General features: G+C 48.3%; 3 protein-coding genes across 3 annotated transcripts; 2 read left to right on the top strand and 1 right to left on the bottom strand.

The window, feature by feature from the left end:
• The first annotated feature begins 16,491 nt into the window (after positions 1–16,491).
• BMP8B (bone morphogenetic protein 8b) lies at positions 16,492–54,815 on the top strand. Its single transcript, XM_064281778.1, has 7 exons — positions 16,492–16,825; positions 34,698–34,887; positions 35,334–35,482; positions 46,861–47,055; positions 47,901–47,980; positions 48,490–48,600; positions 53,577–54,815. Exons 1-7 carry the CDS (start codon positions 16,492–16,494, stop codon positions 53,724–53,726), a joined length of 1,209 nt encoding a protein of 402 aa, XP_064137848.1. The 3' UTR covers positions 53,727–54,815.
• On the top strand, positions 39,729–44,610 carry OXCT2 (3-oxoacid CoA-transferase 2). The gene has a single exon (XM_010595331.3). The coding sequence runs from the start codon at positions 39,729–39,731 to the stop codon at positions 41,295–41,297; it is 1,569 nt and encodes a 522-aa protein (XP_010593633.2). The 3' UTR covers positions 41,298–44,610.
• Positions 54,816–56,067: 1,252 nt separating the features above from the next.
• On the bottom strand, positions 56,068–63,083 carry LOC100670256 (peptidyl-prolyl cis-trans isomerase E). The gene is given in 4 exon segments (XM_064279940.1): positions 56,068–56,122; positions 58,427–58,686; positions 58,887–59,029; positions 62,810–63,083. Coding segments are annotated over 4 exon segments (669 nt in total). The 5' UTR covers positions 63,021–63,083.
• Between the last annotated feature and the right edge of the window lie 7,988 nt (positions 63,084–71,071).

The raw sequence follows: 71,071 nt of genomic DNA, 5'->3' as shown, positions 1-71,071 counted from the left end.
CTAGTGAGCTTATTTACCCAGAGCTTATTATCACAGGGACTGAGTCCATTTACACCTTAAGTAAACAACTTTGGTGCCCAACAACAAACATGTTTTATAAGCTTGTTGTTATTAAATGCTTCCTGATGGCAGGACTCAGCATTCCAGTGGTAGGACTTATCTTCTGTTGATTGGATACACTGTACCTGCCTCTGTTCAAGCAGTCCACGTGTACTATCTCATTGCATCCTCACAAAAGGCCAGAGAAAAAAATATTATTATTATTCTCAATTAGCAGATGGGGACTGGGGCTCAGAGAGATGAGCAGCTGGGCAGAGGTCACAAAGTCAGTCCCTCAGCCATTGTGAGCCTCTCAAGAGTTGGAGCCATCATCTCCCTCTGGGTGCTAGGCTGCTGGTGTCCACCAGGTAGCAGGGAGAAGCCAGGAATTCAAACACAGGCTCCACGTTTTTCTGAATTTCTCTTAGCCTGTCTTTGTGGCAAGAGGTCTTGGTGATTAAGGGGTCTGACCTCTATTTCTCACTTTACCGATGAGTAAACTGAGACCCAGGGAGGGACTGAGGCCAACCTAGGTGGTAGAGCAGATCAAGGACAGAACTGGGGCCAGAGCCCAGGACTCTAACTTCCCAACAGCTTTGACCCCAGGCCTAGACTCAGGTTATCCTCAGCACCGGAGGGTGAGGAGTTTCTAGGGGGTCACAACCTTGGCTGGGGCTCTGGATCCAGCTGGTGGGCTTCCTAGGCTTCAGAGGGCCCTCATTCCCCACTCTCAAAGTCATACAATTTGTAAATGCTTAAGTTACTATTTCCTTCAAAAAGGATACAGCTGCCATTTTCAGGGTAAGGCTTATTATTACTAAGTCATTATATGGATAACATTGAGAAGAATGAGAATTCTAGAACACTTAATCGTTCTCATGGAGAACCTGTACATAGGCCAAGAGGCAGTCATTTGAACAAGGGGATACTGCATGGTTTAAAATTAGGAAAGGTGTGTATCACGGTTGTACCCTTTCCCCATACTTATTCAATCTGTATGCTGTGCAGATAATCCAAGAAGCTGGACTATATAAAGAACGCAGCATTAGAATTGGAGGAAGACTCATTAGCAATCTGTAATATGCAGATGACACAACCTTGCTTGCTAAAAATGAAGAGGACTTGAAGCATTTAGTGATGAAGATCAAAGAGTACAACCTTCAGTATGGATTACACTTCAACATAAAGAAAAGAAAAATCCTCACAACTGGACCAATAAGCAACATTATGATAAACGGAGAAAAGACTTAAGTTGTTAAGGATTTCATTTTACTTGGATCCACAATCAACAGCCATGGAAGCAGCAGTGAAGAAACCAAACAACATACTGCATTGGGTAAATCTGTTGCAAAAGACCTCTTTAAAGTGTTGAGAAGCAAAGATGTCACTTTGAGGACTAAGGTGCATCTGACCCAAGCCATGATATTTTCAGTTGCCTCACATGCATGGGAAAGTGCGACGTGAGTAAGGAACACCAAAAAGAAATGATGGCTTTGAATTATGGTGTTGGAGAAGAGTATTGAATATACCATGGACTTCCAGTAGAACGAACAAGTCTGTCTTGAAAGGAGTACAACCAGAGTGCCCCTTGGAAGTGAGGTTGATGAGACTTCAACTCACATGCTTTGGACATGTTATCAGGAGGGACCAGTCCCTGGAGAAGGACATCATGTTTGGTAAGGTAGAGAGTCAGTGAAAAAGAGGAAGACCCTTCACAAGATGGATTGACACAGTGGCTGCAACAATGGGCTCAAGCATAGCAACGACTGTGAGGATGGCGCAGGGCCGGGCAGTGTTTTGTTCTATTGTACATACGGTTGCTATGAGTTGAGCAGACTCGATGGCACCTAACAACAACAATTATAAGTTATTTGTAAAATGAGGACAGTGCCTCCCTCATAGGACTATCTGAGGATTAACATGAAATACTTAACACAGAAGAAATTTCTTAAAATTGGTAGTGTGTGTTTGTCATACAGTTTTGCTGTGATGCTGGAAGCTATGCCTCCAGTGTTCAAATATCAGCAGGGTCACTCTTGGCTGACAGGTTTCAGCTGAGCTTCCAGACTAAGAGAGACAAGGAAGAAGCACTCGGCAGTCTACTTCTGAAACGAATTAGCTGGTGAAAACCTTAGGAATAGCAGCGGGACATTGTTTGATATAGTGCCAGAAGATGAGCCCCTCAGGTTGGAAGGCACTCAAAAAATGACTGGGGAAGGGCTACCTCCTCAAAATACAGTTGACCTTAATGAGTGGATGGAGTCAAGCTTTCAGGACCTTAATTTGCCGATGTGGTACAACTCAAAATGAGAAGAAACAGCTGCAAACATCCATTAATAATTGGAACCTGGAATGTACAAAGTATGAATCTAGGAAAACTGGAAATCGTCAAAAATGAAATGGAACACATAAAGATTGATATCCTAGAAATTAGTGAGCTGAAATGGATTGGTACTGGTCATTTTGAATTGGACAATCATATGGTCTACCATGACAGGAATGACAACCTGAAGAGGAATGGCGTTGCATTCATCATCAAAAAGAACATTTCAAGATCTATCCTGAAGTACAACACTGTCAGTGATAGGATAATATCCATAAACCTACAAGGAAAACCAATTAATATGACTATTATTCAAATTTACACACCAATCACTAAGGCCAAAGATGAAGAAATTGAAGATTTTTATCAGCTGCTGCAGTCTGAAATTGATTGAACATACAATCAGGATACATTTATAATTATTGATGATTGGAATGTGAATGTTGGAAACAAAGAAGGATTGGTGGTTGGAAAATATGGCTTTGGTGATAGAAACGATGCTGGAGATCACATGATTGAATTTTGCAAGACCAACGACTTCTTCGTTGCAAATACCTTTTTCAACAGTATAAATGCTGACTATACACATGGATTTTTTTTTTTTTTTATGGTACTGGGTTTTTTTATACACATGGACCTCTACAGATGGAATACACAGGAATCAAATCAACTACATCTGTGGGAAGAGACGATGGAAAAGCTCAATATCATCAGTCAGAACAAGGCCAGGGGCTGGCTGCGGATCAGACCATCAATTGCTCATATGCAAGTTCAAGTTGAAACTGAAGAAAATTAGAAGTCCATGACAGCCAAAGTATGACCTTGAGTATATCCCATCTGAATTTAGAGACAATCTCAAGAATAGATTTGACACTTTGAACACTAATGATCAAAGATGAGTTGAGGAACGACATCAAGGACATCACACATGAAGAAAGCAAGAGGTCATTAGAAAGACAAGACAGAAAGAAAAGACCTAAATGGATGTCAGAAGAGACCCTGAACTTTGCTCTTGAACGTCAAGTAGCTAGAGCAAAAGGGAAAAATGATGAAGTCAAAGAGCTGAATAGAAGATTTCAAAGGGTGTCTCAAGAAGACTAAGTATTATAATGACATGTGCAAAGAGGTGGAGATAGAAAGCCAAAAGGGAAGAACACGCTTGGCATTTCTCAAGCTGAAAGAACTGAAGAAAAAATTCAAGCCTCAAGTTGCAATAGTGAAGGCTTCTATGGGGAAAATATTAAATAATGCAGGAAGCATCAAAAAAAGATGGAAGGAATACACAGAGTCACTATACCAAAAAGAACTGGTCAACGTTCTACCATTTTAGGAGGTAACATGTGATCAACAACCGATGGTACTGAAGGAAGAAGTCCAAGCTGCACTGAAGGCACTGGGGACAAACAAGGCTCTGGGAATTGATGGAATACCTATTGAGATGTTTCAACAAACGGGTGCAGTGCTGAAGTTCTCACTCATCTATGCCAAGAAATTTGGAAGACAGCTACCTGGCCAACCGACTGGAAGAGATCCATAGTTATGCCTATTCCCAGGAAAGGCGATCCAACTGAATGTGGAAATTATCAGACAATATCATTAACATCACATGCAAGCAAAATTTGGTGAATATCATTTAAAAGCGGCTGCAGCAGTATATTGACAGGGAACTGCCAGAAATTCAAGTAGGATTTAGAAGAGGACGTGGAACAAGGGATGTCATTGCTGATCTCAGATGGATCCTGGCTGAAAGCAGAGAATACCAGAAAGATGTTTACCTATGTTTTATTGGCTATGCTAAGGCATTTGCCTGTGTGGATCATAATAAATTATGGATAACATTTCAGAGAATGGGAAATTCCGGAACACTTAGTTGTGCTCATGAGGAATCTGTACAGGGATCAAGAAGCAGTCATTTGAACAGAGCAAGGGTATACTGCATAGTTTAAAGTCAGGAAAGGTGTGCATCAGGTTTGTATCCTTTCACCATACCTATTCAGTCTGTATGGTGAGCAAATAATCCCAGAAGCTGGACCATACGAAGTGGAACAGGGCATCAGGATTCGAGGGAGACTCATTAACAACCTGAGTTATACAGATGACATAACCCTGCTTGCTCAAAGTGAAGACTACTTGAAGCATTTACTGATGAAGATCAAAGACCATAGCCTTCAGTATGGATTACACCTCAACATAAACAAAACAAAAATCCTCACAACTAGACCAACAAGCAACATCATGATAAATGGAGAAAAGATTGAGGTTGTCAAGGATTTCATTTTATGTGGATCCACAATCAACACCCATGGAAGCAGCTGTCAAGAAATCAAAAGACATTTTGCATTGTACAAATCGGCTGCAAAAGATCTCTTTAAAGTGTTGAAAATCAAAGATGTCACCTTGAGGACTAAGGTACCCCCGACCCAAGCCATGGTGTTTTCAACTGACGCCTTTGAATTGTGGCCTTGGCGAAGAATATTGAATATACCCTGGATGGGGAGACTACGTCTCACATACTTTGGACATGTTATCAGGAGAGATCAGTCCTTGGAAAAGGACATCATACTTGGTAAAGTAGAAAGTCAGCGAAAGAGAGGAAGACCCTCAAAGAGATAGATTGACACCGTGGCTGCAACAATGGGCTCAAGCATAGCAACAGTTGTGAGGATGGCGCAGGACCGGGCCGTATTTTGTTCTGTTGTGCATAGGGTCACTATGAACTGGAGCTGACTCAAAGTCACCTAACAACAACAATATATAATTGTTGTTGTTGCTATCGTTATTATTAATAGCATGTTGTCAGCAACCAAGTGAGGCAAGTATCTGTAATGCCAATTTTACAGAAGAGGAAGAGAGCTGCAGAGATTCCCACATCCAGCAAGTGGTAGAGCTGGGGATTGGTTGGATTTCAGGCCATGACGCCCACACCTGCTTCAAGAAGGTCTCTTCCTTTGGGGCAATTATTTTACCTCTTCATTTGTGCAGGGCATGGTCTCAGTCTGGACCTATAGAGGGTGGGGCTGTAATGTTGTTACCACAGCTGTATGTCACTGTCGTTAGTTGCTGTTGAATTGGCTCTGATTCATGGAGACCCCTTGTACAACAGAACAAAACATTGCTCGGTCCTGCAGTATCTTCACAATTGTTGGTATGCTCTAGTCCATTGTGGGGGCCATTGTGTATTTTCAGTTCCTTCTAACCTAGGTAGCTCATCTTCCAGCACTATATCAGACAATATTGTGTTGTGATTCATAGGGTTTTCTTTGGCTAATTTTTATAAGTAGATCCCCATGCCTTTTTTCTTAGTCTGTCTTGATTTGGAAGCGCCACTGAAACCTACCACCATGAGTGACCCTGCTGGTATTTGAAATACTGGTGGCATAGCTTCCAGCATCATAGCAACATGCAAGCCACCATAGTATGACAAACTGATGGGTGGTGGCCACAGCTGTATAGATCAGTACAATTATGATCCCATTTTACACATGAGAAGTCAGAAGGTTGACAAAAGTTAAGTTTCACATGGCTGGTGTGGACCTTTGATATGACCTTTCTATTTGATTCTAGAATCCATGCTGGCTGTTACCCCTTACCTTGTTGTGTTAGGCTATTTTCTCTAGAGAGGTGAAACCAACAGAGCATATAAAAATATACAGAGATTTATATCAAAGAAATGGCTCATGCAATTATAGAGGCTGGAATGTCCCAAGTCTGTGGGTCAGGATACAGGTCCCTCCTGATTCACACAGCCACAGCGGCTGGCAAACCCAAGATTGGCAGGTCAGACAGCAGGGCTCTTGCTCACAGGCTGCAAAAATCTATGAATCCCAAGATTGGCAGGCAAGACAGCAGGTAAACTGCTAGCTGAAGTCCCAAGAACCAGAGGTCAGATCAACAGGAGCCAGCTGCAGGATCCAGAGCAAGCAAAAGCCCGCGAGCCTTGCTAGAATGTCCACTTATATTCGATGTGGGCCACATGCCCAAGGAAACTCCCTTTCAACTGATTGGCTACTCACAGTAGATCCCATCATGGAGGTGATCACATTGTATCAAATCTTATCATGGAAGTGATCACATCATCATACGACTGCCAAACTACATCATAACTGCCAAACCACTGAGAATCATAGCCCAGCCAAGCTGACAGACAGCCTCAATGATCACACTTGTCTTCATCCATTGCCTTCTACTGCATGACTGGTATAAAGTAATCAATGCAGACCTTGGGTCATATATATGCATATAGGCCATGCATATAGCCATTGGACTATTTGATGTCAGAAGGACATCTGCGATGAAATGAGTTCCTTTATGTGGCTTTTTGCCTTGGCTCTTTGGAAAAAACAACTTGAGAGATTTTTCCCCCTAAGCCTTGAGGAGTTACCTTGGTTCTAGTTTTCTACACCAGTGTTTGTTACTTTTGTCCAGGTTGATTGACATTTCCTGGGTAAGCTGTAAACTTGGTTTGATACTTATCGTCTGGTCCTTGGTAAACCCTGGTGGCATAGTAGTTAAGAGGTATGGCTGCTAACCAAAAAGTCAAATCCACCAGGTGCTCCTTGGAAACCGTATGCGGCAGTTCTACTCTGTCCTATAGGGTTGCTATGAGTCAGAATTGACTTGACAGCAACAGGTTTATTTTTTTTTGGTTTTGGGTTACAGCCTGCCCTGTGATTGGTATGTACCAGGGGTTTGCCAAAAGACTATGCAAATGAAATGTCTGTAGCCAACTATGCAAATGAAGTGTTTGTGGCCTGCTGAGAGGAGACCGGTCAGTTCTACCCCTCCACCCTCCCCGCCCCCCCCCCCCCGCCCCACTGAGAGGGGCCGTGCCTTGAAATTGACAAGGAGTTGTATATATAAGCAGCCAATCCCACAGAGGTTTTTCAGACAGAAATAAGCAGGAAAACAGGAAGCAGAAAGAAGAAAAGCCAAGAGAGAAGAAGCAGAGAGAGAAAGGAGGCCAAAGAGACTCCTAAAAGAGTTGTAACATGGGTCAAGGGCTGTAACACTGAAGACAGCAAGAAGGCCCAGAAGGGGCCCAGTGGAAAAGCCAGCAGCGACAGGTCTGGAAGGGGCCCTACAGCAGAGCTGGTAGAGACAGATGGCAGGGCCAAGAGGAGACTGTCCTCAGGGGGCTGAAAGGGGGACTGTCCTGAAAGGGGGAGAGAGACCTGCACAGCTGAGAGGAGCTCAGAGAGCTGTCTTGCACTGAAGAAGGGAGACTTTGCCTGCATGCTTCCTGATCCTGATCCCAAGTTGTACCCTGTTACTTCCTGAATAAACCACTTAACTGTAAGTATGGTCTGTGAGTTCTGTGTGGCCACTGCAACAGATTACTGAACCAAGAAGAGAAGTAGAGGGTTCCCTGGGAGGGACAGCTGGTGTCAGAAATGGTAAAAAGGTTGGAGAGCGGTGGTATGTCTGACCTCCACTTCATATGAATCAGCTTTGGACTGATCCTCATCATTATTCCTCTGAAGTTAGACAGGTTCTGATGCTACTACTCCTCCCACCGTTTTATAGCATCTATACCTGTCCCAGAAACCCTGGTGGCGTAGTGGTTAAGAGTTCGGCTGCTAACCAAACGTTGGTAGTTTGAATCCACCAGGTGCTCCCTAGAAACCATATGGGGCAGTTGTACTCTGTTTTATAGGTCGCTATGAGTTGGAATCGACTTGACAGCAATGGATTTTATACCTGTCCCCTGCACTACGCTTAACCCATTCTAGAGAGCAGTCTGAGTAAAAACACCTGGGGACCTCTTTTAGTCACTTTTTACAGAATTTCTAACTGTTCCAGCATGAGGTGTCTCTCTGTATAGAGTTCAAGCAATATTCCCTTTCAGCAGTCAGAATTGTGGACCATTCATAAAAATAATCTGTAAACATTGTAGGGTTTGTGTGCTTTTCTCAGGCAGCACAAGGTGGAGGAGGCCCTGCTAGTTTCAGGCCAGCTCATGGACACTTTGCAGGCCCTCATTGACTGGTTGTACAAGGTAGGGCCACAGCTGGCCAAGGACCAGCCTGTGTATGGGGACCTCAACCTTGTCATGAACCTCATGGATGCCCATAAGGTGAGGGGCAAGATTTGGGCCGAGTGGAGGGAAGTCTGCTTGATCCCCTAGGTAAGTGCCTTTTGCTCTATGTTAACTGTCTAGGAGAGAGAAAGCCTGACGGAGACTGTGTCTCTGCTTGTCAGAGAGGCCAGTCCTTGCTCTGTGTTTAAACCAACTGTTGCTGGGGTTCTGTATCAGTCACAAAGCATTTACCAAAATTGGTTACATTCAGAGATTTGGCAATGTGAGGATGGAGAAACTTCAGCTTGCTTACTTTGGACATGTCATCAGGAAAGACCAGTTGCTAGAAAAGGACATCATGTTTGGAAGGGTAAAGGATCATCGAAAACCAGGAAAACCGTCTATCTTAATTATGTAGTACTTCTTCAAGAGAAACACTACAAGTGGGTGGCTTTAACAAACAGAAACTTATTTTCTGAGTTTAGGAGGGTGCTGGTTCTAGGGGAAGGGTTTCTCTCTCTGTTGGCTCTGGAGGAAGGTCCTTGTCTCTTTTCATCTTCTGTTCCTTGGCTCCTTGGTGATCTTCCTGTGGATGGTATCTATCTTCCCCCAACTCTACTTGCTTAACCTGCTCCTCTTTCATCTCAGAAGGGACTGACTGAAGGCACACCCTACACTAATACTGACTCATTAACATAACAAAGAAAACCCATTCCCAAATGGGATTATAACCACAGGTATAAAACAAAAAAAACTCATTGCCATCAAGTTGATTCCTTCTCATAGAACTGCCCCATAGGGTTTCCAAGGAGTGACTGGTAGATTCGAACTGCTGACCTTTTGGTTAGCAGCCAATCTCTTAACCACCAGTGCTGTACCACAGGTATACAAACCAAACCAAACCCAGTGCCGTTGAGTCGATTCCGACTCGCAGCAACCCTATAGGACAGAGTAGAACTGCCCCACAGAGTTTCCAAGGAGCGCCTGGAGGATTCGAACTGCCTACTCTTTGGTTAACAGCCGTAGCACTTAACCACTATGCCACCAGGGTTTCCACCACAGGAATAGGGGATAGGATTTACAACACATATTTTGGAGGGACACAATTTAATGTTTGAGTGTATCGCAGTGGCTATTGTGACAATCCATAACACACTCAATGAGACAGACTGACACAACAACCACCGCAATGGACTCAAACATACCAGCGATCGTGAAGATGGCACGGGACCGGGCAACATTTCATTCTGTTGTACATTAGGTCTCCATGAGTTGAAGCCAACTCAACGGCAACTAACAACAACAACAACAAACTTCGAGAGCTCCCGCCCCTCATCCAGTCACCTTTCATTTGGGACATAAAATGAATTTAATTTCAGGTAAAAACTGTCAAAAGTACCCATTTCCATTGACTTCCAAAATAAATACGAGAACATTTAAACCATTTTTGTAACAGACAAACCAATATTTAGTGTAGCCTGTTTCAGCAGACGGATTCTGATGAAGTGACACGTTTATTATTATGAAATGTCCCTCCTTATCTCTGCTAATAGTCTTTGTCTTGAAGTCTATTTTACCTGATGTTAATACAGCTGCACTAGCCCTCTTACTCTTTTATTTGCATGATATGTTTTCCACCCATTTACCTTCAACCTACCTATGTCATTATATTTACACTGCATCTCTTATAGACACATACAGTTTGGCCTTTTTTTTTTTTTTTTTCTTTTAAGCCATCTGACGATCTCTGCTTTTTAATTGGAGCATTAATTGTCCACTAATGAGGTGACATGACCCATTGGCTGGAGGTTCGCTGTGAAGACAGGTCTGTCTCGTTATGTTTATTTGCTTTCTTAATGACACATAACCAAACTTGGGAACACGATGAGCTAGAGTTTCCCAGCATCCTGAATGTGCCCAGCCAGTAAGGCACCCTTTAGGCCTCTGGGCGGGCATTTAATGAGGCATTACAGTGCACCTAACCCATGGTGGCCTGGGGTCTGACATGGTCATAACATAGGATCCTGTGATAGGATTAAACAGATCCTCAGATCACAAAAAAATGCCAAAATTAAATGTGCCAGTGATAAGTGGTTCATCTCCATTCCTGTAGTATCTTTTTTATGGAAAACTGTTCTTTCTGCTCTTTTAAAGTGCTGTGTCTTTTCAGATACAGTCGGTCTGTCTCTCAAGCCCCCAGCATTCAGTGGTCTGGCTCCATCACCTAGTCCCTGCTGACCCGTATTCAGTCTTGTCTGACCACTAACCTTGTACAGTTTGCTGCAGTCACCTGAGACAATGGCTGGTTCCCCCTACCTGTCCTGCTGTGGACATTGCTGTTCATTTGAACATGTGGTTTCCTGTACCGAGAATTCTAGATCCCCCTGGCCTGCCTGGTCAATATTACTTCTCTCTAACATGCAGCTGAAGCAATGCTCCCTTTTCCTGATGCTCGCTGTACCTTTAGGGGTAGAGAGACCTCTCCTCTCCCTGGCTCTTCAGCTCACACATTATTTAAAACTGAACAAGGCATTTATTTATTCACATGTGTGCTCCTACCACTAGACTACAAACCTTTCGTGGCAGGGACTGTCATTTTAATTTGCCTTTGGATCCCAGAGCCAAGCTCATACTTAGGGTTTCAATAGGTACCTGTTGAATTTACTAGTCTCACAACCTTCATGAATCTTTCAAATGAGAAGTGATCACTATTGCGTGGGGGACAAAGAACAGAGGCACAGGGCTGTATGGGGGCTGGTGGCCAGGAATGGTCACTCCTTAGCTAGCCCTTGCACATCAGCACAAGTGCAAATCCATGAATTTCACTGCTGAAACCACAAGGGTTTCAGGACTGTGGACAGAACCTAGGGGAGGCTCTAAAAAACAAAAAAACAAACCCAGTGCCATCAAGTCAATTCCAACTCATAGTGATGCTATAGCAACCCTGTAGGACAGAGTAGAACTGCCCCATAGAGTTTCCAAGGAGCACCTGGCAGATGTGAACTGCCAAACCTTCGGTTAGCAGCCATAGTACTTAACCACTACACCACCAGGGTTTCCAGGGGGAGTTACTGTTAAAGAAATGGGTGAGGAAACCAAAGCAGTAAAGGGGATGGAAAGAGTAGTCAGGGAGGATGGAGGAGAGGCAAGAGGGTAGGGCTTCTTGAAGCCAAGGGAAGAGAGTAAGATTTATTTAATAATAATAACTTCGTGTTGGCAAGGGTGAGAGAAAACGGGCACCCTCAAACTAGTTGGGCAACAGATGGTATGTATCAAAAACCTTAAAAAAAAAAAACATAAAAAAGTGTACATGCCCTTTGACCCAACTATTCCATCTGTAGAAATTTATCCTAAAGAAATCACCATGGATGGGTGCAAATATTACTCCTTACAGCATTGTACATAATATTAAAAATATAAACGTATTATCCAATACAATGGGCTTAGTTAAATAAATTATAATAGCCATATGATAAAAAATACCATATAACCAGTAAAAAAAATATGTAAGATAGTTAATGGCATGGTGGAATTGTACGATATAATACAGAGTGAATAAAGCAAATTTAGTTACCTATATAATCAAAATCATACAGATGTGTGTAAGGGAAATATATACCAAGTATGAGCAGTGGTTTTCTCTGGGACGTAGGTTTGGGTGATTTTTGTTCTATTTTCACTTTTTGATATTTCAAAAGGTTTTTTTTTTTTTTTTTTTTTTTTACAATAAACAGGTTACATTTGCAATTGGGAAAAAGTATTTTTCTTAGTACTTTGAATGGTGAAATAATAATAATAACCTCAACTAGTGTTTATTGATTGCTTACTATATGCTAGGCATTGTGCTAAGTGCTCTATATACAAAAAAAAAAATTAATTCACATTACAGTTCTAATATGTGAGCCCCATATTATAGATAAGAAAATGAGCCAGAGAGAGGATAAGTATAGAGTCCTGGGTGGTGCAAATGGTTAAGCACCGAGAGGTTGGTGGTTTGAACCCACCCAGTGCCTCAGAAGAAAGGCCTGGCAATTTGCTTCCAAAAATTCATGGCCATGAAAACCCTGTGGAGAACAATTCTACTCTAAACACATGGGGCCACCATGAGTGGGAATCGACTTGACAGCAGCTTGTTGTTTGGTTGGAACACACCCAAGAGTTGCCAGGGGCCAGGGATAGCCCTTGTTTTGAGACTACTTTCTCTGAGAAACCTTCCCTACCTTAGTGCCCTTCCAGTTCTGGCATTCCAGGATTCTGTTGCCCACCTCCACATCCTGGTTCCTTCTTCCATCGCCCTTCCAGGCACTTTGCTGGCCCCTCTGTCAGAGCACAACTTTAATTCTGTCTTTTGAAATGACTGTTTACCCAGCTGTCACCCCATTACTGCGGGAACGGCTCAGGGCAGGGACCTGGTCTGCTTCATCTCTGGCTCAGGGCACAGCACAGAGCAGCCCAGCTGTTGCTGAATTGAATTGTGATGCTGAGGTCCTCTGGAATGGCTAAAGCCTCTGTTTAGGTTTATGGGGGTGTGAGGCCTATTGTTGAAAGAACACAGTTATCTCCACTCATCCTAAATCGAGATAAGTGATTTTTGTAATTGTAAGAATCAGTCCCAGCAATGGGCTGCCTGCAGTCTAGCTGGGAGGCCAGCATTGCATGATAAACAACCTGAGCATCACGGTGAGCTCTGGGCCCTCTATGATGTGGTATGGGCTCAAAAGAGGGATGCAGGGGGATGTCCTGGGTGCAGGGAAGGACAGTGAAGGGCAGGGGAGTGGGCAGGAGATTCAGAGACCCTGACCAAGCCTGACATGGGGACACGCCCTTGACTCTGCCTTCCACCTCTGCCTGCTGTCCGTCACCCAGCCCTGTGGATTCAGCCTCCTAAACAGCTTTCCCCTCTGCCCTACACCCTGTCACCATGGCCACTGGCCGTCCTACCCCATCCCGTTGTTACCGCCACAGTCTCCAACTGCCAAACCCTCATTCCAGTCTCTCACCCTCCAATCCATATTTCCCTTGTGCATCTAAACTCTGATCATGCTTGGGCAGTTTCAATGGCTAATCTGAATTATCCTTAGAATAAAGTTCAGTATCCTCAATGGGATTTATAAACAGTATGGAAATTACCTGTTGTGCTTAAGGCACCAGCAAATGATTATTTGGATTTCTGTTTTTCTATACGGTATTTTTTAAAACTAAGAAGTGATCATGGGAAATTCTGAATTTTGTTAGACTTCTTACACTTCTTCCCATTCAATAATTTATACACAAATGGTTTCGTGACATTGGTTGCAATCCCTGCAATGTGTCAGCATTTCCTCCAGTTTTCCTGCCCCTTTCTGCCTTCTCATCTTTGCTTTTGGGCAGGTATTGCCCATTTAGTCTTGTATTCTTGATTGTTCTAAGGAGCACATTCCTCATGGGTGTTATGGTTTGTTTTGTAAGACTTTTTGGCTGAAAGAGGAGCTTCGGGAGCAGCTTCAGTTCTGAGTTAGAAGGGTGTCTAGGGGCCATAGTTTTGGGGGATTCCTCCAGTCTCTGTCAGACCAGTTAGTCTGGTCTTTTTTGTGAATTTTGAATTTTCTTCTACATTTTTCTCCTGCTCTGTCTGGGAACCTCTACTGTGATCTCTTTAAGAGCGGTCGGTGGTCTTACACTTATTTCGAGCTTCAACCTTGAATCCACATGGGGAGAGAGGCACCGTATTCATTTAGGTGCTTCAAGGCCCCCTCCCCCATCTGACCTCCCTTCAAGCCTTTTGTGGTCCTTTCCTTGTTGGCCTCTCCAGTCTCTGCCCTCACCATTTGCCCCTCTAACTCAGCTCTCCAGGCTCCAACAACACTGAACAGCTAACCTGCAGGGCCACCTGCCCCAGCCCGGCTCCACCATTTGTGTGACCTTAGGGAAGTAAGTTTTCTATCAGTTAAAAAGAGAGGGGTTAAATGGTGTCTACCTTATGAGAGTGTGCAAGCATTAAAGAATTGGTACAGGGCACGCACTCCTAACATGCCTGGCACATAGTAAGCGACGTTAGCTGCCATTATTATCTAATCTCAGGGCCTTTACACAAACTATTATTCCTTCTGCCTGAACACTCCCCTCCCATCGATTTCTCCTCCCTGTTGCAGGCCAATTCCTTCCAGCCCTCAGAGCCCAGCCTAGGTGTCACTTCCTCTCAGCTTAACGCCTTAAACCAAAAAACCAAAACCAAACCCAGTGCCGTGGAGTCTACTCCAGCTCATAGCGACCCTATAGGACAGAGTTGAACTGCCCCATAGAGCATCCAAGGAGCACCTGGTGGATTTGAACTGCCGACCCTTTGGTTAGCAGCCATAGCACTTAACCACTACGCCACCAGGCTTTCCCTTAACGCGGTAGTTAGTCCCTGACTTACCACTCTTAGGTCGGTCTGATGTAAATTCCTCATTTTGTTTTTTCAGTTTTCATTATTATTGCCTTTTATTATTAGTATTTTTATAAATCCGATCTTTATCTTTGAGGGTTGGAAACATTACATATAAACTTAGAGCTAAATTTTAATACATACATATTACCAACGATAAGATGTACCAAAAACAACTCCAGTACGTCGTAAGTCGGGGACTAGCCGTCCAGGAACGGGGAGAGCGCTCAGGGAAGAGCCCGTCTGCAGAAGGGGCTCAGTTAGCTGAGGAGTTTCCGTGAGGCGCCTCCCCTTGACAGCCAGTGGGCGCCACGGCAATCGGGGTGCACAGAGCTCCCCGGCCGGCGGCAGGCAGGAAGGCGGTGCGCGTCTCCAGCGCGCGCTGGGCCAGCGCCGGGCTCCGCAGGGCGCACGGGGAGCACCGGCAGTGGCGGCGTCCGGGGCGCTGCCCGCAGCTGGCGGGAGCCGGGGGTGCGCACGCCGGGAGGCGCCGCCTGAGGGGAGTCGGAGCGAGAAGCCTCAGGCAGCGCCCGCCAGGGAGCCGCGGGGGAGGCGCTGCGCTGGCGGGGAGTCCGCGCCGGCTGCTACTGGCGCAGGAAAGCGCCCCTCCAGGCCCGACTGAGGCCGCTTCTCGGGACCTGAGGCGGCAGCGCGCGAACAAGGCGGGACCGCCGGGCCCCACCGCTGGCCCCGCCGAGACTCGGGATCCGGGTCGGAGGAGGGCGCTCAAGGCCACCCTCCCGCGGCAGCGCCAGCTTTTTCTCCCGACGGCGTAGCTACGCTAGGCTCCCGGAGCGGAGGTCCCCGCTCGGCGCCCGACCGCACGACCAGCGGCTGGGTGAGGCGACTCCGACGCCCCGCGCCTGCGCGGCGCACCCCTCTCGGGACCAGCCCCTCACTCACCGCCGGAGCGCGTCGAGGGAATCCCCGGGCGTCGGTTCCAAGCAGCCTCGCCCCGCCCCCTCCCGGGCATCGGTTCCACGGGCCTCGCCCCGCCCCCTCCTGGGGCGTCGGTTCCACGCGCCTCGCCCCGCCCCCTCCCCGGGCGTCGGTTCCACGCGCCTCGCCCCGCCCCCTCCCGGGCATCGGTTCCAAGCAGCCTCGCCCCGCCCCCTCCCCGGGCGTCGGTTCCACGCGCCTTGCCCCGCCCCCTCCCGGGCGTCGGTTCCACGCGCCTCGCCCCGCCCCCTCCCGGGGGTCGGTTCAAAGCAGCCTTGCCCCGCCCCCTCACCCCTATTGGTCCTGCGCGGGGAAGGGGCGGGGTCTCACGGGCCTTGGCGGGACCGAAGTGCGCCGACTCCACAGACGGCAGCGGGGCCGAGGCAGCGGCTCGCGGGCTCCTCTCCGCCTGGGCTCCCCTCCGCCTGAGCGCCCCGCGGGAGCTCCGCGCGCCATCCTGCCTGCTGAGCCGGGCCTCGGCAGCAGCCAGAGCGGCGGCCACAGTGGGGACAGACAGATTAGCCGACAGTCCCCGGCCACGGGTTAGCACCTCAGCGGTGGCGCCCGGTTCCCAGGGCCCGGAGCCGAGACAAGTGCCGCTCGAGGACGCGCTCTGGGAACCTCGCTGCGGCGCTGGGGCGACGCCCGCCCGTCAAGCCGTCCGCAGAGCCCGGCCCGTCGCTCCCGGTGGAGGCGGCCCCGGCCCGGCCCGGCCCGGCCCGGCCCGGCCGTGAGCGGATGCGCGCCTGTTGAGCCCGGCCCGGCGCCATGGCCGCGCGCCCCGGCCCGCTCTGGCTCCTGGGTCTGGCGCTCTGCGCGCTGAGCGGCGGCAGCCCCGGCCCGCGGCCCGCACCCGGCTGTCCGCAGCGTCGCCTGGGCGCGCGGGAGCGGCGCGACATGCAGCGCGAGATCCTGGCGGTGCTCGGGCTGCCCGGGCGGCCCCGGCCCCGCGCGCCGCCCGCCGCCGCCCGGCTGCCCGCGTCCGCGCCGCTCTTCATGCTGGACCTCTACCACGCCATGGCCGGCGACGACGACGACGACGGCGGGCGCGCGGAGCCGGGCCTCGGCCGCGCTGACCTGGTCATGAGCTTCGTCAACATGGGTGAGCGTGGGCCGCCGGGGGTGGGCGTCGGGAGCCCTGCGGCGGCGTGCGAACTCCGCGTGGGCTCGCGGTGCGTGGGCGGCGGGCTGAGTGTCCCCACGCCGGTCATGGTGCCCCCTGGGAAGTGCGGAGTGGGGGCCGAGTGTGACCGTGGGCTGCAGGGGCGGCTGTGCACTGCCTCGGGCAGGGTCAGCCGCCTGGCGGTCAGCCGAGAGTGGGTGGCAGCAGCGCAAAGAGCCACGAGTCGGTGGACACGGACCGCGCAGGGGAGTGTGAAGTGCCTGGTCGGGAAGCAAGGTCTAAGCTGTGGGTGGGTACGCGCAGAGTGGGGACCGTGAACTCCCAGGGGCCGTGCATTCACCCCGCCCCTAACACACCCAAGAGTAAGGCTTATGTCGTGTGCAGGCGGACCTGGGCAGTGCCTGGATGACAGCCTGGTCCTGGGGAGACGGATGACTAAACAGGCTGTGATGCTGTCGCTGTAATAAGGGCAGTGCTGAAGACAGGGACAAAGTTCAGCCTGAAACCACTGGTCACATCAGAGTGTTGAGGACTTGGGTGTCCTGGGTCACCGTGGGCTATTGCCCAGTGCTGGAGCCACAGAAAAGTGTGGGCAGGGACTGTGATCTTGTCATCCTGGGCCCCAGTACCTGGGACATTGTCTGGCATGGAATGAATGTCCAGGCCTGTGGAATGACCCAGTGTGCAGCCTGGACCTTCTTTGATCTCCCAGGCAAGCCCTCCTTGTAAAATGGAGCTTCTAATGATTGATCCTTCAGAGTTATTGTGCGATTGGTTGATAGAGGGGTTTACCTTGGAAGGTCAGCCTGGGAGGGGTTCTGCTTACCTCATCCCTCCGAACTGCTGTCCCATCTTGGTGTGGATGTGACAGGAACCTGCCCATGTATTTTGTGCACATGTGAAACCCAGAGGCAGATTGTAAAAGGCAACCAAAAGGTGTTTGTACCTATTTTTAGAATAAAAATTAGCATTTGAACTATCAGGGCTTATAATTCATCATCAATCCATGCAACAGCATGTGAAGCTGATTTGCCAGCTCTATTTCCGGGGTGAGGAGATGAGGCCCAGAGAGGTTAAATGGCCTGCCCAGGGCCACCCAGCAGGTCCAGGGCATCATCCAGGGCTGTGGATTCCAAAACCTAGGACTTCCCACCCCATCTTTGTGTGTCTCATTAAAGATCCAAGGCTTCCGATGCTACGGGTTTAACAACAGATCTTTGTTGAGTGGAAGCTCAGCCTGTGGGCGGGCGCAGCCAGCTGTCAGAGGGCCTTCTTTATTCTGAAGTACTAATTGCACTAGTACAACTTTTTGAGTTAGAGTAGTTTAACTGGTAATTACCTAGGAGGGTATATGGGGATTAGACACATACCAGGAACCTTTCCATGTTTGGAGGCCCAGGCCCCAGGGCCCTGAAGATCAGTGGCCCGAAAACCACTGTGAAGCCCAATAGCAGAATCACTGCGGCATCAGCACCCACCCCCAGGCTCGCACACCTGGGGCCCCCAGCTCCACCTCTCCTGTTGACCTCTTCTGGCTCCTGAGAAGCGAGGCCTGGTGCTGGCCGGTCACCTGACCATCAATGGCAGCCTGTAGGGCTCAGAGGCCCTGGGGCTTCTCATAGGCCTCCTGCTGTAAGCCAGGCCGTCTGTGTCTGAGCAGATGCTTTAGGAAGCCGGTGTCGTGGTTTCCAGGGACTGAATTGGGAGGCCAGGGCTGTGTTCTGAGCTGGCAACCTTACTTGGCTTGTCTGTCAGTCAATCTCAGCCTTGTAGACTTGACTGTTTTGTTCAGGACACAGATGCAGCCTATCTGGAATGTGGTAGCAGTAGTGGTAGTGTCAGACATCGTCTGACTTCAGGGAGAATAAGAGTCAGCATCAGCAGCAACCCAAAGCTGATTCCTATGAGGTGGAGGTCAGACATACCTCCATTCTCCAACCCTTCTACCAATTCTGACATCAGCCGTCCTCCCAACGGCACTCTGTACTTCTCTGCTGCATTTAATAATTCATTGAAGTGGCCACACAGAACTCACAGACCATACTTAAAGTTATATGGTTTATTAGGGAAGTAATATGGGATCGGGATTAACTTGAAGTAACAGGATCAATGTCAGGAAGCACACGGCAAGGCCTGGAAGGCACTCCCAAAGTGGAGAGCACATCCCTCCCTTCTTTAGTGTAGGACAGAGCCCTGGTGGTGCAGTGGTTAAGAGCTCAGCTGCTAACCAAAAGGTCAGCAGTTCAGATTCACCAGCCGCTCCCTGGAAACCTTGTGGGGCAGTTCTCCTCTGTTCTGTAGGGTTGCTATGAGTTGTAATCGACTTGACAGCCATGGGTTTGGTTTGGTTTGGGTTTAGTGTAGGACAGTTCTTGTCTCTCTCTTTCGGCTGTGCAGACCTCCTCTAGGCCCCCTGAAGACAGGCTCCTAATATAACTTACCAATCTCTCTGGGCTAAACTGGCCAATCTCCTCATAAGTGGCTCTATGTGCATAGTAACTGACATTTTCTGCTGGCTGGGATTGGCTTTTTCCCTGGGCAAAAGTAACAACTCCTCAGTGCCCAGGGAAAAAGTGTCCCAAGTTGTTTTATTTTTATCTCTTTTCCACAGGACCAAGGTGTGACAGTTAAGGTTATGGTCAGCTTGGCTGGGCCATGATTCTCAGTGGTTTGGCAGTTATGTAATGATGTAATTTAGTAATTATGTAATGATGTGATCTGATGTGATCAGCCAGTCAGTTCTAAGGGGAATTTCTTCAGGGGTGTGGCCTGTATCCAATATGTATGGATGTTCTAGCAAAGCTTGCTTGCTTGCTCTGGATCCTGCATCCAGCTTGTCATCATCTGACCTCCAGTTCTTGGGACTTGAGCCAGCTGCCTCCCGTATTGTCTGCCAGTCTTGGGATTCTTCAGCCTCTGCGGCCTGTGAGCCAGTGGCTTGCTATCTCACTTGCTGACCTTGGGTTCATCAGCCCCTGCAGCTACATGAGTCATGAGAAGCCTGCAGCCTGATGCCTGACCCATGGACTTGAAACTTGTCAGCCTACACAGCTGCGTGAACCATTTCCTTGAGATAAATCTCTGTGTGTGTATATACATATATATAGGTTTCATTGGCTTTGCTTCTATAGAGAACACAGCCTAAGACACAAGACAAAAGGGCACGTGGAGAAACTTTGCACCACACCCTCCTTGGCCTCACCTGTGCTCACAGAGAGGAGGGCCCTGAACTGGGAGGCAAGAACCAGGTTCTTGTACCACCTGGGCCCACCATCACTTTCCTGTATGTCCTTAGCCAAGTGCTTCTTTTCCCTGGGCCTCTGCTTTCTCATCTTGTCTACAGTGATAGTATCAGAAAAATGAAGTGCCTCCTAGCCCTGACCCTGTGGTTCTCACCAGCACCACCACATCCTCTCTGTCAGAGCATGGGTTTGACTGGCTGGAAAACTGAGGGCAAAGGGAAGGAAGCATGAAGGACCGACTCTGATTGTTTTCCCAAGTCCTTCTCCACCCTGTGTCAGCCAAGTGGCAGATGTCCATGTTCCAGATTGAGTAACTGAGATGAAAAAGCAGTAGCAGGTAGAAGTCTAGCCAAGAATAGAACGGAGCCATCTTTACTTTGCTTCTGACCCTTCCCTGAACCAGGCTAGTTTGTTCCCTTGATCTTGGGTGGCCGAGGACGAGGTAGTTGATGAGTTTGTGAATTGAGGTTGCTGGATTTGGGAGAAGCAGGGCTGAATGGGAGTTAGGGACCTGGCCTGGGTCCTTCTCTGTCCATATCAATTGGACCTTGAAGAAGTGGTGCTTTACCTCTCTGAGCCCCAGGGTAAGTTGCTTTGGTTCTTCTTAGTAAGTTCATTTGTTTCCCATTCATTCATTCAACAAATAGTTATGGAGTACCTACTATGTGCCAGACACAGCTCTAGTTGCTGGGGATGCAGCAATGAACCAAAGCCCCTGTCTTCATGCATTGACCTTCAAGTGGATGAGACAACTGATAAATATGTAAACCCCAAAGCTTATTATAAAGTATCAGTTAGTGACACCCTCACCTCAATCTGGAAACCAGAGGCTGAACAGTATAAGGGTGGATAGACCTGGGTTGGGGGTTTCTGACCTAGGACTCAGACAGAATTTGTGTCCTGATTCTACCACCTACTCTCAGTGTGATTGTGGCCTCTCTAGTCCACCTCTAGGAGCCTCAGTTATCTCTTTGTAAAAGTGGATAATATGGTAGCCACCCCAGGGGGCTGTTCAGGGATCATAGGAGATGATGCCTAGTAGTGACCACATGCCTAAAACCTCCATGTCTCTTCTTTCATTTGCATCTCCCAATTATTGTTACCTCTTTGTTTTAAAAAGAAGAGAATGAGGCTCAGAGAAGCTAAGTGATTTTCCCAAAGTCACACAGCATATAGTCTTCCTGCCTCCACATCCTGTGTTCTTCCCCTTGCAGCACCTGTCAGCCCAGCCCAGAGCCTGGCCCATCTTTAGATGCAGTAAGTGCAGGTGAGTTGGACTATACTGAACGTTAATGTGTGGTATAAATCGAGAATCCCATGTAAAAAGTGTTTTTGTTTGGGATTTTCAGAAACAATCCTTGTTTGTTGTAGAAAATTCAAACCATATAATTTCATTATAGGAAATTTAGACCATATATTTAGAAATATATAACATAGAAGTCCCTAGTAATCCTCCCACTATCTCAGAGAAAACCAGTGTTTTCATCCTTTGGTGTGGTCCCCTGCCCCAACCCTGGTATTTTATCAACAAAGATACTAACATCTGTATTATTTTTTACAAAGTGGGACATAAATCCCCACTGTTTTGCTTCTTTGTCTTTTATCTAACGACAAATACTTTAGCTGACTATTAAAGTGACCCCATGCCAAAAATGTTTCTTTTCCCAGAGGTTGAAGGTGGGTCTCTTTTCCCCAAACCCTGTCTGGCCATGAGCATGATGTGCCCTGTGGGTCTCTGCTGACTCGCCTTTCATGGTGTCTTCTCACTTTCCAGGGGCAAATGACCATTATCATCTTCAGTTCATAGAGGAGGAAGCTGAGTCTCAAAGAATAAGGTGACTGGCCCATCCTCGTGGGCGCTCAGATCCACATGAGCAGATATGAAAATAGGACCACAGCCGTGAGTCAGGTTGGCCCTGGAGGTGGGAGGGCGAAGTGGTTAATCAGTCCAGGGCACACTGGGTTTTAACCCTTTGTCTTCCACTTGGGAGCTGTGAAATGTTTAACAGGTTACTTAAAGTCTCTGCATCCGTTCCCTTTTAAAATTAGGATGGTAATACTTGTATAATAGTGTGGTGGCTAATAGGTTAAGGCTTAGCAAAGATTAACATGTGTCTAGTACTGCTCAGGAAACACTGATGGCGTCGTGGTTAAGTGCTACGGCTGCTGACTAAAAGGTCTGCAGTTCGAATCCACCAGGCACTCCTTGGAAACTCTATGGGGCAGTTCTAGTCTGCCCTTTAGGGTCGCTATGAGTTGAAATTGACTCAACTGCAATGGATTTGGTTTTGGTTTAGTACTGTTCAATAAAAGGAAGCCTTGATGATGAGGGAAAGGCCCTCTGTGTTTCTCTGTAGCCCCACCCATCATTTACTGTAGTGGTGAAGAGCACAGCTCTGGGATCAGGCTGCCTATGTTCAGATCCCCATTCACTGCTTACTACTTGTGGTAGATGCTGGAGTGGGCTACCCAGATCTTCTCTTCAGGGTTAGTCACTCATTGTCCTAGCTGCCTGGAGTGTGGGCTGCTGATGCCTCACAGGTGAGTCCTCCAGGCATTGATTGGGCCCAAAGGAACTATCTTGCCCAAGGTTAGGTACCCTCCCTGGAGGCAGCTCATATCCAATGACTGGTGGCCCCCCTTGCCTCAAGGAGGGATAACTCTGAAGGGCCTTGAACTCCAGAGCTCCCTGTACAGTGAGAATTGGCTGAGGCCTCTGTTGTGACTGCATCACTATTCAGTGTTGCCCAGCCCTGCTCCCTTCATTCCCTTACAAAGAGCACTCCCCAATAAACTTTCCAACTCAGCCCCGACCAGGGAACCCAAACTAAGACACAGTTTATATGATTTTCTGTAAGTTTATGCTTTGTGCCTTGGTTTCCTCATCTGTAAAAAGAGAGGTAATAGTTTCTATCTTATAGGAGGAGTCCTTGGGTGGTGCAAATGGTTAATGCGCTTGGCTGATAACCAAAAGGTTGGAGGTTCAAGTCAACCCAGAGGCTCCTCGGAAGGCCTGGCGATCTACTTCCAAAAAATCAGCCATTGAAAACTCTATGGAATGCATTTCTATTCTTATACACGTGGGGTCACCATGAATCAGAATTGATTCCATAGCAATTTTTTTAAAAACTTACGAGACGGCTATGAGTATGAAATGAGTTAATCGATGTAAAGCTCTGAAAACAGTGCCAAGTAAGTTCTCAATAAATGTCAGCTTTATCTCTGTTCATTTTTAGCCCAAAGCCAGTTGGTTAGTGGCAGACCAGAAGTAAAACCTGTGTTTTCCTTTATCTGTATATTTCCTTTAACTGCTGGCCCTGTCCCCTGTGTAGCAGCCATTCCTTCTGGACAGTCCAGTACCCTGCATAACACAGTCAGTGTTCTGGGGAAGCTTAAGACTACAAGACCTGGGTATGGAGAAAGTTGAGTTGTTTAGGATTTGACAGGCAGGTTGAATGATGTGTCTGTTGTTGTTAATGGCTGTTGAGCTGGCTCCATCCAACTCATAGCAACCTTACGTTTAACAGAACGAAATACTGCCCAACCCTGCAGCATCTTCATGCTTGTTGCTATGTTTGAGTCTTTCGTTTCGGCCAGTGTGTCAGTCCATCTCACAGAGGGCCTCCCTCCCCTTCACCAATCCTCCACTTCACCAACCATGATGTCCTTTACTAGCAATTGGTCTTTCCTGATGACGTGTCCAAAGTAAGTGAGCCAGAATCTCACCATCCTTGCTTCTAAGGAGCATTCTGGTTGTATTTCTTCTAAGACTGATCTGTGTGCTTTTCTGGCAAATCCACAGTATATTCAGTATTCTTTGCCAACATGACAATTCAAATGCATCCATTCTTCTTCTATCTTCCTTTTTCATTGTCCAGCTTTCCCATGCATATGAGGTAGTTTTAAAGATCATGGCTTGGGTCAGCCACACCTTAGTCATCAAAGTGACATCTTTGCTTTTTAGAGCTTTAAAGAGGTACAGATGTGTTTGTAGTCATTCCTTAACAAATACTACTCTGAACCTACTGTGTGCTCCTCCTTTCCTGGTTATCCCAGAGGCCTAATAGAAAGCATAGGCCCAGCCCCAGAGCCACTTGTTATAGTGGAAAAGATAGGTCCACAGACAACTCAGTATAAATCTTTGGGGAATAGGAGAAATGGCCATTCACTTAGTCAACAGATATGGGCACAGGGTTCAGTGGTCCAAAAGACAGACAGTTCCCTCTCTTATTTTGTGGGAGACCATCCTTTCTGTGTATTTTTTCATGCCAGGATAAAAGTCATATTCCCCTAGCCTGGCATTCAGGGTTCCACGTGATAGTCCAGGAGAAACACTTGGCATGTCTTCCACTTGGGGAGGCCGTAGATGAGTGGAAAGAATGTGAATACATCTAGACTTGAATCCCAGCCTGAATGCTTACTTGTTGTGCAAATCAGTTAACTCCCCTGATCTTCAGTTTTCTCTCTATAAAGTGGGACAAGTAAGGCCTCCTTCACAGGGTTTTTGTGGTGGCCAGTGTGTAAGATGGCCCCCAATGATCCTGCCACCTGGTATTTACACTCTTGTGTAGTCCTCTCCCACACCGTGCCAGCTCTGATCTGTGTGACCACTAGAATATGACAGTAGTGATATATCACTTCCAAGATTAGGTTATAAAAGACTGTGGCTTCCATCTCATTCTCTGTCTTGGATTACTTGTGGGACAAGTCATATCGTGAACAACCCTATGGAGAGGCACACATGGTGAGGAACTGAAGCTGTCTGCGAAGAGCCATGCGAGTGAGCTTAGAAGTGGACCTTCCAGCCTAGTCAAGTCTTCAGAGACTGTAGCCCCAACTGACAGCTTGACTGTAATCTCATGAGAGACCCTAATCCAACACATCCAGCTCAGCTCCTGGACTCCTGACTCTCAGAAACTATGTGAGATAATAAATGTCTTTGTTTTAAGCTGCTACATTTTTGGAGTAGTTTGTTATGCAGTGATGGCTAATATAGAAATAATAGAAATATGCCCAGTGTGGTGCCTGATGCACAGTTCAGTGCTATAAAAAAGGGAACTGGCATGTATTTCCCATCTCTCTGCCTTTGGCTAGAGTACCTCCTTCTATTTCTGAATGTCAGAATTCTTCCGCCACTCTCACATTTGCTTTCTAGAAAAGTTTCCTTTGACCCTGCTTCCCCAAGGTACTCTACCTGATTACAGCCCCCATCCTTCATCGTGTGTGTTTCTCCTAGGATTCTAGTCATTTTCTGCCTTGTCTGATGCGGGTGCATGTTTAGGCCCCTTTTTCCCTTACTCTCTGAGCCACCTGAAAATGGAGGCCAAATCTGACTTTTGGAAGCCTGCACCCCACCATGTACCCCAGCTCCTGAGTGGCAGGTGCTCAGGGCAGACTGGTGAAGTTGAAGGAAAGAGGAATGTGGCAGGAGACAGGGGAGTGCTGAGAGCCAGGTGAAGGGGCCTGGGCTGCTTAGGTGGGACAGAAGCAGGGCCAGCCCTCTGTGTCTTTGCTGGAAGCTGACAACAGGTACAACATCTCCTCTGGCCCTCCCCTGGGACCCCGTGTCCCCGCAGGCCTTGCCTGGAGGAAAGCGGCTTTAGGCATTCACAGGACACCTGTTGACAGAAGACCCTTGTTGGCTGGTGACCCCCCATCCCGGTATCACCACCCAGAGGAATCTGAGGGCCAGTCATTTACATTGGCTCCAAATCTGAAAGTCTATACAAAGGCCCCTAACCTAACCTGTGACCCCTGCAGGTCTCTGCCCTTTCTGGGCCTCAGTTTCCCCATCTATGCAGGGTTGCCTTGAAGACCTTTAAAGCTCTGACCAAAAAATATCCCCACCCCCTGCCCCTGCTGGGGGCTCCTCAAGGGGTGAGGAACAGGTAAGGAAGTACACCTAGCCCATCCTCCTCAAAGGATCCTCTTTCCCTGCCAGGGTGAGAGAATAAATGTGACCACGTCTTTCTGGAAAACTCCCACAGTTCCATTCTTGCCCCAGGTTTCAGCTAGAGAAATTGCTTCTTTCTTGCTCACATCTCCATGAATGTATTTTTGGCCTTGGTGGGCTTGATGTGGTTGAGTGTGTGGATGTTCCCTTTTAATTTGGGGTCTGAAGTCGTCTGGGGCCTAGACCAGTAATTATGAGTGCAGAGCCATTTATGGAAACACTCTTGACAAAAGTGGGTAATGAAAACCAAAATTTCCTCAGAAATGAAGCCTGGGCCTCTTCTCGGCAGTGCTGAGATTTCTGGGTGGGGGATGCCCCTCCAGAACGCAGAATTGACAGGTAGTAAATTCCGTGGCTGCTCTGTGGACCTGTAGAGGCTGGGGAGACCGGGTCTTGTTTTGGGTCTGAAGTACCCCCACCCTTAGCCTTTGTTCCTGGCAGGACCAGCTAGAAGGGCACACAGCCCGTCTGCCGCCTAGGCCTGGGGAAGTCTGCCCTCACCCTCGGGCTGGGCCATGAAGGGAGACAAGTCTACAGAGAAGCTTCTCACGGAGACACACTGTGAGGGACACGTAAGCCACCTCAGACCAGCCAGCCCAGGGACAGTGGGTGCTAGATACTGAGCTGCCATCTGGGAGACCAGGAACCCTTGGGAAGAATGGGCGTGGCATCTCTTCTGGGCCTCTGGAACACAGGGGCCTTGGGGAGTGGATCGCTGAGAGCCTCCTGTTTCTATCGCACCATGCTTGGTCCCTGCCCTCTAATAGCTCACTGTTGAGAGGAGCAGATAAGCTCCTGGAGCCCCTGGTGCAGGCCTGCTCTGTGAGGGGGTCAGAGGAGGGACGAGGAGGCTCTTAAAGCTGAACTGAGAGGGAAGTAGCCTTTGGACATGGCAGGGTGGGGGACATGGAGGGGTGGGGGACATGGCAGGGAGGGGGACATGGTGGGGAGTGGACATGGCAGGGTGGGGGACATGGCAGAGAGGGGAATGTGGTGAGGAAGGAGACATGGCAGAGAGGGGAATATGGCAGGGAAGGGGAACGTTACAGGGTGGGGTACATGGCAGGGTGGAGAATATGATGGGGAAGGGGACATGGTGAGGAGTGAGACATAGTGGGGTGGGGGACATGGAGGGGTGGGGAATATAGTGGGAAGGGGCACATGCTGGGGTAGGGGGCATGGCGTGGTAGGGAGACATGGTGGAGTAGAGGACATGGCAGGGTGGGGGATAACCCAGGAGAGAGCAGCTTCGAGGAGACAATCTGGGGTGGGGGTGTTTGCAGCCAGAAGGCACAGGAAGACGTGAAGGGCAGATGGCTGGGGCCATACCACAGAGAGCCTGGACCACAGAGTGAGGTTAGGCTTCTCCTTGGGCCTCATGGGCTGGGGACGGGTGTGAGGGGAAGGATGATGGGTCAGACAAGGTCAGGAAGGTTCTGTTCTCTTAGTAGCCGCTCTAGGCTAGAGGAAGAGGGTATCTTTTGAAGTCTTACTTTTTGGTCAGAAAGAAGACAGATTTAGGTTGTCTGGGTGACTCTAAACTTTGTCCATGGCACAAAAATAGCTGAAGCCTTTGTTGGTGTCAGACTGATGGATGCAGGGCTTGGCATCTGGAGGTTTAGCCTGAGTGGTGAGCCCAGGGCCTCAGAAATGGACAGGCAGAGTGTGGATGGCAGCTATCCTCTCATCCAAAATGGACCTTTCCTGCAAACATGGGTTCAAAGATAGTTTTACCAGAGGTTGGAGGAGAAGGCCGAGGGCCCTGTGTTGTTCATTGTCCCGGGAGCCATATTAAGGTGGTTCAGAAAGCAAATTAATTTACTGCTCCCCCAGACAGAAGCTGGTTCAGTGTTTTTGAACATTTTTGGAAGCTTTTATAATTTTGTGAAAAATATTTAGAAGTACCCATGGAACCAGGCATAGCTTTGCCTATTCTCTGTACCCAGTAAAGCTTTGGGCATATGTCTTTTCATATTGTCTGTGTGTCTTTGGGATTATCATGTCAAAGGGTAAATTCATATGTAATTTTGCTGTTGTTAGGTGTCATTGAGTTGGTTCTGACTCACAGCGACCCTGTGTATAACAGAACAAAACACTGCCTGGTCCTGTGCCATCTTCACAACCATTGTTATGCATGAGCCCATTGTTGGAGCCACTGTGTCAATCCATCTTATTGAAGGTCTTCCTCTTTTTTGCTGACCTTCTACTTTACCAAGCATGATGTCCTTCTCCAGGGACTGGTTCCTCCTGATAACATGTCCAAAGTACATGAGGCTAAGTCTTGACATCCTTGCTTCTAAGGAGCATTCTGGCTGGACTCCTTCCAAGACAGATTTGTTTGCTCTTCTGGCAGTCCAAGAATATTCAGTATTCTTCACCAACACCGTAATTCAAAGGCATCAGTCCTTCTTTGGTCTTCCTTATTCATTGTCCAGCTTTGGAATGCATATGAGGCCATTGAAAATACCATGGCTTGGGTCAGGTACACCTTAGTCCTTAAAATGCTTCTTAACACTTTAAAGAGGCCTTGCAGCAGACTTGCCCAGTGCAGTACGTAATTTGATTTCTTGACTGCAGCTTCCGTGGGTGTTGATTGAAGATCCAAGTACAATGAAATCCTTGACAACTTCAGTCTTTTCTCCATTTATCAGATGTTGCTTATTGGTCCACTTGTGAAGATTTTTACGTTGAGGTGCAATCCATACCGAAGTCTTTGATCTTCATCAGTAAGTGCTTCAAGGCTTCAAGTCCTCTTCACTTTCATCAAGCATGTTTATATCATCTGCACAATGCAGTTAACGAGTTTTCTTCCAGTTCTAATGCCATGTTCTTCATATAGTCCAGCTTCTTGGATGATTTGCTCAGCATACAGATTGAATAAGTATGATGAAAGGATACAACCCTGATGCACACCTTTCCTTGTTTTAAACCATGTAGTATCCCCTTGTTCTGTTTGAATGACCGCCTCTTGTTCTACGTACAAGTTCCTTGTGAGCACAATTAAGTGTTCTAGGTTCCCATTCTTCTCAGTATTATCTGTAGTTTGTTACGGTCCACACAGTCAAATGCCTTTGCATTGTCAATAAAACACAGGGAAACATCTTTCTGGTATTCACTGCTTTCAGCCAGGATCCATCTGACAGCAGCAATGATATCCCCTTTTCCACGCCCTCTTCTGAATCCTGCTCAAATTTCTGGCAGTTCCCTGTCCATGTACCGCTGCAACCTCTTTTGAATGATCTTCAGCAAAATTTTATTTGCATGTAATATTAGTGATACTGTTCGATAATTTCTACATTCTGTTTGATCACCTTTCTTTGGAATGGGCACAAATATGGTTCTCTTCCAGTCAGTTGGCCTGATAGCTGTCCTTCAAGGTAGCTGTCTTTCAGATTTCTTGGCATAGACCAGTGGATGCTTCCAGCATTGCATCCATTTGTTGAAACATCTCAATTGGTATTCCATCAATTCCTGGAGCCTGGTTTTTCACCAATACCTTCAGTGCAGCTTGGACTTCTTCCTTCAGTACCATCAGTTCCCAGTCATATGCTACCTCCTGAAATGGCTGAATGTTGACCAGTTCTTTTTGGTACAGTGACTCTGTGTATTCCTTCCATCTTCTGATGCTTCCTGCATTGTCAATATTTTCCCCATAGTATCCTTCAGTATTGCAACTCGAGGCTTGAATTTTTTCTTCAGTTCTTTCAGCTTGAAAAATGCCAAGCATGTTCTTCCCTTTTGGTTTTCTAACCCTAGTTCTTTGCACATTTCATTAAAATAGTTTTTTTCATCTTCTTGAGCCGCCCTTTGAAATCTTCTATTCAGCTCTTTTACTTCATCATTTCTTCCTTTTGTTTTAGCTGCTCTTCATTTAAGAGCAACTTTCAGAGTCTCTTCTGATATCCATTTTGGCGTTGTCTCTCTTAACTGTCTTTTTAATAACCTTTACTTTTTTCATATATTATGTCCTTCTGTAACTTGCCTGGTTTTCGGTCATTAGTGTTCAATGTGTGAAGTCTATTCTTGAGATGGTCTCTGAATTCAGGTAGAATATACTCAAGGTCATATTTTAGCTCTCATGGACTTGCTCTAGTTTTCTTCAAGTTCAACTTGAACTTGCATATGAACAATTGATTGCCTGTTCCGCAGTTGGCCCCTGGCTTTGTTCTGGTTGATGATACGGAGTTTCATCATCTCTTTCCACAGATGTAGTTGATTTGATTCCTGTGTATTCCATCTGGCAAGGTCCATATATATAGTCGCAGTGTATGTTGTTGAAAAAAGGTATTTGCAATGAAGAAGTTGTTGGTCTTGCAAAATTCTATCATGCGATCTCTGGCATCATTTCTATCACCACAGCCATAGTTTCTAACTACTGATCCTTCTTCTTTGTTTCCAGTTTTCACATTGCAGTCACCAGTAATCAATTTCAGCCTGGAGAAGTTGATAAAAATCTTCAGTTTCTTTATCTTTGGCCTTAGTGGTTGATGTGTAAATTTGAATAATAGTTGTATTAACTGGTCTTCCTTGTTAGGCATATGGGTATTACCCTCTCACTGACAGCGTTGCACTTCAGGATAGATTCTGAACTGTTCTTTTCGATGATGAATGTGACACCACTCTTCTTCAATTTGTCATTCCTGGCATAGTGGGCCATAATTGTCTGATTCAAAATGGCCTGTACGAGTCCCTTTCAGCTCACTAATACCTAGAATATTGATCTTTATGCTTTCCATTTTATTTTTGATGACTCTAGTTTTCCTAGATTCATACTTCATACATTGCACATTCTGATTATTAATAGATGTTTGTAGCTATTTCTTCTCATTTTGAGTCATAATTTTGCTGGACGTTGCCAAATTCCTCTACGCAGAATGTTCATGCCTGATCTTGTTTATTTCTCAAAGGCCATGAGCACCCTATGAGGTGCATCCTGTCATGGATTGCATTATGTCCCCCCAAAAACATATGCATCAGCTTGGTTAGGCCATGATTCCCAGTATTGTGTGGTTGTCCTCCATTTTGTGATTGTAATTTTATGTTAAGAGGATTAGGGTGGGATTGTAACACCACCCTTACTCAGTTCACCTCCCTGATCCAAGGTAAAGGGAGTTTCCCTGGGGTGTGGCCTGAATCACCTTTTCTCTCTCAAGAGATGAAAGGGAAACAAGCATAGAGTTGGGGACCTCATACCACCAAGAAAGCAGCACCAAGAGCAGAGTGCGTCCTTTGGACCTGGGGTCCCTGCGCCTGAGAAGCTCCTCCACCAGGGGAAGATTGAGGACAAGAACCTTCCTCCACAGCTGACAGAGAGAGAAAGCCGTCCCCTGGAGCTGACACCCTGAATTTGGACTTGGAACCTACTAGACTGTGAGAGAATAAATTTCTCTTTGTTAAAGCCATCCACTTGTGGTATTTTCGTTTAGCAGCACTAGATGATTCAGACACAGCCCCTACCCCTTCCCTTTTACTCTTGAGCCCATAACCCTCCATATTTCTATCACAGCATTTACCACAGTAGAAATGATGGAGCATATATTTCACTTTTTTGTTGTTGTTGTTGTTGCCGTTCTGTCTTCCCCATTAGACTGTAAACTCCAGAGTGCAGACACCTGGTCTGTGTGTTCACTGTTCACTGTCTATCCCAGTGCCAGGACAGTGCCTTACGCAGAGTAAAAGCTTGATACATCTGATTATAAATTGAACATGATAAATTTGTGAATAAATAAATGTGTGAGAGAATACACTTAGTTAGAAAAAGACTAATTCAGAGTCTTTGGAATTTCTGACACGGCCTCCTGATTATACCTTGTCTTAGCACAAAGTTGGGAGGTTGTAAGTCATATCTATTCAGAACTCCTGTTGACTGCCACCGCTCCCAGTCCATCACCCCAACTGTTTATAGAGCCCTTTTATAGCCCCATGAGGAAAGCTGGGCAATATCCTTATCCCCAGTCCATGGAGGAGTAGACTGAGGCCAAGAGGGGCAATAGGAGGTTGGTGCAGGGAGAGCCAGGCCTGTGGTGAGAGTCTTGGCCACCAGCCAGAGCTGTCTGTGCTGCCCAGTGCTGCCTCTCTGGCTAAAGCTGGATCAGCCTGCACAGTTAACGAGGGGGAAACATAGCTGCCAGATAGTGCTCTTCCACAAAACCAGCTTTTGGGAAATATCTGTTCTAACTCAAAGGAACATGCACTGAAAAAGCTGCTCCACAGGTGACCTCTGCCCACCTTCCCCACTGACTTTCAGAGAAAAGGGTACTTCCTTTGTCCAGATCCACACCCCTGAAAATTTCATCAATTTTTGTTGCAAACCACCATTCTGAAAATTTCGCACTTTCTAGCACTTGCCTAGAGCAGCCAGGATAGACTACTTCCTGTGCTGGCATTCCTGGGTAGCTTATCAGTTCCACAAACACACAGGGTGGAAGTTTCGAAGTGGGGTCAGTTCATTTGAGCAAGGCTGTCTTGAGCCAGCCCAGGTGACCCCTGGGCTTCATCCTTACCTGCAGGACAACAAGGGAGCGTGGAGCTGGTAGGTTCCTGGGTTATTCCTTTGGTTTCCAGATCCAGCATGCAACCAGTGTCAGGCGTGCAGACAGTATGCCCCCAGCACCCACCTGTCAGCCCCCCGTGGGGACCGATGCACTTAATGATGCTTTGAGGAGTGGGCCATGACGGACATTCTGAGCGACCCTCCTTCACTCTGTCCCACACCCTGTGACAGCCAACAGCCCGCACCTGTTAACCACAGGACACCTTCCTGCAAATCAAGATTTTGCCCAGCCCCATAACAAGGTAGTCTGTGCAGCCTGAGTCCACTGACTGTGCGTGTGAGTGCGTGTCTGTCGGAGGAGGGCAGAGGTGTGTAGATATCCACGGGCATCACCCAGCAAAGATCCTGAATGCTGCCCTGGATGCTCTCTGCCTGTCTGGGAGGGACCGGGTCCTACCCTGTATCACACTGCACCTGAAAAGGCCTGGCTCTCAGGTGGGCAACTGCAGCATGCCCAGCCCGAGGTGTGGCTGGACGAGAGACATCCTAGCTCTTCTCCTCCCTGGCCTGGGGATGTGCAGTCCCTCTTTTCCTGCCCGAACATGTCCTGTCCCACCGCCTGACCATCACAGCTGCCTGCCTGCCTATCACTGGACCAAGTCCCCACTGCGAGGACAGGACGTACTGCCACATCCGCCTCAGGCCACACATCCTGGGCCTTTTTAAAACCTGTGTCACTGAGCCCAGTAGCCACAGAGAGAATCTTTAAAAAGACTCACAGACATATAATTAAAATCTCAGGGTTAGGCTTTGAGGAAGGCGCTGGGCAGCTCCTGCCCTTGCTTTCTGGAGTCACAGATTTTTGGTGTTGGCAAGTGACAGGATGTTAGTGTGAGACTGCCCTAAATACTCTGTCCTGGGCATTTCTGTGCAGCTGAGAAATGTGGGGTTTGTTCCACAACCGCAACCTCCCCCACAGACTGTTACACCAGCCCCTACCTCTGAACCCGCTCCGCATCACCTCCAGCCTGTCCTACCCTTGCCTCCCCGGACGTCTCCCTTCACTCAGACCACACCACTCCACTCAAACCACACCACTCCGCTGCTGGCCCGGAACCCTGCTCCTCCCACTGGCAAGCACAGCCCACGTGCCAACCCCGGAAGTCAGGTCTTCTGCAGTCAGGCCACAACCACACTCTTGGCCTGCACCCCACTCTGCTGACCTCCGTGTGGCTCCTAGCTGCTTCCATGCCTGTGCGTAGGAGTCCCCTTTGCCTGGAAGGCCATCCCTGTCACCTTCGCTGCCTATCAAGACCCCGTTTCATCCTTCGAGGCCTAGCTCAGATGTCATCTCCTCCGTGAAGCCCTCTCAGATTTCACCACACCGATGGGATCCTCCCACACCCCCCAGCACTTGATCTGGGTCTCAAGGAGCTTGTTATTCCTACCTTGTTTTTCCTTATTCCTTTCCAGTCTCTCTGTGGCTCTTCTTCCTCCTTCACCTTGTTCCATTTGATCCTTTCACCTTTTGCTGTTGTTTTGTGGTGGTGGCTTTCCCATGTGCCCTGAAGGTCTTCAGCAATCTGGTCCCTTTGCTCTCCCTGGCATCATGACATCATGACAAATTCACACTCACCCCTCAAGGTCCAGCTCAAATGTCAGCTCCAAGTTCTCTCCTGCCCTCCTTCTCCCATCCAGCCACTTTGGGCAGATCGGGGACAGCCGCTTTCCTGGTAAAACACAGTCATGTATGTCCCTGTCCACAAGGTTTTGTCACTGGGACCATGGCCCTGTTTCTCCCTAGGATCTGATGTTCATCTCCCCAGTAGCCTTGGGTCCCAGAGAAAGGACCTGTCCTGTCTCCTCTGTGGGCCAAGGAGCCAGCAGGGGGCTGAGCAGGGGCAGGCAGTGTTTGGGGCGTGAGACACAGGGCCAAGAATGAAAGCCTACCCTTGCTGAGCTCTGTGCAGGGAGCGCCTCACTAATGACCTGATGGAACCCTCCTAACACCCTGGGGGGCAGAGCTTGTTTACAGAGGAGGAGACAGCCCCACCCAGGCCGGGTGCCATGCCCTGCCACATGGCTGGTGGGCAGTGAGCCTGAGCCTGCGTCTGCTATGCTCGGGTGCCTTGAGTGACCGCCTTGCCCTGCTCTGTCTTCCAGTGGAGCGCAACCACGCCCTGGCCCACCAGGAACCCCACTGGAAGGAGTTTTGGTTTGACCTGACCCAGATCCCAGTGGGGGAGGCGGTTACAGCTGCTGAGTTCCGGATTTATAAGGTGCCGAACATCCACCAGATCAACAAGACCCTCCACATCAGCATGTTTGAGGTGGTCAAGGAGCAGTCCAACAGGTGCCTTACCCTCAACCCTGTGCCTCCCCCTCCCTCACAGACAAGTGACTGTTGGTGTGTCCTGCCTAGCCCTGGGGAGGGGGGTACATTTCCCAGAGGACAGAAAGAGGAACTTCCTGGGGAGACCAGCCTCAGAGGTGGGAAATATGCTTCACCTCAGAGGCCTCTTGGCACTATGGAAGGAGCCCAGCAGCAGTCCTGGTTTCAAATCTTGGCCCTGCCAGTCCTGGCTATGGGGCTGTGGACAGGTCACAGAGCCTCCTGGGCCTCAGTTTCCTCATCTGTACATGGGTGCAGTAATGCCTTTGATACAGCAAGAAAGTACACTAAGGCACCCAGCCCAGAACCATGAGCAGGGTAGATGCTCCACAAATGTCCCCCAGGCAGGCACTAGAAACACAAGGCAGCTGTGTTGGCCTCAGTTAATTGTTCTTTCATGTCCACAGGGAGTCTGACTTGTTCTTTTTGGATCTTCAGACGCTCCGAGCTGGTAACGAGGGCTGGCTGGTGTTGGATGTCACAGCAGCCAGTGACCGCTGGCTATTGAACCGTAACAAGAACCTCGGACTCCGCCTCTATGTGGAAACGGAGGACGGTAAGACTGGGGCTCTGTGCAGCGGATATTCTCCTGGGGCTCCTCTGAGGCCATGTCAGGGGCAGTGGTGGTCTGCCTCGCTTTTGCCCTGGGTGCCCAGCTTTCTCAAACGTAACACTGGGTTATACCCCCTCCCCACTGTGAGGACTCAATGAGGTAAAGTGAGTAAGGTTCCTGGCACAGTGCAGGACACATAGTAGGCCCTCACACAATGGTGTTTTCCCTCTTCTCTTTCTGCAGAGCCTACATTTGAGTTGCTAAGAGAGTGAGTCAATGTTTTTCTTCCCAAGAGCTGGGAAATTCTTTCTACAGAGCAACCTTCTCTACACTGGGAGTTCCTACCCAGGGGAGGGGCAGTAGGGTGAAGTGGTTAAACCCTCAGGCTTTGAGTCAGAGGGGCCTGGGTTTGAATCCCAGCTCTGTAACTTTGTAGTTTGGTAATGTTGGAGGTACTTACCTTTCCAAGCCTCTGTTTTCTCATCTATAGAATGAGGATTCACTCATTCATTCTTTGAGTAGGTATTTTGGGGGAAAGAGAAAGGCACTGGTGATAGAAAGGCCTCAGGTGGGCACAAGATCGGCGTGTTTGACGAATAGCAAGATGGCTGCCATGGCTGGAGCAGAGCAGGTGAGGGAGAGAGGAAGACAAGATTGAAAGAGGTCAGCAGGGGTGGTTTTGAGTTAGGGTAGACCAGGGCAAGTTGGAGTTTTTAGGGTATTTTATTATTTTTTTAATGGTAGTGGAGTATAACAAGAAGTGATGTGGGTTTTTTAAAAAGAACCTTCTGGTACACTCCTCCCTTAAGGAGTTGGAGCATAACTCACTACCCCTAAGTGTGGGCTTTGCTTAGTGACTTGCTTCCAAAGAGCACAGTATGGAAAGGGGATGGGCAGGTCACTTTACACTGGAGACAGCTGACAAACACCGTCTCAGCCCAGTGACCAAGGTTCATATCAACAGCGTTAAGTCATGTTGATAGTGGGTACCCTTGATATGACGTGATGAGAATGGTACTTCCTTGGTGATCTTTCCTCCCAAAACCCACTAACTCCAGTCTAACCATGAGAAAAGCATCAGACAAACTCACATTGAAAGATGCTCTACAGAATTCCTAGCCATTTCCTTTTTAAAAATTAGAATTATTAGTTATATTTCATCTTATAATTTTTAAATTTAGTAACTTGGATTAGTTTGTATGTATTTTTAAAAAATATCTTATTATTGTAACTGACCATTCTTTTTGGGGGGGGTTCTTTTTTTTTTTTTAAATTATGCTTTAGGTGAAAGTTTACATCTCAAGTTAATTTCTCATACAAAAAATTATACACATATTATTTTGTGACCTTAGTTGCAATCCCCACAATGTGACAGCACACTCCCCCTTTTGCCCTGGCTTCCCTGTGTCTGTTCCACCAGTTCCTGTCCCTTCCTGCCTTCTCATCCTGCCTCCAGACAGGAGCCACTCATTTGGTCTTTTGTACCCAGTTGAACTAAGAAGCACACTCCTGACATGTATTATTTTTTGTTTTGTAGTCCTGTCTAATCTTTGTCTGAAGAGTGGGCTTCAGGAATGGTTCCAGTTCTAGGTTAATATTGCGTCCGGGGGCCATAGTTTCAGGGGTTCCTCCAGTCTCTGTCAAACCATTAAGTCTTGACGATTACTTCTTAATACTTAGCCAAAAACCAAACAAACCCATTGCCATCAAGTCAATTCCAACTGATAGTGACACTGTAGGACAGAGTAGAACTGCCCCATAGAGTTTCCAAGGAGCAGCTGGTGGATTTGAACTGCCAGCCTTTTGGTTAGGAGCTGTAGCACTTAACCACTACACTACGAGGGTTTCCTCTTAATACTTAAAAGGCTTCAAAAACAAGTAAAGACTTTGAAATTGTCACATCCTAGAGGAGCCTAAAGAGTCATAATGAATAAATGCAATGTAGTATCCTAGATCAGAAAAAGAATGCTAGGGGAAAACTAATGAAATCTGAATAAAGTATGGTGTTTGGTTAGCAGTAATAATATTTGTTCATAATGTACCATAGCAACATAAGACGTTAACAGGGGACACTGGGTGCCAGGTACATGGGAACTCTCCGTACTGTCTCTGCAATTTTCCTGTAACGCTAAACTATTGTAAAATACGAAGTCTATTTAAATACATGTATAAAACAAAGCCCTCTGAGCTCAGTTTGTCCATTGTGGGTACAATGGACAAACTGAAGTGAGAGGGAACTGTCAGGAGCCACACCGTGGTCCAGGGGAGAGCTGTAAGTGCTTGTTGGTAGCATCTGGGATGGAGAAAAGTGAATAGATCAGAAATATGTTGTGGAGGTAGAATCGTTAGGATGTATTTCTAGCAGAAGGAGCCGAGGCAGTACAGCGGCTAAGCAGTCGGCTACTAACTGAGAGGTCAGTGGTTGGAGCCCACTAGGCACTCAGGGAGGAAGATGTGGCAGTCTGCTCCTATAGAGACGACAGCCTTGGATATCCTATAGGGCAGCTCTGCTCTGTCCGGTAGGGTCTCTATGAGTCAGAGCCAACTCGGCAGCAGGGGGTTTGGTTTAGGTTATTTACTGCTGGGCGTGTAGATGAGAAAAGGGGGAATCACGGATTTCTTAATAGTTCTTTTTGTTTTGCCTGAGTTAGGGAAAACTAGAGGAGGAGCAGGCTTCAGGTAGGATATCAAGAGCTCTTTTTTGGCCATGGTGTTATTGAGACCCTGGTAGAGATCCACGTGCAAATGCCATTCCAGGGAAAAGTGAGTGCCGGAGACCCAGGTGTGGGAACTACTGGGTATAAGTGGATTTAAGGCCATGGAACTGGACAAGGGCACCCAGGGAAGTAATATAGCAATACAGCAGAGGGGACTGGCCTGGAGCCCTGGGGCCTCCAATATCCAGAGGTCCTGCCAAGGAGGGGCCACAACTGAGACTGAGTGGGACCAGCCAGGGAGAAGCAGGAAACTGGAGAGCAAGGTGACCCAGAAGCCAAGAGAAGAAAGAAGGAAGCAAAGAAGCCTTCCCAGGAGGAGGGAGTGTCACCTGTCCTCTGTAGAGGTTGAGAAAGGCCAGGACTGAGAAGTAACCAGAGGGCTTAGTCACATGGAGGTGACTGACATCCTTGACCAGAGCAGCTCAGTGGAGGGTGGGGATGTAGCCTGATTGGGGAGCTGGAGGGACAACCAAAGCAGGTGGCTGAGACACTAGACAGCTCTTTGTAGAACTTATGCTAGAGGAGGGATCCAAGAAATGGGGTGGCTGGAGGGAAATGTGGGGTCAGGGAGGGCCTTTTCAGACTAGGAGGCAGCAGAGCATGTGGTGTGCCGATGGGAATGACTCAGTGGAGGGAGGAGAAGTGCCGAATCCTCCACTAGTTCCCAGTGGGGGGACTCGAAGCACAAGGAGGGGCAGCCTCTTCAGGAGAAGCGACCCTTGCTGTGACTGATGGCTGGGCAGGACCTGCATCCCTGCTGTCATGATGAGGGGTGAACTTGAGCTCCTCCAGGGCAATGAAATGAGTGGGGCAGGCACTGGCTCTTGACGTTGTCAACAGGATTAAACAGGTCACAGAGTCGGTGCTCAGCAAAGATGGCTGTCACATCACCCACCATTGTTCAGCCTTATCAGTGTTATCACCATTGTGTCACCCCCAATACCTGTTCAGTAGATGTCAGTGTCTTGGAAGCTCCAGAGGGTTTGGAGTTTCTGGCAGAGGCTCCAGAGGGTCAGGCAGGGTCAGGAGAGGCTTTGGGTCCATGTCCCAATAGAGGCCCTGAGCTCTGCTCAGCTTTGTGAGGGCCTGTGGGCCTGAGACGCGGACTGAACCCAGGGCAGCAAGTCAGGATGCTGGGGACAGAGACGGTGAGCTGACTGGGGGCCACCGGCACAGAATCCTCTCTGGGCCTCCCCAAACCTGAACCCGCAGTCATTGGAGCGCGGCCCCGTGAGTAATTCCCTTCTGGCGGGGCCGCGGTAGCGTCACGTGCTAGCTCCGCGGCGCGGGACAGTCAAGTTCCAATCTGTCTGCCTTGTGGCCGGCACCTACTTGGCTTCTCTGTGCCTGTGTCCTCACGTGCAACATGGAGAGGGTCGCCGCCCCGGCACTAGGCCGTTCCCACCCTCGCGGCCCGGGGACGTCACCGCGGCGGGCGCTCTGGCTCTGTGACACGGCCGTGGCGCCCCTACGCGGGGCTCAGAGGCGCGCCCCCAGCCTCTCGCCTGCGGGACCTTGGACCGCGCACCCACATGGCGGCCCTGAGGCTCCTTTCCTCGGGGTTGCGGCTCTGCGCCCTCGCAGGCCGCCCGGGGGGCGCCCGGATCGGCCCCGCTCTGTCCGAGGGTGGTGCTCGCTGCTTCTCCACCAGCCCCAGCCACCAGGTCAAGTTCTACGCAGACGCGGTGGAGGCCATCAAGGACATCCCTCATGACGCCACCGTCCTGATGGGAGGCTTCGGCATCTGCGGGATCCCCGAGAACCTGATCGGGGCCCTGCTGAAGACCCAAGTGAAAGGGCTCACCGTGGTCAGCAACACCGTGGGCTTGGACGACTTCGGACTGGGCCTCTTACTGGCGAGCAAGCAGATTAGACGCATCATCTGCTCCTATGTGGGGGAGAACGCCCTCTGCGAGCGCCAGTACTTGGCCGGGGAGCTGGAGCTGGAGCTGACGCCCCAGGGCACACTGGCCGAGAGGATCCGCGCGGGGGGCGCCGGGGTGCCCGCCTTCTACACCAGCACGGGCTACGGGACCCTGGTCCAGGAAGGAGGTGCGCCCATCAGGTACTATGACGATGGCCACCTCGCCGTCATCAGTAAGCCCAGAGAGGTGAGGGAGTTTCATGGCCACCATTATCTTCTGGAGGAAGCCATCAGAGGAGATTTTTCTTTGGTGAAGGGGTGGAAGGCCGACCGCTCGGGAAACGTTATCTTCAGGAAAAGTGCAAGGAATTTCAACGTGCCTATGTGCAAAGCTGCAGAAACCACAGTGGTGGAGGTTGAAGAAATTGTGGAGGTCGGATCATTTTCCCCAGAAGACATCCATGTTCCTAGCATTTATGTAGACCGCTTGATAAAGGGAGAAAAGTATGAGAAAAGAATTGAGCGCCTAGCAGTCCGACAAGAGGGAGCGGGAAAACACACATCCGAAGATAATCTGAGGACCCGCATCATCAAACGGGCGGCTCTGGAATTTGAAGATGGCATGTATGCTAATTTGGGCATAGGAATCCCTCTCCTGGCCAGCAACTTTATCAGCCCAAATATGACTGTTCATCTTCAGAGTGAAAATGGGGTCCTGGGCTTGGGGCCATTTCCAGTACAAAGTGAGGTGGATGCAGATCTCATCAATGCTGGCAAGCAGACGGTCACTGTTCTGCCCGGGGCTTCTTTCTTCTCCAGTGATGAGTCATTTGCAATGATTAGGGGGGGGCACCTTGGTCTGACGATGCTGGGAGGAATGCAGGTTTCCAAATACGGTGACCTGGCCAACTGGATGATTCCCGGGAAGAAGGTGAAGGGAATGGGAGGTGCCATGGATCTAGTGTCCAGTCCCAAAACCAGAGTCGTGGTCACTATGGAGCATTGTTCAAAGGCAAATGAACCCAAAATCTTGGACAACTGTACAATGCCGCTGACTGGGAAGCGCTGTGTGAACCGGATCATCACAGAAAGGGCCGTGTTCAACGTGCACCCCAAGAGAGGACTGACGCTGATTGAGCTCTGGGAAGGCCTGACAGTGGATGACATCAAAAAGTGCACAGGGTGTGCCTTCGCAGTCTCACCGGACCTCAAGCCAATGCAGCAAATTACAATGTAAGATGGGACATGGGCCTTTACCATGGAATGTGGGTTTCATTTTCACCTCACGGGAAGTTGGTCATCACATTTGCAAGTTTCACAAGCGGTTTGACTAGTTTTCCTCCTGGTCCCTCAGACTTTCTACAGCTGGATAGACTTTGTTCTCTCAAGAGGGGTATGAATCTAATTAAAAACCGGAGAAAAAACAAAAGCTTGTCCTGGATGTTCTGTTGGTGCTGAGAAAGCTCTGTGATAATCGGTGAGGACACTGGTGGCCCCCTCACTTTCTGTGATATTTACATTCCGGTATATGTAGCCTAGAGGATCACTTAGGAAGGGTTTGATTGACGTGCTTTCCCTCATAGTTCAATCATAAAATAGAGACAAAAACGAGGGAGAAAATAACTCCACCCAGAGTCTACTGAAGGCCCCATTTTACTAATATCAAGAATAATATACAAACATGTGAATTAGTGGTCGACAGAAATATCCCTAAAGATTTCCCTTTTCCTTTGGCTCTTCTGACTTTTCCTCTGGGCCCTTTCATTGTGTTGCTGATTTTGTTTCCCTATATCCTTACTTCCTCCCGCCACACTCCTCCTTATAGCTCAGTAGATGTCCCTAGAAGGCAGGCAGGACCATCTCGGTGGGACAGAGAACCGGGCGCTGGGAGAGCCTGCAGGAGGAGAGACTCTGGGCGCTGACGTTCCACTGGGAAGCTTCCTGTGTGAGTACACAATCCACCTGTGCTCGTAATAGGCTGTGGTTTGTGAGAGGAGGAGCGCTAGGACCCTAACTGGTGGACTTCGATGGATGGCTTTTCTCATCTTAAATCGGAGTGTTCCTGTGTTACCCAGACCAGACACTTAGATCCTTCCTCTCTGTGTGGGGGCTCTAACTAGCCTCTTGTGTAACACTGTGTCTTAACCCAAGAGGGTCTGTCAGCTATTTTATCCTGAACCGAGAGTCTCAAAAAATAAAAGGAAAAACTCAATATTATGTGTAAAGTGTTAAAAACGCCTGCAGGGACTCTGGGCTTTATACAGGTAGCTCTCAGGGTGTGCACAACTGATAGGAGATGTTAAGATCAGAAAATTCTAGCTGATCAAGGAAGGTCAAGCAGCCTCACCCTGAAGGAAGGAGCAGATACTGGAAGGAAGGGGCGGCAGGGCGGCGGCGATAGTGCTCACTGAGGGGACAGCCTGGAAGGACGGCGACCTTGACCATGGGATGGAGGCATGGAATGCCACTGAGTGGACAGTAGGGCATCATTTGGGGCCTGTGAGGAGAGGGTAATGTGATCTTCCCTGGGCATCAGGAATTTTCCAGCAGCAGGTGGAGAACACAGAGGTTTCCAGAAGCAGACAAGTGAAGGGATGTTAAGATAGTTGAGAGAAGGAAATGCTGTGTCTCTCATATGACCAATTTTTAAGAACTAACCTATGGGGTCAAAAATAATCCTGGTCTTAAACATGTCCACAGTGGGATTTCCCTTCAAGGGTTCTAACCGAATCATCCCGATTGTCCGTCATGGCGACAACATGGTTACTTCCCTGACTGCAGGCTGACATGGGGCAGGGGCTGCAGGGAAGGGTCAGGTGGCACCTAGAACAGAGAGAAGCCTTGGGGAGAGGCAATATTTGGCCTGGGTGCATTGGGGAAAGGACAGGGCAGGTGAGCTGCCAGAATGTTCTGGGGTGTGATGGGGCCGCTCAGAAATGGGGTGAGGCTGGGGGCCTCACTGGGCCCACCTGGGCCCAGAGGAACAGCAGCTCCATCTGGGCCTAAGGTGGAAGACCACAGTGTGGCCCACATCTGGAGGCATGCCAACAGCATGGCCTGTCACCTGCAAAGGGGAGAGGATGCCTGACAGCTCCCTCACAAGGTCAGGTCTAGAGACACGGACCTTGGGCCCCCAGAGGCTCCTGCAGCCCCAACCTCTATCTTTCTGGGAAGCAGCCTGCCCAGACCTGGGCAGCCTAGGGGCTCATCACCACCTGTCAGCTGGAGACAAGGAATCCTGCCTAAGAATGGGTTGGGCAAAAAGCAGAGCCAGTGGGAAGGGAGATCCCTGACTGTGGAAGGAGGGGCACAGAGGCATTTTCCCAGGACTGCTAGATTAGGACTTCTAAAAGAGACCAAATGTTAGCACTTTGCCCTCCCCACCCCGCACCTCACCCAGTTTGCTGGGGAAGGGTAGAAATATCCTGACTCTATTGCAGCTTGCTCTGAGACCTTGAACAGGGACTGCTGTCTCTGGACCTCAGTTTCTGTTTCTGTAAAATAGAAATTAGGATTAGATGCTTCCAAGGATCCTCAGGCAGGCTAGTCAGGCCTGTGAGAGCCTCCAAACGGCTCCCCAATACCCAACACAAGGCTTGGTTCCTTGGGGCTCTGTGAGACTTTGTGGCATCATTGAGCCTATTTGTCCTTCTGTTCTGCACCCAGGAGACCCCAGTGAGATCCCTGAACAGACAGTTGCACAAAAGGAAGACAAATGGTGGGCAAAGCCTTAGAGGACTGATCCACCTCCATGGGCCCAAGGTAGACAGGGGCCTGCTGGGACTCAAAGGACAGAGCAGTGGCACAGATAGGCCTGGAGGGCCCACCCTGGCTCCACGGCCACTTCCCCTGCCATGTGTCCCCGAGTCAGTGGAGCTCCACTCCAGGGTCTGGCGTTGATGACTGTTGGCTCCCCTCTCAAGTCCGTTCCATTTTATCATCTTTGTGACCTCAGTGACCTTTCCCCTGTGCTCTGCACTTATTTTACTTTTCTCATGGTTTCTGTTTCCTCATAGCACTGCCTTCTCATAACTTTGACTTGCCGTTTCCCAAACTCTACTGAATGGCTTCACTCTCGTACCTCTTTAGGGTCAACTCCTGCAGCTGACACTCTCCCTGTCTCAGCAGCTCTTATCCACATTCCTGACAGTGAGCCTCCAATCAGCCCAGTTCATTAGTGTGTGGCAGGTGATGTCATAGGTCAAAGGTTGGTCTCTGGATTCATTGTTGTTCAGTCAGTGGTGGCCAGTGGACACCTGGTCTAAAGCACTGCTATCTAAGGGCTGGCCTTTGAGTGGGACTATGGGTGGGGCAGGCAGACAATGTCCTTGACCTGTAGTCTGTAATGGAGAACTATTTTAGATCTGCTGTGGAACAAATTGGTCAGCAAAAATGAGGAAAACCCTCAATGAGATGGGTTGACATAATAGCCTCAACAATGGGCTCAAACATATGAAAGGTCATGGCAATGGTGTGGGATGGGGCAACATTTTTGTTCTGTTCTACGTGAGGTCTCCAAGAATCAGAGCTGACAGCAACTGACAGCAACTTACAGCAACAATCACATGGAACAAATAGATATATATATAATGTGTCTATAAATGTATGTCTGTATATACATGTGTATACACACGCACACATGCATACTCGTGCATGTACTTATATGTGTGAATGCTTCCAACATTGATGCAAAGTGCACCTTCATGTAAATTAAACAATTCATACTGTGTTTTAAGAGACATAAAAATGAGTTAGTAATCCTGCTCCTGAATTTCGTATAAGAAATTTCATGGGAAAAAAACTGAAGAGGATCTATTGCATTTTCATCTTTATAACGAAATGACCTAAATGTCTAACAGTAAGTTAATAGCTACTCAAAGGAATTTTCCGCTTTTGAAATGTTTGTTATTGAGACTTATTTTGAGAACGACGAAAATACATGAAAAAGTTGGGGGGAGGGTGGGGAATGCAGACTTCTTCACTGTGCTGACAACTGTGTGAAACTTAAAAACCAGCCTATGAAAATACCCTAGAAAATCAAAATGAATGTGCTGGAGTTGAGGAGGAAGCATATGAATGATATGTTTTTCTCAAAAATTGTTTTACTGTGGTTATTATATTGCTTTTACAATTGAAAAAAAAAAGGTTATTTGGATGAATAAACTGAATGCTTCGAAGGCCAGTGTAGCCAGGGCAGGGGTCTGGGGACCATGGCTTCACGGGACATCTAAGTCACTTGGCATAATAAAATCTATTAACAAAACATTCTGCATCCCACTTTGAAGAGTGGTATCTGCGGTCTTAAACGCTAGCAGGCAGCCATCTAAGATGCATCAATTGGTCTCAACCCACCTGGATCAAAGGAGAATGAAGAACACCAAGGACACAAGGTGATTACGAGCCCAAGAGACAGAAGGGGCCTCATGAACCAGCGATTATATCATCCTGAGACCAGAAGAACTAGATGGTGCCCAGCTACAACCGATGACTGCCCTGACAGCGAACACAACAGAGAACCCCTGAGGGAGCAGGAGAGCAGTGGGATGCAGACCCCAAATTCTCATAAGACCAGACTTAATGGTCTGACAGAGACTGGAAGGACCCCGGTGGTCATGGCCCCCAGACCTTCTGTTGGCCCAGGACAGGAACCATTCCCGAAACCAACTCTTCAGACATGGATTGGGCTGGACAATGGGTTGGAGAGGGATGCTGGTGAGGAGTGAACTTCTTGGATCAGGTGGACACTTGAGACTATGTTGGCATCTCCTGCCTGGAGGGGAGATGAGAGGGTGGAGGGGGTTAGAAGCTGGCGAAAAGGACACGAAAAGAGAGAGTGGAGGGAGAGAGCAGGTTGTCTCATTAGGGGGAGAGTAATTGGGAGTGGGTAGGAAGGTGTATACGGGTTTTTGTGTGAGAGACTGGCTTGATTTGTAAACTTTCACTTAAAGCACAATAAAAATTATTTTAAAAAAAAGTTACTTGGAAATAAAAAAGGTGCGGGAAGGTAGTTTTGTTGGTGGCGTCTTTACATTCCCAGGGCTAATTAGCTTAGGTTTTTCCTGTCATCTTCAGCTTTTCAAAAACTGTGGAATAAAACCCCATTTTTTTTTCACTATTCCAGGGCTGGGCCCAAACCATGTCCCTTCCTACAGCCTTTCTTCTTTTTTCACCATAAATCCCTCTGAGTGGATAAGAACTTGGTCGCTGGAAGGAGACCTCCGTGGGTTGAGCCCCGGCTCTGGGACCTCCTTCAAGTGTCTCCACCCCCTGAGCCTTGGTGTCTCATCTGTGGGGATCAGAGCAGCCATCACTAATGCTAGTGGTTCCTATAACGAGCTGGGTGGTCCCATAAAGCATACCCAGACATCCCCAGAAAGCATGGGGTGGGAGATTGATCAGGGCCTCAGAGTCCTGAGATGAAAGGGGGAACGCTGAGGCTGAGGGCCCCTGACTGCAGCAGCTTCTGTAAACATGAAGTACGGGATTACTGTAAAGATTGAGTGAGGTGAGCGTGTGAAATGACTGAAATGGGAAGAATGCTCTGCAGATGTCACATTTCATGGTCATCACTCATAAGGGTACCCGGTTCCCCAAGGAACCCCCACTCACCACCTCTCTCAGACCTGCCTGCAGGGACCTGGCTGGACTTAGGACTCAGGTCTTCAGATGGGAAACTGAGGCACAGCAGGTCCCCCTCAGGTCTCAGTCTCGGTACTCCTGGGCCTGCCCAGGCCCCAGCTGAGAGTCCACATGCAAGAAAACCACCCTCACTGACCGCCCTCTGTCCTTTCTCTGTTCAGGGCACAGCGTGGACCCTGGCATGGCCGGTCTGCTGGGGAGCCGGGCGCCGCGCCCCAAACAGCCCTTTGTGGTCACTTTCTTCAGGGTGAGCCCAAGTCCCATCCGAGCCCCGCGGGCAGTGAGGCCGCTGAAGAGGAGGCCGCTGAAGAAAACCAACGAGCTGCCGCAGCCACACAGGCTCCCGGGCATCTTTGGTGAGGTCCGGGGCTGGCCTGGCTCTGAGCTCTGGCAGGCGTTTGCCTAGAGAGGCTGCGCAGGAGGCAGGTGGTGGGACAGCGCCCTCTGGGCCCTCAGGATGGCTCAAGTGACCAGTCTCCCTCCAGCCACCTCTCCCAACACCAGCCTTTGCCCCTTGCATGGGGGTGAGTGGCCACTCCCTTCTCTCAGGCTCTGAGCCTCTGCACTGGCCACGCTTCCACCTGGAAGTCACTTCTCTGCCCTCCCCTGGCTTCTCCAGGAGCCTTCCCAGACCTCGCTCAGAGTGAATCGCCCCTTCCTCTGGGCAGCCACAGGCCCTTTTGGCCCTTTGTTCTTCCCTGGACACTTGCAGGATCTGCAGTTGTTTATGTGAAGGTCGCCGCACTGGGCAGAGCCCGTTGGTGTCAGGGACAGGCCTGACCTGCCATGTTCCCTGCTTCATGGGTGCTGCCCTTTGCTGGCCTCAGCTGAGCACACTTGAACGTGTGGAATGGATGTGGCTGGAGAGGGTGGGGGTGGGGTGCAGGAGCTGTCTCTGGAGGAAAAAGGATGTGCTTGTCTTCCATCCTTGGTGTGGCCAAGGGTCCTCTTTGACGGGGAGGGGCCAGGCTGAGCGTGGGGTTACTCAGCAGTCATCGGGAACCATCGAAGGCTCTTGAGCTGGATTGTGGCATAAGCTGAGCTCCAGGGTTGGGCTTTATGAGATCAGATGCTTTAGATTCCCATCATTTGTTTATTTAACAAATATGCCCGTCAGGGTGGCCCCTTCCCTGGGATCACCCACAGGATAGCTGGACAGAGCCGGACCCCAGAAAAGATCTTGTATTCTCTGTCCCCTCAGATGACATCCACGGCTCCATTGGGCGTCAGGTGTGCCGGCGGCACGAGCTCTACGTCAGCTTCCAGGACCTGGGCTGGCTGGTAACTCCTGACTCTGCTCCTTTCTTAATTGACAAACCCCACCTTGCAATCCTAAGCGTGCCTCCAGAGAGGAGGTAGAATTATGGGTGATTTTTTCTTTTTTATGTATTTTATCTTCGGTATTTTCCAAGTTTTCTAAAGTGAGAATGTGCTACTTTTATAGTGAGCAAGACTGAATCCTCAGGCAACTGAAATGTCAGAGCTGCCACAGGGCACCCAGGCAGGGTGGGCAGGGCCTCCGTGTGTTTGCTGTAGCTACAGCTGTGGCCGTGGGGCGGGTGGGCGGGGGAGGCTGGTGGGGCGCTCACAGGGTATGGGGGGTCAGTGCTTAGCCCTGTCCACTGAGGGTCTTTAGGGGCTTTCAGGCCTCTGGGGTGGTGGTGGGGCCCGAGGGTGTTTGATGGGCCCTGTGGCTCAGAGAGGCACAGCCCCGAGTTGTCCTGTGACGGGGCTGGACCCAGGGGCCCAGGAGGGGCACATGGTGGACTCACTGTTTCCCTCCCTCCCAGGACTGGGTCATCGCCCCCCAAGGCTACTCGGCCTATTACTGTGAGGGGGAGTGCGCCTTCCCGCTAGACTCCTGCATGAATGCCACCAACCACGCCATCCTGCAGTCCCTGGTCAGTACTGTGCCCATCCTGCCTGCACCCTGGGTGGGGGTGGGAGCCGGGGGCAGGGGGAGGGGACTCGTACAGCCCATAGGTGAGTGAGAGCACCTGCTCCGTGTCTTGGAGTTTTCTTGCATGGAATTCGCGCGTGTAGTTAAATTCATTGGAACCTGCGTGTGTCGCAGACATCGACTAAAAAGCCACGCACACATACAATCCATGCACAGCACATGCAGGCATGGGACATTCATGGACTTACTCGGGTACACTTCTATGTGGTCAGATGCACAGACATAAGTAACAGACATGCATACCCACTTGGTACCTGTGTGAACTTTAACACGTCTGCCCATGTGCGCCGGTGTGTGCTGCCCTCCTGTGGCGCAAGTACAAGGCGTGAGTGGTGTGTGTGTGTGTGCCTCTGCACACCTTTTGTCATTGGCATGGGCCTGCATCATGGTGTGGGCCCCCTACACACCCTCTCTCATGGCGTGTGCCTCTGCACACCCTCCGTCTTGGCGTGTGCCTCCGCCTTGGCGTGTGCCTCTGCCTTGGCGTGTGCCAGGGAACGCTAGGGTGTGGCACTAATGTGCTGTGGGCTGTGGCTCTCAGCTCCTCAGTTTCCTTTCACAGACTTTTCCCTAGTCCTTTCCTAGCTCCTTGTGGTTTCTATAGACTGTATACTTTTTGATGCCCCAGGTTCTGAGGGAACTTTAAATGATTAAAATTTTTTCTAATGGGAACATTGTTGCTCCTGCTTATTGTTAGTGCTTTCTGTGTTTGTTGATTCTGGTGTTGAATCGTCTTTCTAGAACATTTAACTTGGAATCCTAGTTCCTAGGACCCCAGAGCCTTATGTTTTTCTAGACTCAATCAATGTCTTAGATTGAGAGCAAACGGATTAACAAAAGCAGCTTTGATGTTATGCTAATGCTTATTTTCCCAAGGGTCTGATGGGGTTTGTCGGGCACCCAGCAGCTGACTTCCTTTGGAAAAGCTCCGGGTGATGCTAAGACACAAGTGGAGCAATCCTGCCCAGCCTGTCCTCTATGTGATGTGGTTCCCATGGCCCCTGTCAGGGGTTACCAGGTGTGACGATCTCACCTGCACTCCCAAGAATCTGTCGCCTCCATGCCGCTCTGTCACCACCTTGGCCCAGGCCCTCAGCCCCTCCCATGGCATCAGCCATAGATGTGAGCACCCCATGTGTGCTGGGCAACACACCAGACAGCTCCTGCCTCCTGGGGCTGGTGCCCTGAACTCACAGACAAAGGGGACTTGATGCCTTCTGTGAGGAAAAGGAGTGTGGGCCACTCAGCAGAGGGAGACTGGGCGGGGCCGCTGCAGGAGGAGGAGCAAGTCAAGAGCTGGAGAGAGAATGTTCCAGGGAGACTCAGAACCAGTACAAAAGCCTCATCTTAGTTGGGTTCTCTAGAGGAGCAAAACCGGTGAGGTGTATGTGTATATATATAAATATAGAGAGATTTACTTCAAAAAAAATGGCTCACACAATTGTGGGGCCTGACAAGTCCCAAATCCATAGGCCAGGCAGCAGACCTCTGCTGGCTCATGGGATTGTGGGGGCTGGAGAATCTACAATAAGCAGGTCAGGCAGCAGGCGGGATACCTCTGCTGGCTTACATCCTAAGATCCAGAGATCAGGCAAGTAGAAGAGTGCAGGGTCGAGAGAGAGCACCTTCTGCCAGAATATCCACTTATATTCTGGAGGCAGACCACACATCCCACTAAACTCCCCTTTCAACTGATTGGTTGATCACATTAGATCACATCATGGATGATGATTACATTATACTACATTATATTACATTACAGCAGCTGGTCCAGTATCTGAACAAACCATTGAGATGCAAGGTCACAGACCTTAAGACAGGACCGAGCTTAGGGCCAGCAGGGAGGCAGGGCTGGCATGAAGTAAGCAAAGAGGAGGGAGGTGAAGTTGAAATTGGGCAGGGCCAGGTCACGGAGGGCCTGTGGTCCCCAGTCAGTAGGGACCAAGTTCGACCAAGTGAACCGAGAAGCTGGTGGAGTGTTTAAGCAGAGGAGCATCATAGTTTCCCTTACTCTCTAGAAGGATCTCTCTGGCAGCTGTGGGAATAATGGACCATGGGGGGTTGAGGGTGGAGGATGCAGTGAGGCCAGTGAGGAGGCTGCTGTGGTTCCTGACAAAGTTGGTGACAGCTTGGACAGGGCAGCTGGGTGGGAGGTGAGAAGTGGTCAGAGGAGCATAGATGGTGGACGTAGACCAACAGGATGCTCCCAAGGCGCAGATGGAGGGGGTGGGGAAGGAGAGGATCAGGTGCCTTCTGAGTGTGTGGCCTAAGCAACGTGGGTGGATGAGGACCCTGTTTACCAAGGACAGGGAAGGCCTGGCATGGGGCAGAATTGTCATTGGAATTGAGGGGAGGATTGGTGGAAATCGGTAGTTCTGCTCTGGCCACAATATGTTTGAGATCCTGTTAGATTTTCAAGGGTGACGTTGGGTGGGTAGTTGGATCCATATGTCTGGAGCTAAGGGGAGAGGGCCAAGCTGAAGCTATGAATTTGAGAGACATCAGTATGTTGAAAGGTCTGTAAATCAATATGTACACACATACATGTTCACATACAAAAAGGTAACAATACTCATTTCTAATAGAACATATGTATTTAGCATAGTGCCTGGCACATGGGAATTGTGCAAAAATATCATTACTCCTTGACCCAAGATTAATGGAACCAAGTGACTCGTTAAACCAAAAACTCATTGCCGTCGCGTCAGTTCCAACTCATAGTGACCCTATATCGCAGAGTAGAACTGCCCTGTAGGGTTTCCAAGGCTGAAGCCTTTACGGACTGAGCCTGGTGGCGAAGTGGTTAAGAGCTCAGCTGCTAACCAAAAAGTCGGCATTTTGAACCTACCAGCTGCTCCTTGGAAACCCTATCTGGCAGTTCTACTCTGTCCTGTAGGGTCGCTATGAGTCGGAATCAACTTGACGACAACAGGTTTTAATATTTAGGAAGCAGACTGCCACATCTTTCTCCTGTGGAGTGGCTGGTGGGACCTTTCTGTTAGCAGCTGAGTGCTTAACCACTGAGCCATCAGTTTGGGAATAAGTGACACATTAGACTTCACAAATCTTTCATCAGTCTGTTTGGATGATATAAAAGGCTGTGTCTCTTTTTGTCACTCATCTGATGGAGCTCTGCTCTCGGGTGGGGAGTCGCAGAATGGCAGTGCCTGGTGGTGCTCACTTCTCTCTCGAGTGTCCCAGCTCAGCAGAGACCCTCCCCAGTTCCCAGCCTTAGAGCCCCGTGGCCAGCACTGGTGGGTGGTGTCTCCTGGCCTCTTCAGATGGGCCCATAAATGCCGAGAGCCCAGCCCCACATGGGGAGACTGGAAAGTGGGGAGCAGCGGCCCTGTGTCCCAGTCTGTGTGGGCATCCCTGGAGAGACCTTGCTGGGGCTTCCAGACAAAGGTGATGGGGGCGACAGGGATGAGGAGGCTGGGCTGTGGGAGAGGCCCCCTGTCAGACAGCTTTGTCTGGGTCCTGCACAGCAGCAGCACCTGTGAGGGCTGGAGGTCCTGGCCAGCTCAGCAGCCCACATGCACTGCCAGGAGCAGGTTTCCTCCTGTCTCCATGTCTCTTGATGGACGGTGGTGCTGACCGTGCGGACCTTCAGCGTAAACAGCAGCTCATCCAGCCAAGTCTCAGCACCAGTATTTTTATGGAGGCTGAAAATGACTGGCTCATTCAGTCAGGCTATTGTGGGTGAAAGCTGTTCTGGGGTGTGGCGGAGATCTCACATCCTGGGCCCCATCCTGGCCACACCATCAATGGCATGTGACTCTGGATGCGCCCTGTGGTCCCTGTGCCTCAGTTTCCTCATCTGCACAGAGCAGCGCTTGCCAAAGAAGTTGTCATGAAAGCAGAAAATACTTTGAGAGATAATAGTGCTGACGGGCCGATTATCCAATAGGCAAGGTAAGCACGGTGCTTACCTTGTTTACCAGATAATCTGTAGTGAACAATTTCACATTTTTTCACCATATCAAAGATTCTGCTTCCAGGTATGGCTGGCATCTGTCTCTCTCCCAAGCCCACAGCATCCTCCTACAGAATCAAATCCTCTTTTTAAATTTACAATCCCTGATGGAAGTGGATTACCCAGTAAGCAAGGTAAGCACAGGTTTAGCTGTGCTTGCTTACTGATCTATAGTGAACAATTTCACATGGGTTTCACCATATTATGTGTTCACCACATCATGTGATATTGTTCATGACAGGTGATCTTGTAGGTAAGTACCATGCTTACCTTGCTTATTGGATAATCTGCCCCTGAGCGCTGAACACATCAAGGGTGAACCTCAGATTTCTAGAATATTTCATGAACATTCACTGGCTCACCCTCTGGAGAGGGAGACAGACCCACAAACAGATCAAGACATGATCAGGGATACAGAGACGGACAGAGTGGAGGGATCCCAGAGGAGGTCCTGCAGAGAAGTTCCAGGCAGAGGGCTCGGGCACCAGGTGCATGGTGTGTTGGTGATCAGCGGGCTTTCTATGTCTGAAGCGGGTGGACATGGCAGGGCATGGGCTGGAGGTCTGGGGAGCAGTGAGGCAAGTGTGTGGGGCCTGGACCACCAAGCCAGGGGCTCAGGCTGAGCCCTGAGGGTGGGGGTGGGGTTGGTGAAGGGCCCCAGGAGGGCAGTGTAGGCTGAGCCCTGAGGGTGGTGGGGGGATGAAGGGCCCCAGGAGGGCAGTGGCAGGCTGAGCCCCGGGGTGGGGTGAAGGGCCCCAGGAGGGCAGTGGCAGGGTCAGTCGTGCCCGTTAGCACCTGCTCTGGCTGCAGGGGAGGATGGAGCGTGCAGGGCCGGAAAGCTGTGAGCCGGGGCCTGCGCAGGGAGCAGGCAGGAGCTGGAGGCTGAGTGGGTCCTCAGAGGAGGCTACCCTGCTCATGCCTCTGCTGCTGCCCTCCCTGGCCAGGTGCACCTGATGAAGCCTGAGGCCGTCCCCAAGGCGTGCTGTGCGCCTACCAAGCTGAGTGCCACCTCCGTGCTCTACTACGACAGCAGCAACAACGTCATCCTGCGCAAGCACCGCAACATGGTGGTCAAGGCCTGTGGCTGCCACTGAGGCCACACCCACCTGGGCCTGCTGTACCCCTCCTGGCCCACCCAGTCAGGCCCTGAGGGGACTTCTCACCTCTCTCCAGGGGCAGGAAATCCCCAAACCTCAGGCAGGGTTGGCAGGGATGACCCTCAGAGGTCACCTTGTCCATGCCCCTGCCTCCTTCATGCCAGGCTGTGTCCTCTCCTGGACTGTCTGCCCCTCCTTCCCCTGCTTGAGGCCTGTGATAAACTGTCCTGCCTCCAGCCCTGGTGGTCCAAGCCATCAGGAAGGGTTCCACCTCACCTTCCTGCCCCAGAGGTACCTGCTGACTGGGCTATCTCGGGTTGGCATAGAAGTCCTGTCTGAGGACCTGTCCATGACCATCACTGGCCCATCTCAAGCTGTAGGATGACCTGAGAGGCACCTGGAGTCCAAGACTGGCCCATCCATGCTCTTCTCCACCCATTACAGTGTTCAGATATGTGTAGACAGGTTCTGGTCCACCCCTGATGCCTGTCCCTCCCAGCTGCAACACTGGAGCATTTCTGGAGAATAAACAGCATGGACTTGCCCTCAGTGTTGTATGCTCATTGATCTGAATTGACCATTTAGGCGGGTGGGGCAACTCAAGAAAGAGCTGAATGGACAGCATGATTCAGGGCCAAAGCCAGTGGTATTTATCTTCCTGCTTTCTGCGTTTCCATCTGCCTCTGCTGCTGGGGAAGATGTGCAGTGTCTGGACTTTTGGCCTCTGGAGAATCAAAGAACCTTTTGGGGGCTTCCAGTTAACTCATACCTCCCCTTGACTGTGTTCAACCATCAGGAGTTGAGTTCTGTGAAGTTGTTTGCTGAGCCAAGTATGGTGGGTGGCACACCACAAACACCATCATTTCCCCTTCCCTTCTCTGTGGCACCCACCAATAATCAATCTTGACGTTTTCTCTCCCAGATCTGGACAGAATCTCAAAATGGTCAACACAGACCTCCAGGCAGCCACTGCCAAGAGATCTAAGTGGGCACGTGAAGTGAGAACTGCCTGCCATCTCCTGCCACGCTAGGGCACAACCCATGCTACCCAGAGCCTTGTATCTACCACACTGGATAGCCAGTGGCCAGGCAGGGGGCGAGGGCAGGGGCTTGTCAGCACCTGCGTTATATCTGAGTTGTCAAAAACTGGCTGGTCATCAGTCTGTGTCACCTGTGTGCCCAGGAGCCCTGTCCTGGTTCTTGGGGCCTGTGAGCCAAAAAGGTCCCTGTCCCAGGGGAGTGACAGGCAGTAATTAAGCTGAGGTGGGTGGGGAGGTTTGTCTCGGCCTCCTCTGTTCCAGGAGACCACTGTTCGTTCTCCTTGGAGCAGCTGCTGGGAGCTGGAGTGTTTATTAGATTTCTGACTTGCTGAGCCTGTAATTAACCTGCTGGTGCAGACAACTTCCAGCTGCAAGAACCCTGAAATACCTTCATTAAAAGCAGCTCCTGGGCCCGCCCTGTCAACAGGCCCTGCTCAGGGATGCGCATCTCTGAGGAGGGGCCTCCAGGAGAGCAGGTCTGGCAGGGCTGGGGCTGTGCTGCGGGACAGCAGCCCCTCCACCTGGACCTGGGAGACCCTCTCCTGCACAGAGGGTGGGGGCCTAGCCTGTCCGTGAGGTAATGAATTCCTCATCACCTGCGTAGAGACCTAGGCTCTGGCCTGGATGTAGGAGACCTGACGTGCAGGTGGCTTCCACATCTGAGCCTCAGCTTTCCATCTGTAACAGAAGGCATTGGACTTTTCTATCTCCAGAGGGGCTTCCAGTCAGGGAATCTGTGTCTACCAGCCCTGTCTCGCACTGAGTCCTGACTTGGCCTTACAGCCCTGAATCCAGACTTGGGTAGCCATCATGGATCAGTGTTAGCACGTATGGAATCTATTTGCCATCCTAGTACTTACCTAACAGTTCTCTTTTCCCAATATCAAGGAGAGTAGAGAACTGTAAATTAGCCAATTGTTTGGAAAACTGGATTTCTACTTGATATTTTTAGTGTCCAGCCAGTGACCTGGCAGTTAGGTGTCTGTCAAATTAACCCAAGGTTTGAAGATGCTGAGCACACCTTGCCTATCATGCTGTGCCAGCAGGAATGAGTAGGAGTTGCAATCCTCCTTTTTCATGCAGAACAGATGAAAAACAGTCATCACCTATCTGCCCGGCAGTCAAACTTCCATCCACTTTTGGCATCCAGATGGTCACCAAATAGAAATCAAACAGAAGAAGCCTTTGAGCCAGAAAACAAATGTGGACACAAAGCCCGTGCATTTTATTCCATGAGAGTTATTTTTGATGAGCCAAGTCTGGTGGCTACAGTGGGTGGCCCGAGCTGGTAGGTGCCATCATTTCCCTTTCCCTTGCTCAGGGGGAATGGCTTGTTCATCTGGTTGCACCAGACTGGAAAGATAAATAAGGCGGGTCAGTTCAGACTGATTGACAGCAATGAGAAATCAATGACAGTTGACAGGAAGGGAAGACACAATTGGGTGGATTAGCCAATAAGGTAAGCACGGGCCATACCACATCAGAGTGAAACCCACGTGAAATTGTTCACTACAGATTAGTAAGTAAGCACAAGTAAGCCTGTGCTTACCTTACTGACTGAGTCATCCACTCCTGTCAGGGATTATAAATTTGAAAAGAGGCTTTGATTCTGTAGGAAGTTGCTGTGAGGTTGGGAGAGAGACAGACGCCAGCCATACCTAGAAGAAGAATCTTTGATGTGGTGAAAAAATATGAAATTGTTCCCTATAGTAAGTAAGCACAAGTAAGCCTGTGTTTATTTTGCTTATTGGCTAATCCGCCCCTGGGACACGTATTAAAAAAAGGCTGAGAGGAAGTGCACGGCCGTCCTGGTATTTGTAGTGCGACACTGACCTCAATGCCAGGTCATCACGTTTCCGTGTTCCCACTGTCTTCTAACTAGGAGTCCCTGAGTGGCACAAATAGTTCAGTGCTGGGACGATGGTCTGAACCGACCCAGAGGCACCTTGAGAGAAAGGCTCGGAGTTCTACTTCCAAAAGAAAACCCTGTGGGGCACAGTTCTACTCAGGCACACCTGGGGTCGCCACGAGTCAGAATTGACAACACAACTAACAGCTTAGGTAGGGAAGTACCACAAGCTAGAAAACTTCTAAGAAATAGGAAAAGGGGCAGTGTAGTAAAAGTACAGGTTTCTGGAGCCAAATAGATTTGAATCCTAGTTTCACTTCTTTCTGTGTAGAGTAAGATATTGCTTCTTTCTGCCCAGAACTATTATGAAGATTAGACATGTATACAACATTCAGCACCGTGACTAGCATGTAAATGGTTCACAATGGGCACCTGTTGGCATTTTTATTACCAACGAATTTGCTGACTTTGAACCACCTCTGTGCTGTCCCATTAAACCTCCTCCTGAATGTGATCTGCAGGCGGCAGGGTTTTTATTTCAGTGCTGTGCTCTTCTCTAAGGAATCTACACGCAGCCATCCCCAAGGGGAGGAGGGCAGGGCTTGTATTCTCACCTGCCTTAATGGCCTGAGGAACATGCCCAGGCCAGCCGTAGCCGCTGAAACTCTGCCCTCTGCTCTCAGAGGTGCCGGCATCCCACGGGGCACGTCCTGCTGGGGGGTCAACACCCACTAGGTGCCTCTTAGGGCAATTTGGACAGGGGAACTCTCCAGCCAGGGTTTGACTACTTACGGAAGGCCTTAAGTAATCACTTGGTGCCTTTTTAAAAATGTGTTTATCTGTTACAAAAATAATGCAGTCTTGAGGAAATTTAGGAAAATACAAACGATAAAATACAATTCAAATCACCATAGTCCTAGTACTAAGATAAACACTATTAATGTTTTGGTGAATTTATTTCTAGGCTTTTTTCTTTCAAATATATGTACAAATACATGTTTATACATTATTTAGATACCATATAAATTGCTTTGTGACATGCTTTTTCCTCTTTGTTATACAGTAAAAATTTCAGTTATTAACTATTTTTTGAAAACATGGCTCTCCAGGTTTCTGTCACCTGAACTCTACGAGATGCAGCTTTCTCCACTAAAAAGCAGGTTCCACAACTCCTTCCTCAGAGGGTTGCTGTGAGGTCGCACGACTGTTAAATGGTACACATGGAGGCAGATGTGCTCGTAAAGAGAGGAAAACGCCAGTACAGTCACAGAAAGCAGCCACAGGTAATATGCAAACAAATGGATGTGGCTTGTTCCAAAGAAACTTTATTCACAAAAACAGGCAGTGGGCTGGATTAGGCCCATGGCTGTAGTTTGCCAGCCTCCTCTGTCTCCTAACAAATGAGTACCTGACACAGAGAAGGCACTTTGAATTATACAAATATCTGTAGAATTAATGAATAAAACAAGTGATCATGGAGACTTGTTGATAAATATGACTGTTGGCTATAAGATTGGCCAGCACGAGTTCAGGAGCAGAGACAGCAGGGGACAGGAACTTTCCCACAACCTTTGATGTCCTCTGACAATGTCCATGACAATGGTCTGACAGTGATATCTGACTGGAATCTTAGGAAATCAACCCACAGGAGGAAGAAAAGCCTGCCTCAGTGGGACAACTTAGCCATAGATGCAACTTCTGACAACTCCCAGGAGCTAGTTGGAGGTAACAATACAAGAACTAGGATTTAGTTTACCAGAAGAGGCGATGGCATAAAGGCTTGGTGAAACCTGTGACTGTCCACAGACCGTCCACAGTAGGGTGGGTGGGCTCCTGCGCTGCCTCCCCATGCCCACAGCCACACACTGGGAGGAGCCCAGGGGAAGTCCTGGCAGTGCCCGCGGGAGGAGCTACTCAAAGCTGTCACCAAGGAAGGGCTCCCTGCTGGTTCCCCTGGACAGGGGGCAGGAGCAGGGAGAGGGCAGAGCAGAGAAAGTGCTGGATCACACACATTCTCCACAGTTGGGATCACTTTCTGCTTTGGCTTCCCATTCTTGCTGCCCTAGGCCTTCGTACAGGAGAGGAGGAATCACGGGAGGGAGGTGGTGGAGGTAAAGAGCTGCTTAAGGTACCCACCCCACCTGCCCACTCCCACCCTGGAACCTGTTCCCTCAGAGGGAGCGCCCCTCAGCTCCCGCACCGGGCTGTGCGCCAAGGGTGGGGGTGGTGGGGTGGTGGTGGTGGAGGAGGCTCATTCCATCCACCTACTTCAATCTGCCGTGAGACATCCAAGCCTTCGGTGACCTCCCCAAACACCACGAGCTCGCCATCCAGCCAGTCTGTCTTGTCACACATCAGGAAGAACTGGGAGCCATTGGTGTCTGGACCAGAGTTGGCCACGGAGAGAAGGCCTGAGGGAGGGAATGACCACACTGGCTGCCTGTGCCCCTGGCTCCCAGCCTCGGAGGACACCTGTGCAGACCTGTCTACGGCCCTGGAGCCAGGCAGGCTCAGAAACTGGACGCACAGCCCACTTGGGCGTGTCCAGCTTGTCATTCCTTTAAGGGGGTGAGCAGGGTTGTTTCAGTCTACTGGTTTGTTCTTTCATTCTTTCATTTATTTCACAAACAAGTGTCTATTTTATAACCAGGCCCCTGTTGAACCTTGGGGATACTGGTGAGCAAAACACAGTCCCCAGCCCTGTGGTAGAGCTCAGTCCAGTGAAGAGTCACTCATTTGTGCTGAAACACAATGAAGCCCAGTGACACGGAAGTCTGTGCAGGGAATGGGAGGGAGCACAAGAGGCAGCAGAGAGAGAGAGAGCAACAGCGAGACAGTGTATACAATGTCACCAACCACTATGTGTGGCACTGTCAGGTAAGGCTTTCTGGAGGAGGTGGTATCTGAGTTTAAGACTAAAAGCCTGGGTTTGGATTGGGCTGAAGAGGGTGTACCATGAGACGCTGCACTCGTCTGTGGTGATGAGAAACCCCACCCTTCATGGCGGAGCCTCTAGACCACAGGCTCTCTCCACTCCACTCGCAATCCCCAGAGTCCATCTGGGTATACACTGTTTCAGAATACAGTGGTGAACAAGACTGAGTCCTGCTTTCATGAAGCCGACATCCTAGGAAGGGAGACAGGAAACACATAAAAGAATATATATTTTCAGGTAATAAGTGTATGAAGAAAAGCAAAGCTGAGTGAAGGGAAAAATGAGATGGTAGGAAAGCCTATTTTAAAAAGAGGTCAGGGTAGGCCTCTCAGATGAGGCGACCCATGTGAGACACCTGAGCAAATGAGGGGAAACCATCTGGATGCTGGAGGAAGAACGCTCCAGGAGAGGACATAGCATTTGCAGAGTCCCTGAGGGTGGAAGGAACTGGGTATATCTGCGGAGCAGCAAGCCTGCCAGTGTGGGTGCAGAGGGCAAAGAGAGCAGGACCTCTGATGAGCCTGGAAGGGGGGCCAGGACCCAGGTCAGGCCACCCTTGCAGGCCCTGATTCCATGCATGGTGGGCACCATGGAGGGGTTGTTGGCAGATTGACGTGATAGGATTTATTTTTAAAGGATTGCTCTGACCGCCATGTGAAAATCCGACAATGGAGGGGGAAGAGGCAAGAGTGGAAGCAGACCAGTTAGGAGGACCACAGTGGTTGTGGAGGAAGTGGTGAAGAGTGTGTGGACCAGGATATAATTTGAAGATAGATGGATTTGATGCATGGGTGACGAAAGGAGAGATGATTCCTAAGTTTCTGACCAACCAAGTAGATGGTGCTGTCATTTACTGAATATGGAAGCCTCGGGCAGGAAGAGGTTAGGGAAGAAGGTCAAGTAGTTGTTCTGGACATGTGAAGTCTGAGAGACCCATGGGGTATCCAAGTAAAGATAACAAACAAGGTACTGGACAGAAGTCTGGAACTCAAAGTGGGATCAGCATGGAGACTTAAACGTGGGCATCATTAACAGAGATACCAATGAAAGCCCTGGGACTGCACAAATTTGCCCTGGCCAGTGGTACTTATTAGGGGTGGTGGCACAGTGGTTAAGAGCTACAGCTGCTAACCAAAAGGTCGGCAGTTTGAATCCACCAGCTGCTCCCTGGAAACCCTATGGGGCAGTTTTAATCTGTCCTATAGGCTCACTATGAGTCAGAATTGACTTAACGGCAACAGGTTTGGTTTTTTGGCTCACCCTTAAGGAACCTTGGAAAATACGAATGTTTTTGATTATCAGAAATATTGGAAGATGCTACTGGCATTTAGTGGATAGGGCCCAGGAAGGCTAAATGTTCTGCAGTGAAGGGATTGTCCTATATCCTCTTGGGCTTTCAAATGTTCTGCCAGATATTGGTGTAGGTAGAAAATCTGTTTATAATTGTGTTGTTAGCTGTCATCAGGTCAGTTCTGACTCGTGGCAACCCCATGTGTACAGAGCAGAACTGCTCCATAGGGTTTTCAAGGCTGTGACCTCCAGGTGGGTTCCAACTGCCAACCTTTTGGCTAGATGAGCACTTAACTGTGTGCCACTCAGGGACTCCTTGTTTATAATTACCTGAACTTAAAGCCTAATATAAGCTTGAAATTATTGTTGTTTGTTTTTAATTCATACCGAATCTTCCAGGAATGGAACTGCTATATAAATCAAGAGAAGATTGCTCTTTGTTTATTCAGAATTTAACTGATTTCATTTACCATTTCACAAATCATGTCACCACCAGCAATACAGTTTGTGGTATCCAAGCTGCTGGTCAGCAGGCCCATCTCCATTTCTAACTGCTGCATCTGAGTACAGGTGCACACCCAAGTACAGGTATACACATCTGAATAATTCACCTTGTCTTTTAGTATAGCTGAGCTTGAATATTATATTACACAATATGTACTCTTTCAGTATAACTTACTTTCTTGTGAAGTTACTTTCTATTAGTTATAGAATCACATTGATTTTTCAGTTATTATGTGGGTAGGTAGAATATATCATGTATGAACTTCAGTTTAGCTCAGTAAAATGGGTCCTCACAAAATATGACTGTAAAAGGGGAGCAATGGGTCAACAGGAAAAAAAGACTGAGCTCAGGGCCATTTCAATTTCTAGGGGTCAGGAAAAGAACGAGATAGCAAAGAAGACTGAGAAAAAGCAGCCACACAAATAAACAGAAAACCAGAAGAGGAAGGAGTCTTGCCAGTCAAGTGAAAGACTGGAGGGGCAGGCAGTTAATAATACGAAATGCTACCGAGAGGTAGAATAAAATGAAGGCTGAGAACTGGCTCTTGGCCAGATAGAGGCTGTTGGCCTCTTTGGCAAGAGTGGTTTCAGTGGGGATACAAGTCTGGCGGGCGGGGATTAGGCAGAATGGAAGGCATTGAGTCTACACAACTTTTTCAACTTTTGCTAAAAAAGGGGGTCACAGGAGTGGCAGCTGGAATCAAGGGAGAATTTTTTTAAAGATTAATACCAAATGCTTTTATGTGCATGCAGCAGAGAGGGGAGAATGCGTGTTACAAGACAGAGGGGACAACTACAGAAGCAGAGTTCCTAAGCTGGTGAGAGGAGATGGGATCTGGTCCATGAGTGGACAGCTGGCCTTAGGTGGGAACAGAGACAGTTCACCCTCTGTAACTGGCAGGAAGGCAGAGCGCATATGTGAAGAGAGATGCAGGAAGCCAAGTCATGAGCTGAGGTGAGGTGGGGTGGGGCAGTGGCAGAGGTTTCAGGACTGAAGAAAGGTATGGAATCTGCAGCTCTGACTGGAAATCTAGCAAGACTGCTGATGGCCCCCTTAAGAAATGAGTCATAAATTTTAAGTTGGACCACTCAGCACAGTTCTCTGTTTTTCTCCAGCTGTTTGGGTACAAACCACTGGGATTTTATTAGTTAGAGAGGGACAGTGGAGGTCAAGGAAATGAATAAGAAAAAACTTACAGTGGCAGACCAAAGAATAAGCTAGACTAACAGGTAGTGTGGAAATGGGGGAGAGGAGGAATAGACAGTACACGAATGTTAAGTATATAAATATGCCCACTTGAAATCATCTTTATAACCCCAAGGCTTACTCCGCTCCAGCAAGGCTGAACACTGCCCATGTGTTCAGTAGCTGTGACTCCTCAGAGCTGCACCTGTCACTGTGTCCTTCACAGTATTAGCCCTAGTCCAGCCTCAGTCTCCACAGACACCAACTGGGTCCTACCTGGTCCCATGTGTTTGAGGATAAAATTTTTATTATCAAACTTCTTCCCACAGATGGACTTGCCCCCGGTGCCATTGTGGTTCATGAAATCGCTGCCGTGGCACATGAACTGGGGGATGATGCAGTGGAAGCCACTTCCCTTGAAGCCAAGGCCCTTTTCATGGGTGCACAGGCAGCAGAAATTTTCTGGGGTTAAAAATGAAAAAGGCATTGAGGTAAATAAAAAATAAAACCTCTCTAACTAGTATCTGAAAAACTGTGTATTATATTTATTTAACATTCTCATTTTAAAATAAGAGATGCTCATGATAAACTTTTGTGAAAGTGACATCTTGAAGGACTGTAGGGCATTCTGGTTAAAGGCAGATGAACACATGATTCTAGGTCTGTTCCCTCCCCAAACCATACTAAATTGGTGGTGAAGTGGTTTTTTAAAAGAAAAAGGAAACGGAGAAAAGACAACAAACAAAAAATTCTGAAAGCTGGGAAACAAGTCATTGAGTCATAACTGACACAGCAGACCCAAGAAAGCAGAATCTCAAGTTGGGAAAAGCTGAGAAGCAACTCAATTTATGTTGCAGAACCCCCAAAAGCTCAGACATGTGAAAATAAAAACAAAAAACAAAAAAAGCCAAAACCAAATCCATTGCCGTGAAGTTGATTCCAACTCATTGTGACCCTATAGTGCTTCCACAGCTAACCAATCACTTTAGCCACTGCGCCACCAGGGCTCCTATAAGGGAGAAGGTAGGTCTAAAAAAATGTTAAGTCTGGTCAAGAGCCTGTTTAATTAAGTAGTTAACTCCCCAGGTGCTCTCCCCTCTCTGAAGCTGGGGCCTGCCCCCGCACCACCCTGGTAGCAGACTAGAGGGCCACTTTCTGGTAGGTTAAAGCAGAGGTCATCAGACTGGGGAGCCCTACACACATCTGAGGCTGAGGTACTGTAATGACAAATAGAGACTGTTGTTGTCGTTAGGTGCCACTGAGTTGGTTCCGACTCATGGCAACCCTATGCACCACAGAATGAAACACTGCCTGGTCCCACACCAACCTCACAATCACGTTATACTTGAGCCCACTGTTGCAACCACTGTGTCAATCCATCACGTTGAGGGTCTTCCTCTTTTAAGCTGGCCCTCTAATTTACCAAGCATCATGTCCTTTTCCAGGGACTGATCCCTCATGATAACATGTCCAAAGTATGCGAGACATAGTCTCGCCATCCTTGCTTCTAAGGAGCATTCTGGCTGTACTAACTTCCAAGACAGATTTGTTTGTCCTTTTGGTAGTCTGTAGTATATTCAATAGTCTTCGCCAACACCATAATTCAAAGGCATCAATTCTTCTTCATTCTTCCTTATTTATAGTCCAGCTTTCACATGCATATGAGGTGACTGAAAACACCATGGCTTGGGTCAGGTGCACCTTAGTCTTCAAGGTGACATCTTTGCTTTTTAACACTTTGAAGAAGTCTTTTGCAGCCAATGTGCTCAATGCAATGTGTCGTTTGATTTCTTGACTGCTGCTTCCATGGGTATTGATTGTGGATCCAAGTACAATGAAATCAGTGGAGACTGAGTGAAGTATATATACTGAATGTTGAGGCACTCAGCCCTTCCTTCAACTTCTAGAGGCAGGCAGCTGGACATACAGCCTCCAGCAGGAGACTTGGGGAGTCCTTCAAAGAGAATATAACTTAGAGATCCAGGCATCAGGGGTCTGTCAAGGAGAGTGCCCAACCCAATCACCTTGCAGTGGACACCTCAGTTAGCAAGCCTTTCTAATACCCATGGAGTTTCCAAGCAGATTTTTAGGGTCCTGTTCTTAGATATCAGGAAGGCATCAAAATATGAAAAGCAATGACCAAAACACACAAACAGATCAAACACAAAGTAAACTCAACATAAAGAAAAATAAATGATATCAGAAGAAACTTTAATAATGTCTCTAGGAAGATGAAATCCTACGTTCATGGAATAAGCACAGGGTACTATAAAAGACTGTTTAGAAAGGTTCCAGAAAGCAAGAAGAAAGAGATTACAGGGGCCGAGAGCAAAGAAATAGTTCAAGGAAATCTTCCTGACAGATGGATGTCGTAAACAGAGTAATGGCCTCCCCACAGATGTCCACATCCTAATCCCTGGAACCTAAGAATATGTTACACTATATATGGTAAACCGGCAGATTATCCAATAGGTGAGGTAAGCACGGTGCTTGAAGCCATTTGTAGATTAGTAAGTACTACAGATTCGTAAGTAAGCACAAGTAAGCCCATGCTTACCCTGCGTATTGGATAATCTACCCTTGATGGCAAAAGGGACTTTGCATATGTGATTAAAGTCATGGACCTTGAGATGGAGATTATCCAGTGGGCTCAATCTAATCACGAGCCCTTAAAAAAGAACTTTTCTCAGCTGGCATCTAAGAGAGAGCTGGAGCAATGTAATGAAAAACACAGGCAGGAGAGACTCAAAGCATGAGAGGGATTCAATCCATGGTTGCTGGCTTTGAAGGAGGAGGAAGGGGGCCATAAACCAAGGAATGTGAGGGGTGTTTAGAAACCGGGAATAGCCCTCAGCAGATAACCAGCAAATAGTGGGTACTTCAGTCCTTCAAGTGCATGGAACTGAATGCTGCCAACAAACTGAACACCCTTGGAAACAGATTCTCTCCCAGAGCTTCCAGAAAGGAACGCAGTAGCCCTGCCAACATCTTGATCGTAGCCTGGTGAGACCTGTGCTGGACTTGTGACCTCTAGAACTAAAGATAATAAATCTGTGGTGTTTTTAGCAGCTAAGTTTTTTGTAATTTGTCACAGCAACAATAGAAAAACTACAGAAAAAGGGCCCATGAAACAGTTACCATAATGGATGGAAGGAGGTCTATCCCAAAGGCAAATCATTTCCAAATACTGGGACCAAAGGGAATCGACATGCCTCTAGGCCAGGATTGTCCAACAGCTATTTTAAACACTTGGCTAATGCAACTGAGGAACTGAATTTTTTATTTTAATTTAAATTAAAATAGAACAAGTGGATAGTGGCTATCATATTAGACAGTACAACTCTAGACAGAAAAAAAAAAAACTTTTATACACAGAACCAAGGAACCCTGATGGCACAATGGTTAAAGAACTCAACTGCTCACCGAAAGGTTGGTGGTTTGAACCCACTAGCCGCTCCATGAGACAAAGATGTGGCAGCCTACTTCCGTAAAGATTAAAGCTTTGGAAATCCTCTGGGCAGTTCAACTCTGTCCTATAGGGTCACTATGAGTTGGAACTGACTTGAGGGCAGCAGGTTTTTTTTTGTTGTTGTTGGTTTATACGAAGAACCAAGAGTCAAAATGACATTAGCCTTTTCTAAAATTCTATGTTCTGCCAAACTATCAATCAAATGGGAGCGTGGATATCATCAGACATAGGTCTCAAAAACCTTACCTCCCTAGCTCTTTTCTCCAGAAGGTACAGGAATATGTGTTCTGTTGAAATGAGGGAACAAGCTAAGAAATAAGATGACAGAGATTCTAAAGCAAGAGGAGAAAATGGGATATCCCACGACAATAGCTGTTCAGTGGGCCTGGAGAGCAACCAGTCCAGGCTGGAGCAGCTCTAAGGAGGAACTTCTTTAGGAAAATAAACTGACAGAATACCTGATGTGTTTCAGCATAATGAGAGATTTATACACCAGAGAACTTGGGAGAATCAGGAATAAGTATACAGAAATAAAAGCAAATATAAAAACAATTATTAACTCCAAGGAAAGCAAAATGGTCTGTGTGAAAGGAAGTTATTATCATACGATGCTTGCCTAGTTAAAGTCATCTATAATCTAAGCAAATCTATGGTAACTATAGCGGGAAAATGAGGGGGGCAAAGAAGGTGGTTTTAATTGCTTATGTTCTGAAATGGGAAGTCAATAGATAATGCCTAAAATGGAAAAACTAGGTAACAGTAATATAAACCTGTTATCTAGCAATACAGAGATAAAAACCAAAAAAAAACAAAATCAGCTAAGAGTTGAAATCAGCTGCCACTGAGGAGCAGCAAATGATGTGGCAGGGCTAGGGGTGGGGGACAGCACCAGGGGACAGCTGGTGTTTCAAAACGGGCTTTGTAGAATTGATTTTCCTTTAATTTTGTTGTTGAGAATATACACAGCAAAATATACACCAATTGAACAGGTTTTACATGTGCAACTCCGTGACACTGATACCTTCTTCCAGTCCTGCAACTGTTCTTACCCTCCTTTTCCAAGTTGTTCCTCTCCTATTAATGAAATTGATTCTTTATGTGATGGTTAATTTTACGTGTCAACTTTGCTAGACTGTGGTGCCCAGGTATTGGTCAAACGCTAGTCTAGATATTGCTATGAAGGTTTTTCGATGTGATTAACATTTACAATCAGTTGACTTTTCAAGTAAAGATTACCCTCCATGATGTGGGTGGGCCTCACCAATCAGTTGAAGGCCTTAAGACCAAAACCTGAGGTTTCCTGAAGTAAAGAAGGAAGGAAGGAAGGGATTCTACCTCAAGATTGCAACACAGACATCCTGCTTAGTCCAGACTTACTGGACCAGTAGAGACCAGAGGACTCTCTGAGACTACTGCCTTGAGATACTCTTTAAATCTTGAACCAAAACTATCCCAAAATCATCTTTTAGCAAAACATCAAAGTGGCACACAAAATAAAGGATACTACCCCTAAGTACAGTGCTCCTAAAAAACCATCTATATGAGACTAAAAGGACATTTACTGTAAAGTAAAAATAAGAAGATAAGGGGACAGGGAAGCTAGAATACTGGAAATGGAACACCCAGAACACAGTTAAAGAGAGTGACACAATGTGAAAAATATAACTAATGTCACTGAACAATTCTACAGAAATTGTCAAATGGGAACCTAATTTACCATGTACACTTTCACCAAAGACACAATAAAATATTGTTAAAAGAGAAAGAAATGCTGCCTAGTTTCCAGCCTGCTGGCCTGCTCCAGGGACTTGGACTTGTAAGCCCCCACAATCGTGAGAGACAATTCCTCAAAAATCAATCAATCAATCTCTCTAGACCCTATTGGTTTTGTTTCTCTGGAAAACCATAACTGATACAAACATGTATTTTTACAACAATAAAATTTAGATTAAAAGAAGAGTGAATAAAAAAAATAAGTCAGTATAGACTCTTACAGTCAACATGTCGTTGCTGTTGTGTGCCATGGAGCTCATTTTTTACTTAGTGACCCTGTGTAACACAGCAGAACTGCCCCATAGTTTCCTAGGCTGTAATTGTTTTTTTTAATTTATCATGCTTTAAGTAAAAGTTTACAAATCAAGTCAGTCTTTCATACAAAAACTTACGTACTCCTTGCTATGTACTCCTAGCTGCTCTCCCCCTAATGAGACAGCACATTCCTCCTCTCCACCTTGTATTCCCCGTGTCCATTCTGCCAGCTCCTGTCCCCCTCTGCCTTCTTGCCTCCCCTCCACAGGAGCTGCCCACGTAGTCTCATGTGTCTACTTGAGCGAAGAAGCTCACTCCTCACCAGTATCATCTTCTGTCTTCTTGTCCAGTCCAATCCCTGTCTGAAGAGTTGGCTTCAGGAATGGTTCCAGTCTTAACAAAGGGTCCAGGGACCATGACCTCCCGGTCCCTCTAGTCTCAGTCAGACCAATAAGTCTGGTCTTTTTATGAGAATTTGAGGTCTGCATCCCACTGTTCTCTTGCTCCATCAGGGATTCTCTGTTGTGTTCCCTGTCAGGGTAGTCATCGGTTGTAGCTGGGGACCATCCAGTTTTTCCAGTCTCAGGCTGAGGTAGTCTCTGGTTTATGTGGCCCTTCCTGTCTCTTGGGCTCATCTTTACCTCATATCTTTGGTGTCCTTCATTCTCCTTTGCTCCAGGTGGCTTCAGACCAATTGATGCATCTTAGATGGCCTCTTGCTAGTGTTTAAGACCCCAAACACCACTCACCAAAGTGGGATGCTGCACATTTTCTTAATACTTTTTGTTATCAGGCTGTAATCTTTATGGAAGTAGATCGCTAAGTGTCTTAGCTATCTAGTGCTGCTATAACAGAAATACCACAAGTGGTATTAACAAACAGAAATTTATTCATTCATAGTCTAGTAGGCTAGAAGTCCAAATTTAGGGCGTCAGCTCCAGGGGAAGACTTTCTCTGTGGGCTCTGGAGGAAGGTCCTCATCATCAATCTTCCCCTGAACTCAGAGCTTCTCAGCACAGGAACCCCGAGTTCAAAGAACATGCTCTTCTGCTGGCACTACCTTCTTGGTGGTATGAGGTCCTCTTGTCTCTCTGCTCACTTCTCTCTTTTATACCTCAAGAGACTGATTTAAAATACAACCTAATCCTATAGATTGAGACCTGCCTCACTAACATAACTGCCCCTAACCCCACCTCATTAACATCATAGAGGTAGGGTTTATAATACTTGGGAAAATCTCACCAGATGACAAAATGGTGGGCAATCATGTAATACTGGGAATCATGGCCTCGCCAAATTGATGCATATTTTTTGGATTTTTTAGGGACACAATTTGATCCATGACATTCCACCCTTTGGGTTTCAAAAATTCATGTCTTTGCCACATGTAAAACATATTCACCCCATCATATCATAGCAAAAATCTTAATTCAACTCCATGTCCAAAATGCAAAAATTCCTCTTCATCTGTGAAATCCAGAATACAAGTTACCTGCTCCCAAAGTACAATTGTGGAACAGGCACAAGCTAGACATTTCCATTACAAATGGGCAAAACTGGAGGGAAAGAAGGGATAACAGGCACCAAGCAAGTCAGGAGAACACATTACATTAGCCCTCAAGGCTTGAAAATAATCCTGTTTTCTGAGACCATTTAGGCAATGGCCCCACGCTCCAGACTCTGGGTGTTGGCCACACTCTCTGGACTCTGGGTGGAGACCCCTCAGCCCTAGGCTTGAACTCTGCCTTCCAGGCCCACTGGAATGGCAACACTGCTCCCTCACATTTGGGCGGCCCCATTCTCCTAGCCCATCTTAGTGGCAACTCCACCCTTTGAGATGTCAGAGGTCATGGTCCTACCCCTTGAGACTGCCTGGGTTCCTTGTCTCTTCAGCTTCTGCTTCCTGGCTCCTTGGCCTCTTGGCCCCTCGGCCTCACTGCCCACCTCTGCTCTCCTCGGGTAAGTGTCCCAAAGCTCTTTAGCTCTACCAATAAGTACCTGGTTGCACTGTACTCTGCCAGTAAACTTTGGCCAGAAGGCACTCAGCTCACTGAGCAGGGCTGCAGGAGCTCTGAAGAGCAAGAGAGGCAGGGCCCAGCAGAGGGTCCAAGATATCCACAGTTCATGTCTAAGTAAACTTCGTGTCTCTCTGGGAACATCAGCATTAAGCCCAGAAATCTAAGCAAAGGAGACAAACAGCTTCCTTTGTAATCACCGACAACAATAACACAAGTCAAAGACTAAACATAGGTAACGCAGAATTTTCTCACCTCTGCCAACTCAAATTCACAGAAGCAAATCCTCAGTGCTTTTCTGAAAAAAAGGAAAACAGAAACAAGTCATTACCATGTGGGCAATGGAAAGAAACGGATATGGACACAAGGAGAGTGAAATTAGTCACACTGGAATTTCTACCCAATCCTTACTCAGGAAAAAAGAATAGCATTGTCTGATTAGTCTTAGTTCAAACAACATTTCAAGCAATATTAAACTTTGATTTTTAGTGAACAGAGCTAAATAATATTTTTAATCTTTAAAATATGCATACAGTTCTTCTACCAAAGCAGAATTTAAACCTTAATCTTTGCATGGCTAACTTTAGAGCTGGTGGTACAGAAAAAGTCTTTTAACCTATCAATTATTCTTTCCAAATATACATTCTGAGCATCAACCATGCATAAAGCATGAACCCTAAAAATCTTGATAAGGAGCCCAGTCTTTATCCTCAGGAAAATGGTGATCTAACTAAAAAGGCCAAGCACAACAATGTTTATTAAATTATAGACCTCAGAGACTGGACAGACCCTTGAAGAACCAATATAGCTTTCTCAGTTTTGCAGATAAAGATTTCCAGGCCCAAAAAGTTTAGGGACCTTGCTAATAATCACACACAAGCTGCACCTAAAACTCTGATTGTAAAAACGACAAAAGGCTAAAACAGAAAACTGAATTGTAACTGTGATAGCAATTGAAGGAAAACTCAGGTGAGCAGAAGCCAAGGCCCCACTTTTGGGGCTGGGCTTTCCTGCTGCCCTGTTTAA

This window comes from Loxodonta africana, chromosome 3 (genome assembly GCF_030014295.1).
Source record: "Loxodonta africana isolate mLoxAfr1 chromosome 3, mLoxAfr1.hap2, whole genome shotgun sequence".
Taxonomy (NCBI): domain Eukaryota; kingdom Metazoa; phylum Chordata; class Mammalia; order Proboscidea; family Elephantidae; genus Loxodonta; species Loxodonta africana.
This window is presented reverse-complemented; position numbering and strand designations above follow the sequence as displayed.

Bases quoted from the DNA above. Each gene is read 5' to 3' on its own strand.
- BMP8B (XM_064281778.1), top strand. From the start codon at position 16,492: ATGGCCGCGCGCCCCGGCCCGCTCTGGCTCCTGGGTCTGGCGCTCTGC. The intron at 35,483-46,860 runs GTAAGACTGGGG...TTCTCTGTTCAG, and splicing joins CTATGTGGAAACGGAGGACG to GGCACAGCGTGGACCCTGGC. The intron at 47,056-47,900 runs GTGAGGTCCGGG...CTGTCCCCTCAG, and splicing joins CAGGCTCCCGGGCATCTTTG to ATGACATCCACGGCTCCATT.
- OXCT2 (XM_010595331.3), top strand. From the start codon at position 39,729: ATGGCGGCCCTGAGGCTCCTTTCCTCGGGGTTGCGGCTCTGCGCCCTC.